The sequence below is a fragment of the Melospiza georgiana genome, chromosome 6 (assembly GCF_028018845.1).
Source record: "Melospiza georgiana isolate bMelGeo1 chromosome 6, bMelGeo1.pri, whole genome shotgun sequence".
NCBI lineage: Eukaryota > Metazoa > Chordata > Aves > Passeriformes > Passerellidae > Melospiza > Melospiza georgiana.
In genome coordinates, this window is record NC_080435.1 from 40,935,955 (window position 1) to 40,994,940 (window position 58,986).

At 51.2% G+C, this 58,986-nt stretch overlaps 2 protein-coding genes across 4 annotated transcripts; one reads left to right on the plus strand and one right to left on the minus strand.

Moving 5' to 3' along the window:
- The first annotated feature begins 2,956 nt into the window (after positions 1–2,956).
- On the plus strand, positions 2,957–4,984 carry VRTN (vertebrae development associated). Its single transcript, XM_058026949.1, has one exon. It carries the CDS (start codon positions 2,957–2,959, stop codon positions 4,982–4,984), a length of 2,028 nt encoding a protein of 675 aa, XP_057882932.1.
- Positions 4,985–13,795: 8,811 nt separating this feature from the next.
- SYNDIG1L (synapse differentiation inducing 1 like) lies at positions 13,796–30,497 on the minus strand. Of its 3 annotated transcripts, none has more exons than XM_058026791.1 (4): positions 30,405–30,497; positions 18,329–18,782; positions 16,979–17,116; positions 13,796–15,512 (listed from the first exon to the last, which is right to left on the minus strand). In XM_058026791.1, the coding sequence occupies exons 2-4, from the start codon at positions 18,755–18,757 to the stop codon at positions 15,354–15,356; spliced, it is 726 nt and encodes a 241-aa protein (XP_057882774.1). In that variant the 5' UTR covers positions 18,758–18,782; positions 30,405–30,497; the 3' UTR covers positions 13,796–15,353. The 3 variants fall into 3 exon arrangements, with proteins under 3 accessions (XP_057882774.1, XP_057882775.1, XP_057882773.1); XM_058026792.1 differs by having other exon boundaries at positions 18,329–18,865; positions 30,405–30,487; XM_058026790.1 differs by lacking the exon at positions 30,405–30,497 and adding an exon at positions 28,544–28,641.
- Positions 30,498–58,986: the final 28,489 nt, after the last annotated feature.

A 58,986-nucleotide genomic window follows, 5' to 3' on the forward strand; every position in this document is an offset into this window, starting at 1 on the left:
ATTTATGAACTTCGGTGGATCTGTGAATATTGGCAGATGGAGCAGGCATCCTGCTGCCTTTGCTGCTTGCCCCTAGAGCTCCTCCGGTGATATTTCTAGCCTAGACAGCTGCTGGAGGCTACCACTTCTGTGCTCCTGCCGCACGGTCCCGCTGGTTCAAATATCCTCCTCTCAAATGAGTGCCGGTACCACTGGGGTGGTGTGAACCGCAGCTGGGGCTGGGCGGTGAGCCACTGTACCCAGGTGGGCTGGGGTGCATGAACACCCCTGCTCCTCTGGGGCACATGGGGTCTTGGGCAGTTGGGGCTGAAGTCTCCTGGATTCCTGCTGGTGGGAGCAATTTTGGGACTGGCTGGGGGAACTTGCACTACTGGATGCCACCAGCCCATCAGTTTAGGTGAGGGAACGTGACCTGCAGCTGTTTCTTATCTGTTACAATGCAAAAGTGGCCAGGTTAGGTAAAACCTTTATCAGCAGCAGAGAGCTCCCTTGGTTACTTCTTGGTGCTGAGGTGGTTTAGTGAACACTTGTCTGTCGTGTTCAGCATGCTTCCCTGGGGCTGTGCAGGGAGAAGTGTTCCCTTTGCATGAGGTCCTCTGTGCTGAGAGCTGCTGGGTTTGATCTGGCCATGAACCAAGCCCCCCCAGCTTTTCTGACTTCTGCTTCTGATTACCCAAGCCTCTCTCCACCTGCCCCAGGAGTTCCCTGCTGCTGATTCAGCTGTGGGTTTTGCCTTGGGATTGCTCTGGGAGTAGGAGCTGACAGTGACATTGAGGCTGTGGATTTATTGCTGAAGAAAAGGATTAATGGCCATTAAGCTGTGCCTCTAGCTCTTCCTCAGTCCTTAAGGGGCTGGGAAATGCCTACTAGGACAGAAATACCAGGGTTGTTGCTGATGCTCTCTAGTTTATATCCACTATGTCCTCACCCTCTTCTGGGTGAAAGGCATCTGTCTTGTCTTTCTTGGCTCTTCTGGTGGGATGGTGCTCAGCAGATTTTGGCTGTTGGAACAGGAGGTGGCTGGCTCCCAAAGCATTTGACAGACCACAGAGAGGGAGGACTTGGGCTCTCTCGGCTCTATAGTTGTCCTGAGTTGTGCCTTTGTTTCAGCTCCTCAAGCTCATGTCACTCAACATAGTCTTAGTCAAAGTTTCTACAGACTTCTAGGAAAATAACAATGCAAATCTGACCTGAAGTGACAATTCCATGCCTTCTCAGACCAGGATTTTAGGACAGGTTTATCTTCCCTGCTTCACAGCTGTGTGCATTCTCCTGTGTTTGTCTCTAGTAACTGATGCCCTACAGCTGTGGGAGCAGCTGTAAGAACGCTCTGGCCTCTGACATGCAGGAGATTGTGGAGAAGTTTGGAGCAGGGGAAGGGATGCAATTGGTGATTACCTGTGATCTGATTAAAGGCAAGACTCAGTGGCAGCAGCACGGAGGCTCCTTGTGAAGAAGAACTTTTATGTGTCTGTGTGATTCTGTGGCACCTCATGTGGTTTGTTCATGGCCGGGGGCCATAGATGTCACAACACTAATAACCATATCTGGAGCAGGGCTGAAAATGGGGAGAGTCCTGGCTGGACATCTGCTTTACTGTAGAGCTGCTGCTTTTCCTGCTTCTACCGTTCCTCATGTACCCACAGAGCTGTGAGTGTGTAGTCGTACCTGTGAAGTGTTGAGAGAAGGTGAGCTCTGGCTGGGCTGTGAACTGAGCAGGCTGCAAAGTGATGCTGTACATAGTAGGTGTGATATGAGAATGAAGATTAGGAGAAAATGGAGGAGATTTGGCTTCTTGAGTGAGGTGTTGTGGTCCCTGGGAGAAAACTGGCCCAAAAGGGGGAGAGTAGGCTGGCTGGGGAGAGGCCTGAGCTGTGTGACTGTGAAAGGATGCTGAAGAGGGCTGCACTGATGAAGCCGGAGCTGAGAGCTGTGCAGCCATCATGAAAGCCCCTGGAGTGATGGGGACCCTACTGGATTCCACAAGCTGAACAAAGCTTTTGGATTCCTATGTGGAATCCAGTAGAAACACAAAGCTTTGACCCTTTGTATTCCATGAGTTCCATGTATTCCATTCCATTCCTCTCTCTGGCATGCAGAGGGAGGTAGGACGAGACTGGGACCGGCTCAGGCAGGGAGGAGTGCTCCATAAAGAGTCTATAGTACCCACTCAGTGCTTGGACTCTGTCTGTACTTTTGGGTTGCCTCCTGCCTGGTAGCTCATCCAAGAGAAGCCCTCCTTTCCTGCCTTCTCCTTTGCCGGTGGTGTGTGCCCGCTGAGCAGCAAGTGACATCTAGTGTTGGCTCAGGTACTGTAGCCATGGCTTTGGCTCTGTCACTTCCATCCGAGGTTCTGTGGCAGTTTTGGGTGCCTGCAGTGGGTGCAGCTGCAGTGCCCTGCTCTGAGGGAGAAGGCAAGCTCCTTGCCCCATCTTCTGTTGTGCTTGAACCGGGTGCACCCATGGCCCCGTGCAGGGTGGCTCTGTCACAGGTCCTTTCCTGCAGCGATGGCAAATGTTTTCCCTTTGAGGGAAACTTCTCTCTGGGTGCTCATAGGGGAGTAGTAAAGTGGAAATGATGGAACCACTACAGGGAGAGGTCGGTGTCGGGGTGATGCCAGGCCAAAACCAGGTATGCCGTGGTAGGAGGTGACCTGGCTTCCCACCCCATGGGAGCAGTCAATCCTTAGTTTCGCTTTGCCAAGTGTAGGCTGTGTGCCGTATGTGCTGCCCACAGGAGGTCACTGGTGAGCAAGCTGAGCTGTTCCACTCCCGGGTCTGCCTGGCGAGGACTGGGGCTTCCTCCTTTGTCCTTGGAATGTGCAGGGTGGCCTTTCCTCTACCTTTTTCCCCCATCCTGTCCTTTGCGAGCTGGACTTGGAGGCCGGGTCACTGCCAGTCTGGAGTGTGCAGTATTTTCATCTCCAGTGACTTCTTTATTTTTGCCATCCTTCAGGATGATCCAGAGGCACCAGCTGGTGCAGTCTGTGCTGCAGGAGCTACAGGAAGCCACCGAATGCTTTGGTCTGGAGGGCCTCACCAGTGCTGCGCTGGAGGCAGAGAGGACCTTGTCATCCTTCTCCCTACCTGGTTATTGTGGAAGTCAGTTTCAAGAGGAGCTGGAGGTTGACCGGGTAGCCAGGAGCCTCTATCCTGAGGATGCCCCAAGTAACATGCTGCCTCTCGTTTGCAAGGGCGAGGGGAACCGCCTCTTTGAGGCTGCTAGTGTGCTGCTCTGGGGCAACCCCAGCCTCAGCCTGGAGCTGCAGGTGCGAACTGTGGTGGAGATGCTGCTGCACAAACAATACTACTTGAATGGCATGATTGATTCCAAAGTGATGCTGCAGGCTGCCCGCTACTCCCTCTGCACTGAGGAGACCCCGGAGATGACCAGCCTCCCCATGGCTATCCTGGAAGCCATCTTTGATGCTGATATCAAAGCTACCTGTTTTCCTGGCACCTTTGCCAACATGTGGCACGTCTATGCTCTTGCCTCAGTACTGCAGTGTAACATCTACTCCATCTACCCTATGAGCAACTTGAAGATCCGACCCTATTTTAACCGGCTGATCCGGCCCAGGAAGTGTGGCCCACGAACCTCCACGCTGCACATCATGTGGTCGGGGCAGCAGCTCTCCCGGCAGGTTTTCAAAGCACAGTATTTTGTGGCTGTGGTTGGCCTGGAGGAGCTGGAACCCACAATACCTTCACCAGAGCCTCCTGTCCAGCCCATGAAGACCCTTGAGCTGCTGAACAGTGACCCCCAGCTGACCTACTCCAACCTGCGTGACCGCTACAGCATTACCAAGAGCACCTTCTACCGCTGGAAGCGCCAGTCTCGGGAGCACCGGCAGAAAGCAGCTGCCAGGTTTGCAGCTAAACACTTCCTGCAGTCCTGCTTTCAGGAGGGCAATGTCATCCCCCTCCAGCACTTCCGACAAATGTTTCCAGAAATCTCCCGATCCACGTACTATGCCTGGAAGCATGAGATGCAGAGCATGGTCAATGGTGACACCTCTGCTCTGTCTGAGGCGCACAGCTTGCAGGAACTTCACAGGGTTGTCCCAAAAAAGGCTGATGTGAATGAGCCAAGAAATCCGCAGGGGAGCTTGAAATCCTCAAGTAATTCTCCAGATCCCATTCAAGCAGGAATCTTTATGCAAGGAGCCAAATCCTACCTGGAGAAATGCATTTCCATGAACACTCTAGTGCCTTACAGATGCTTCAAACGCAGCTTCCCAGGCATCTCCAGGTCCACTTACTATAACTGGCGAAGAAAAGCAATCAAGGAGAACCCCAACTTCAAGCACCCCCAGTCACCCTTGGATAACCAGAAAACTCTAGCTATAGGAAAGCCATTCCTGCAGCTGAAGCCAAGCAGTGTGCCTGTTAGGAAGAGACGGAACGGAGACCGGCCAGCATCCAGGAGTCTGCTGCAGCTCCATCCTTCTCTGTGCTGGAGAAAGCAGCTGCGAGACGTGGCCAGGAGGCAGGTCCAGCAATGGCAGCTGCCATTCTGCAAGTACCGCCTGCGCTATCCATCTCTCTCCTCCACAGCCTACTGGTTTTGGAAGGGCAGTGGCCAAACCATTTGGCAGCGTCGCCTGCCCTGGAGCAGCTCCAGCCTGCCATTGAACCGTGTGTCTTCCCTGGCACCTCCACGAGCAGAGCCAGGCCTCAAACCTCAGTGCCATGTGGAAGTAGCCACCAAGCACATAGATAAGCCAGTGCCTGCTGTGCCGTGCAACACCAGCATTTCAGGCTATGCCATGTCGGAGAGAGCCAGCAGCCGGATGTTTGTGATGGATGTCATTGCCACTGCCCAGTTCAAGGCACAGGCCAAGCTGTTCCTGCAGCAGCGCTTTGAGTCGAAGACCTTCCCAACCTACAAGGAGTTCAGTGCCCGCTTCCCGCTCACGGCCCGCTCCACCTATTACATGTGGAAGCGCGCCCTGCACGATGGGCTGACCTTGGTGGATGCCTGAGCTGGCCACAGCTCCTCTGCTGCTGTGCCCTTTGGCTCTCTGGTGCAGTGCCCGGGTTGGGGCCTCGCTGATTTTTGTTCTGGTTTGGTTTTCTTTTGTTCCTAGTCTCTGGCTTTTCTTTTTTGTGTGGTTCAATCAGGTATGGGAGCATCCTCATAGTGCCTATTGCCAGAGGCTGGAGGAGTGGAAGGAGAAGGCATTGAGTATCCCAAGGGAGAGAGGCCAGGTAATTTTCCTTTCTTTGTGCTCAGAGGATGAGCAAGGGAGGTAATACTGTGCCAGTGTCATGGGATGCTGCTGGGCCTCATGAGATGGAGGATGTGAAAGTCTCTCTGCCCCAGGTGGTTGCTTGAATGAGTAATGTGGATGTTCAGGATGAGCATGGAGGTGCCTAGCATCTCATCAGTGAGCAGAGTAGTACTGGCTCAGCTGTAGGTGAGGAGAGGTTTGGGGAGTGCTGAGCTTTATGTAAGAAGCATCTTTGGGCTTTTCCCAGCTAAGGAGAATAAAAGCTTCACTTGGGATGAGTGAAGCTCTTGCTTTTAGGCCCCGCCTCTGGCTGCCCTAATCTTTCCTAGATGAAGAGACTGGTAGATGAGGGGACTTGTTTGTGTCCTCACTGTAATCTGTATGCTGGGAATGCTAAGCCAGGAGTCAGTGTCTTCTGCAGGCTGTGCAGAAGCTGTCCCTGACCTTTCAGGTCTTGTAGCAATAACCTTTCACACAACCCTTTATTCTCTCAGCTGGCAGCTACCCTACTTTTCTAGGGTCTCTCTTCCTGAAGTCTAGGAGAATGCAGAGAGACTGCAACTTGTGTGCCCAGTGTCCCTGCATCCCCTGTGCTGTGCTGCAAGCAACATGGATGTGTATTTCTCACTTGTAAGAAACCAAAGCAATAAAGAGTCTTCCACTCCTAGCCCTGTGTGGTTTCTCACTCTCACTGCATGGTTTCTGGGCAAGGCTTTTTTTCCCTCTCCCCCTCTGCTTTCTAAAACTGTTGAATGGGCAGGGAGAGACTGTGCACATGTCAGTCCCTGCTCCTGAGAAGGTCCTCTTATGGTTCCTGGTGGGGAGTGTCTGCTGCTTGATGTTGCCTCTCTGGAGGCCTGGCTGGAGCTGTGCTTTCCCTGGTAAGAGCCTAAGGCTTGCTTTCCAGAACAGATACAAGGCTGGAGATAACCCAGTGTGCCCAGCCCTGTGTGACAGCAGGGGTGCACAGACAATGTCTGAGATGGTGGTGGTCGTGCCCTGAAGTGGTGGTGGTGTACTGGGAGGCTGAAACCACCTGCTTGTACCTCTGCCCTGTGAGCATCTTGAGGTGTAAGGCTGAGGTGGTCTCTGCCTGACTCCAAAAACCCCCATCCCCTTAGTGTGTGAGTTCTCCTGTGCTGTCTGTCAGCATGGCTGTGCAGGACTAAACTGTAGGATGTCTAGGGCTGGCTGTCACCACTGGCTGTCACCAACTGCAGTACCTGGTCTTGCTTCCCAGAACTCAGAGCAACCTACAGATGTGTGGGGAGAGCTTCCCAAGCTCTGCATTTACAAGGTCAGCTCCTGAGGCTGGGTCAGCAGGACTGACTCTTGTCTTACTTTCAGGCCTTTGACAGGGCATTAGGAGCTTTGTTGACCGTGATAAGAGGAGATGCCATAACACATGTGGCGTGTCTGTCCCAAATCCATCCCCCTGCTCTGCCCCACCTCCTCCCAAAACTGCTCACAAATTACTTGTTTTTCCTTAAGGTATCTGGAACCTGTCACTGGCTGCTGCAGCCTGTTCCTGAGTAGTTTGGCTTCATTCCCTGTGAGCCTCCTAGGCAGAGGGGCCCTGTGCTAGAAAGTTCTGCTGAGCTTTCTTCTGCAGCAGCCTGGCAGGAGAAAGGGGTGCTCAGGCTTGTCCTGTGGTGGGGCAGCCGTGTTGAACCAGGACCTGGGGCATGTCTAAGAAACCATTTAGCTCCTTGTCCTTGGTCATGGTGGGGTCTCACCACTGCCCATCCAGTCTGGCACATCCTCTGTGGTCCCAGAGGAGAGGTTCTGTGGCACTTGCTGTTTTGGGAAGGGAGGCACATAAGGAGCAGGGAGCTGCCAGGCAGTGCTGTGTGCTGCTGCAGAGAGCCCTGGGCTCTGTGTCAGGAAGTAATTGAAGTAATTAGCTGCCAGGGAGGACTCATCCATGAACTCCTCTAAGGGACTGAGCTGGTAATTACTGCAGAAAGATTACCTATGTCTGCAAACTGCTGGAGGCTAGAGATAGCTGCTTTCAGCAGCAGTGGTGGTTGTGGCAGCAGCTGTGAGAATGGATGGAAGACCCATCCCCAGAGTGTTCTCTGGCATGCCTGAGCCAAGGGAAGCAGCAGGAAGGGTGGGTTTTCTGGTAGTGGCTGGTGCCAACATGGGCCCTGTTTGGATGGCCATGAGGCTGGGGCAGCCTGTGCCTGACAGCAGGGTGGGGCATCCATCAGCATGGATGGTGGTCAGGTGCTGCTGGGGGCAGGTGAGCATCAGGAGAGCCTGGGGGAGCCTTTGTGGTGTGGCCCAGTGCTCTGCAGGGTGAAGAAATGGCTTCTGCTTCACACCACCCAACTCTCCCTGAACTGGGAATGCTGCATGCATCACACCTGGCCAGTTGCAGGATGAATCTCTTCTGGGTACTGGGCTCCACAACCCTTTGCAAGACAATTTTTAGAAGCCCTGATGAAGAGATCTGGGTGTAATATTTTCCATGCCCTAAGCTGGATGCCTGGGTGAGGCATGGTGGGGAGAATAATACTCATTTGCCTCCCTATGCCTTGATGGCAGCAGGCCATGTTGGATCACTGCCAGCTGGCACCACCTAGAGGGTGAGTGCTCGGTCATTATTGATGTCATTTGTGGCTGAGCACAGTTTAAATGGGGGGAAATTGTAGGAATTGATTGGTGAATGTCTTGCTGCTATCACACTGGGCTGGTGCTGAGAGGTGAGTTTGGGGCGGGCTCTGCTGCTCCACATCACAGTGCCAGGCACCGGGTGGTGAACGGTGGGCAGTGAGCTTTAGCTCAGGTGTCACCTCAACTCCTTCACAGACAGGTGCTCATAAATACTGACCCCAGAAACGATGAAAACTAAAAGGTGACTGAAAAGCAGGAGCTGGGGGGCTGCCAAGCACACAGGGGCCAGCCTTTAGCTTACCTGTAATTCGGGGCTCTCCTCTGCCCTGCCACTAAGGCATCTCATTGCATCCCTGGGAGGAGTGTGGGAGGTGGGCAGTGCAGTGCAGCAGAGCCTGCCCAGGTGCTGAGTAGTTGATTATGCCCGAGCAAAGCTTTGGGACATTTAGCTGATACATGTTAGCTCAAGCACGGCTTTACCTCCAGATTTTGCACAGGCAGCTTGTTTGTTGGTGCAAAGAGCAATAGTGTTGGTCTTAAAAGCACATCAAGGTGGCAAAAGGGTTGCATTTCACAGGATAGCTCCTGTGCTTCCCTGGGATCATCAGAGTAGAGAAGTAGCAGCAGCAGGAAGATAGAGAAGCTAGAGCCACCATTCAAAACTGCTCACGTGCTGACAAGCATAGCAGCAATTCATTATCAAAAATATATGTGTGGGGAGGGGAAAAAAGATGAGAGGAAAAAAAGGGATCATTTTTAACAGTCCCCTGCATAATTCCCTCCATAGGTTCCGACTACAGGCAACTAGTGCTGCCAAGCCAATTCTGTTGTTCAAACAGAATCTTTTTCCTCCTGTGCCCCAGGGGTATGTGTGGGGAACCATTTGCCTCTGTCCCAGCAGGTTATGCCAGCCACTGTCACTGTTCCCTGTTCTTCTACCACCCGCTCTGCTTCCTTTCCATTAAAATTCATCTCATGTGCTGTGGCTGAAAATGTCTTCTGGAGTCCAGCTGTGGCCCATCACTGCCCTGCCATTATGCTTCATGAATATTTTTTTTACTGAACCAATTACCCAAACATCAGATCTGCCTTTTTCATGTTAGAGCAATGGCTCTGGCCTTTCCCTGGTTGCTGCCAGCTGAGAACCTCCCTACCTGCTGCAGCAATTCCTGCTGGCAACACCTCATTGTGTTTCCCTGCATTTCATCCCATCTCCACCACTCCTGCCTTCAAGGTAGCCCAGTCTCTCTACTCTTCTTCTGTATTTCAGAACCCTCCTAATTTGTCTCATTAGCAAATGACACTTTTTCCTATGCCAGCTTGCTAGTGAAAATATGGAAGATCAATTGTTGTATAGATCCTCAAGGATCTTATCCTCCAGCCCAACTGATCTTCTAAAATATCAACAGCCCATTAATACCTGTCTTAGCTGTCTTGGACCAGCCCCCACCTGACAACTCTTGGCATGGTTCCATCCCAGCAGTTTGGCCAAGTTCCAGATGCAGGGTTCCAGCCTTTCCTCTGCTAGAAAACAAATAACCTGATGTGTAAGGCTATTTTTGCAGAGTCAACATCTGGAAAATACTGCAGTTTTGGAGAAAATACTCAGGTATGAAAGCACTTTAGGAAGCAAACTTTCCTTTTTCTAGCCTAATATTGTCAAGAGTTTGGTGCCTATGCCTGGACTTTGCTATATTATTTTGAGGATGGCATTTCAGCAGATACTGCACTTATATTTGCATTTCATTTCTCCTCCCCTGTCATCTTCCTTTACTGATCTCCTCGTCCCTTTTCCATCACTTTGGTAACTGTAGTGCTGGGAAAGGTAGGAGAGCTGTGGCAGGATGGACACACACTCCTGCCAAACTCAGGTGCTTGAGAATAAAGTTATCTCTTCAAGGCCCTTCCATAACTGTGTGAGTCTGGGCAGGGAGCCTGCCTGGGTGGCTGGAAGGGCCCCTTGCCCACTGGGCTGTCCCTCAGCCCCCTGTGCCAGGAGAAGGCAGCACTCTGACCTCTGTGAGAAACTGGGATTGATCCTGCCTGACATTTTGATTAAACAACAAGATTTAATTAAAGATGAAGTCAGCAAATACTGCAAGTATTACAAACTGATTAAGCATTGTGTCTCAAAAGTAGACAGAGCAATTGCAGAGCAGGGGCATTTCTGCTGGGAAGCCTTCTGAGGATGGGAGCAAGTTGAGCACAGCCCTGCAGCCTGAAAAGCTCCTGAGCAGAAATGGGCAGGGTGGGGGGAGAAGAGAGGCTCTTCCACCACTGCCCCCATCCCATCCTCATCCCCATCCCACTCTCTGTCATAGCTGGAGGGGCAGCTCCAGCTTCTCTGCTCAGGGGAGATCCTGCTGATTTTGGGTGGGGAGACACAGGCTCTGTCTGGCCCAGGAACTCCTAAGCTGGGTGCTTCTGACACCTGTTAGTCTTGAGTCTCCAAATCTTCTGAAGTACCATAAATGAGAATATTTAAATTGCATCTACAGCATACACCTGCTAAAGGGCATTTGTGGTCCACCTGCAAAGGCCTTCCTTGCTTCTGAGATGCAGCCCAGACATCAACTGGAGCAAAACCAGGGTCAGCTCAGACAAGCAGCACACCTGCAGACCTGGTCCCCAAATGTCCCTGTGCCTGGACACCAGCAGGACATGGAGTGGAGCAGTGGAGAGGGGGCTGTATTGGGTACAGCCCCTTGGCACCACAAGGGATAGCTGGGCAGAGGAGGGTGGTGCCAACACTGTCCTGTGTCACCCTCACAGCAAGCCCTGTCACTCGCCAGTGACCATGGAGACCATGCCTTGTCCTCAGCAAGGTGTCCCCCCCCCTGGTGCTCTGTCTCCTCTTGACAGCACTTGTCCTCTTGCCCCACGGGGACGGCTTGACCCCAGCAGTGTGTTCTGGCACGTGTGGCTGCCAGAGTCTGTGCAAGAGTGAGCTGGTGCCTGTGTGTGTGGTGAGAGCAGAGCTAATGAAGCTCCTGATTTCCCAGCAGCTGATGCCTGCCTGAGCAATAGCTCCTAATTGGCTTCTCTCTGCAAAAATCCTCTCTCACCAGCCCCAGGAGAGATGGCATTGCCACAGGCTGTGCCTCCCCATGTTCTCTCCACTGCAGGCTGGTTTTGGGGAGCAAGGAGGAAAAGATAAACTAGTGAAGAGATGCACTGCTACATGATTTTTAAAGGGTTTTTTTTTGACAGAAATAAAAATTTGCCCTGTCTCAGAAAATTAGCTATTTCCTTACTGGATTACTGTGAAGGGAAAACACTCACTATGTTATTAAGTGAGCAAAGGAGTCATTCTGCTTTTATTTCCCCATGTTTCTTTCCTCCCCATCCTCCAGATGAGACATGGGGGTGAAATAAAGGCATTTCTGCTCCACCAGCATGGCTGCAATCCCACCCCCCGATGGGTGCTGGTGGAAGAGCAGATGGTGGCTTTGTCCTCCCAGGGAGTGAGGGTGCTGGGAGTGCAGCAGGAAGGACACCCCATATCCTGCTCTGGTAGTTTCCACATCACCCACCTTGGGGCTGACCCCAGGGAGGGGCAGATTGGCTGGGGGTGTGTGGGAGGACCAGTGTCCTAGTGGATCCCATTGGCTGGGGACAGTGTCCCACAGGGGTTCTGAGTCCCCTACAAACCACACCATATTTTTCCCCTTTGCCGTCCTCTCACCTGTGGGAAGAGGAGTGAGATCCAGCATGGCCCCATCCCAGCATCCCCCATCAGTACTCCCAGCTCCTGTTTGTAGGCAGTGAGACTGTTTTGGCACACCAGAGCATTGCCAGGGGTGAGCAGTGGCAGCAGAGCACGTGACAGCTCAGATGTATTGATCACTCAGATCTGTGCTGAGGGGCTGGTGCTTCTTTCCTCAGCAGCTTTCTTCCTGGCTGCATGCAGAAGGGGGTAGGATTCAAAGGCCACCCCCACGCTTCATCCACCCTGTCCTCAGCTGCTTCTGAAGAGAATGGCCTGCAGGAAGTGCTCACCTTGATGCTGTGGAAGTCACAGAAGGAGCTCAGGCTGGAAGACAATGTGTTTTCCACTGCTGTGAAAAGAAACCAAGTCCCAATACACCTCAGACAGTGCTGCTCTGAGATCCTGGCTGAGCAAGGAGCATCTCCAAGGCAGGGGAGAGATGGAGGGGATGTTCAACCAGTCCAGGAAGTGGGGCTGGCTTGGTCCCCAAGTTGTTGTCCTCATAGCAAGGAGGGCATCTGGGACACCTGGTCATGGCACTTGTGGCAACCCAAAGGCCACAGAGTGTGTGAAACGAGAGAGGGGTGTTTGTGCACAGATTTGGGGAAGGGGGCAGGGAATGGGCTTTCTGGTGACTGTCCACATCTGTCACTCAGTGTCACTGGCTTAGGATGAAGGCTGGTAGTACTGGTGGGGAAACTGAGCCACCAGGGCATGGGCATTGGCATCACTGTTTCATCAACCCTCTTCCATCCCCATCTCAGAGACCCCAAAGTTTCCTTCATCAGCCACCAGAGATGTCACTTTGTCACCGCCCCTCTACACAGACAAAGGTCATCTTTGCACTTTCTGCCCTCTGCATCACTTCCCACAGCAGTGACCTGCCAGGCTCCCTCCATTCCTTCTTTCTGAGCTAGACATGTTGCCAGGCCAGAACTTGAGGCTATTCCTCCTTTCCCCCAAATTCCTGAGTATCCCCTGTGGGATCTGGACCATTACAGAGCTCTGCTGCTGAGCTGAGGGTCCTGACTGGGAGAGGGACCCCTTCTCTGGGAGGGCAGGAGGAAGGGGGTGAAGAGTCACTTCTTCCACACCCACTGGTAGTTTAATTTAACTTTTTTTTTAAGCTCAGTCAAATTTCTGGAGCTTGAACTTTCCCTGACTGCTGTGTCTTGTTGCCTTTTTGCTTCCTTCCCTTCTGCTCAGGCAGCTACAGCAGAGGCTGTGAGTCTATAATAAGTTATTCAGCAGTGATCATGCTCCTTCTTGGATTTAAATTTCCACATGTTTCCCTTCAGGCTGTTTCCAACTAATTTCTGCATTTGCATAATGCCCCCCTTAGGGATGCTCTGGCACAGCCCCTTCTCCCCCGCTTTGACAAGTTCATCAGGGATTCAGGCTATTAGTGGAAAAGACTCTAATTCTGTTGGCCCTTTAGCCTGCTCCTTCCCCATGCAGCTCCAATTAAAAAAAGACAAAGAAGCAGTTTGGGGTTCAGAGGCATGGACTGCCCATGGGAAGTGGGCTGAAGACTGCTGGACCCCCCACCCTTGGAAGCCCCTGCAGGGAACCAGCTGGAAGAATTACAAATTCAGAGGCAAATGCTGTATCTTATTGTAGATTCTGGTCTGGCAGCCCAAATAATTTTGTCTCGACCAGAATCAGCAGAGATCCTCCCACCCCTGCTGATTCTGGGGTACTTGAAGGGCAGAGATGAGCCCTTGCCTGGTTATTTGGAGGGATGGACATCCAGGAAGGCTGAGCACATGCAGGAGAGGGGAATGCAAACCATCACATGGGTGCCAGGTGAGTCTGCCCCTTATTACTCTTCTCTAAGGCCACCTCATCTGTTTTGGACATGCCAGCCCTTCCCTGCAAATTCTGCCTCTCTGTCTGCAGATCAGAAGCAAGATCTGCTTATTTCCTCCTGATGTTTGTATTTTTCTGCCCCTCTTCAAGCAGATTTTATGCTACTCCTACTCACACAGATGCTCCAGTCTCTGTCCCTAATTCTTGTCCAACTACACAGAGGGAAAAAAGCCTACACCACCATTCTTGGTGATATTTGCCCACTGTGATCTACACTGAAATACACCTCCCTCCAAGATACCCAGACACCAGCTAGATGATAACTTCCTTCAGGAACAGCATAAACACCTCCAGGTTTAAGTGAGTGTGGCACTCTTGTGAAGCTCACCTCTTTGATAGCCAGCTCCACATTATCACAAACAGAGTCTTTTCTCCTGCTTTTTTTATTAGTTCTTCCATGTTAAAAAACATAATGGGAACTTTCAGACCAGCTTCTGTACAGGTCTCTGATGCACTTCTCTCTTTTATGGCTCAAGTACAATGGCAATCGCAGACATTAACATGCTTCTTTAGGATGAAATGTACATTTGAATGGCACCCAGCTGGAGGAACATGCTGCATCTCTTGCAAAGCTGGCTGCAGCCTGCCCAGAAACTCTGGGAAGGGGGTGAGGGATGCCCAGAGCCTGCCTGCAGTCTCCTGCACACGGGGAAAGAGGCAGCAGGAGAGCCAGAGAGAGGAGGGTGGTCAAAGGTGGATGCTGGAGATGGGGAGTGAGGCATGGCTTTTAACTCCAGCCCTTTGGGGCAACCACTGCCTTCATACCCACTTCTGAAGCATTTTGGGTGTTGCTGACAATATACAAATAAGCAAAAGTAAGATGTATGGCAGGGGGTGCTTGGTATTTCCTTGTTACCAGAGGCTTTTGGATGGATGGAGATACCTCTCTCCAAGGCATGGGAAGGAGTGTGTTGAGGTCACCCTGTGTCTCAGGCTCCTTCCACATCTCCTCCTTCTCTGGATCTCATCCCCTCACAAACAGCACTCCCACCCAGATTCTGCAGGTTTTGTCAGCCTTTTCTTCCCATCCCTCTTTGTGTGCAGGGCCCTGACCTAGCACAAGGAGTGGAATTCTTCAAGGCCAGCACGCCTCCCAGGACACTTCTTAGGTAGAGATTTCCATTACAAAACTTTTGAGGGCCCAGCACTCTGGAACAGCAACCTTACGAGGGCTCTGACTTGGGATCACCATGGCAGTCACTATTAATACAGAGAAAACCTTGCTGTCTCTACCAGCTTGTGCCAACAACAGGAGAGATGGTGTGCAGCCACCAGCCTGCCTTCCTCCTTGGGATGTTCTCCTGTGGATCAGGGGTCTGTCTGTCTGCAGAGGGATGCAGAGAGCATGTCTGTTGGTCTTGTCCATGCTCTGTCCTCCTACTTCACTGCAGCTGAGGGGTCAGGCCACCCCATGGCACTGAAGTGGGAATGTTGTCCCCATCACAGGAGTCTGGAGACCCCACCAGGACTCTGGCCTCCCAGGAGAAGCAGCAGTCATTCCCTGGCACCATACCCCTCTTCTCCTTGTGTGTACCCTTCATGGGCCAAGCCTGGGCAAGGGATGGATCTCCCAGCTGCAGGGCTGAGAGGGGAAGCTGTAGCCCCCGACTGGGGTGGTTGCACCAGCCCAGCAGCAGCGTGTGGTTTCTCTCCTGCACATCTTCCACCGGGCAAATATGCTCCACCTTGTCCCAGCAGCCAGGCTGGTGCTCAATTCCCTGTTGTTAGATGGTCACATGCCACAGCCTCAGGGAGAACAGGAGTCCACTGTTTGTCTGCAAGAGGAAGAAACCTGCGCAGGACATCCATGCTGGGCCCTGCTGTGCAAGCAGCCCTCGCAGGCCCCGGTGCTCTGTGCTCCGCAGGAAAGCTCAATCCCAGCAGGGTCAGCGGCCAGGGATGGCAGTGACATGCAGGTGGCAGCTACACGTGGCCCCCTTTGGAGAGATAAGCAATCAGTGCTACCACCACGCCGATGTACACTCCCGTGCCAATGGTGATGGAGAGTGCCGCAAGGAACAGGGCTCGGCGGGAAGCTGAGCTGGCCAGGTGAAAATCTCCTTTGGAGACAGCCTTGCTGGTCTGGAAGGAGAAGAAATGCTTGTTGCTGACAGCTGGCCTTTAACATGTACCAACCTGGCCTTTAACCAGCATGCAGTTGTTTCATTTCTGAGTCAGTGCTTCTGGCCACTGCACCCCATGGAGACAGCAAAGTGGCTGAACTCTTGTGAGACCTCAGTGCATGGGGTGATGGCTGTGTGGTACTGACCAGACACCAGTGCACCCTATACAGAGCTGTAATGAGAAACTGCTAGGCTCAGGGAGCTGACTCTTGATGGCATGGTCTGTTGGTCCACCTGATTTTTCCTGCATGGGGCTTTTTCCTGCATGGGGTTTTCAGCTGAAGCCTATTTGCTTCTGAAGGGCTGATGAAACTAGCAGTGAAGACAGATCCTTATCTCTCTGGAAAAGGATGGCAACTTCCAGCTTCTCTGAGTCCTCAGGGCATACCCCAATATGCTCTTGTTGCCTACTACTTGAGTTCAAGTTGCCAGGGGGGCATCAATGCACTCAATGTGCAGACACCAAACAAAGATATGGTCCTTGCCTCAGTGAGTGAACAAAGGGGGTAGTTATAGAAAATGGAGCTAGATATAAACTGCCCCAACAACATCACCACGTGGAGAGTGCACTGTGCTATCTTGCACTATGTGGAAAATGTGAAATCAACTGCTCCTTGGGGTCCTAATCAATTAATGCTTCCCCTGCCTCTCACCAACTCTGTGCTAGGAACTCATGTAATATATTTTTCCACCTCTGTTCCCATCCTCTTGATTTAACTTCTTAATGCCTCCTCCCATCTATTCTTGGTACAGCAGCATCTATGCAAATGTGGAGTAAATCCTCTGGCTCTGCATGAATTATTCTGGGTCAACAGCAGTGTAAGTGAGCCCAGGCTCCAGGCTAAGTCCTCAGGGACACAGCAGCTCCTGTGAGTGCTGCAGCCTGAGGGCCATTGCCTCTCCAGCCTCTGCCAGCCTGGCATTGGTCAGCCAATGTGCATCAGAAACGAGTGCAAGGAGGAGCTGTAGTGTGATACAGACACCAAGCTCCCCTTTGCCTCCAGCCTCCAGAGCAGCCTGGCTCCTGTGGCATGAGCTGCCTCAGCCTGGGTCATGGTGTAGAACCTTCACATTACTGCAGAATGGGAGGACAGGTGGGAAAATGCCATTTTCCTGAACCTGGCTTGAGAGTGAGAAGCTGGGCAAGGGGCCAAGAGGAGCCCCAGTTCCGTAAATAACAGCCAGAAAACCCAAAGGAAAAGCCTGACTTCCAGTAACCCACACCAGAACTGGAGGGGTTCCAACCCCACAGCAATTGTGGAGACATCCAGGAGCACCCTTTGTGTCAACCCTCAGAGTTATGGCCATGGCACAGAGATGAGCCTTAGATTCAGAAAGGTGCTGGTCACCTCCATGGGCCGCTGAGGCTTTCAGGGCCCTTGCTGTAACACTAGGCACGTGCAGGCAAGCAAAGGGATTCCTTACCCCTTGGGAGAAGTAGAAGGCAGCAATCCCCAGGGGCCAGAAGCAACAGAGCATGGAGAAAAGGGCCAAGCCCAAGTGATCCCGAGGGGGCAGCATCAGGAAGTGATCCTCGCTTTCGCTGTCGCTGGAGGAGTCGCTCTGCAAAACCAGATGGATTCAGCACATGCCCACCTGCCCGTGCCACGCTGCAGGCTGCATCTCAGCACCCTGCCTCCCAGCTCCCCTCTCTCCTGATCCCATCACATGTTCTCATACAATTCCCACTGGCACATTCAGGGAGTAAATTTCAGAAATATTTTAGACTCTTCAGCATGGTTTGATGAGGAACAACGTAGCTCAGCAAATTGGATTCTCGGCTCCCTGCCAGAGCAAATGCTGGGGGTCTGGGATTTCCCTGCATTAGAGAGAGTCTTAAACTGAAATATCTTCAGCTTTGGCAGAACTGACTGTTTGTCAGCTTAAACAAACTTAAACAGAGTGACTTATCCCCATTAGAGTCTAGGAGATCAATATCTCGCTAAACTAATTTAGGAAGTGAGGGAAAGCATTTGAAGTGGAGCTTCCATTGCAGGGCAGCATGGCCTGTGCCCTTAGTGAGTCACTGCTCAGTGGCTGTGGGGAGCCCTCTTGCCTTGGGGCACTGCTGGGCCAGCCTCAGAGCACCCTGCCGGTGATGTGCCTTAGTGGGGAGGGGACACAGAGGTGGGGACATCCCTGCTGCCGTCTGAACAGGCTGCGTCACCCACACCAAAAGAAGCAGAGCTGTGCTGGGTCATCAGGCAGCAGCTCCAGTGGGCTCTGGGACCCGCTCCCACCTCTCAGGATCCTGGATGATGTTTCCCAGCCTTGGCACCACTGTTCAAGCACAGCACAGCAAGGAGGCTGCTTTGTCAGCTCTCATTCTTCCTGTGCAGGCTTCATCCTGTCTTTATCTATATATATAAAGCTTTCTCTCAGCTGCTGCCATCACGCATGGGAATTTTGCTGTTATGCAAGAATTGCTGTTTCTCTTTAGCTCGAATGCCCCAGCAGCAGCAGGCTGCCCTTCTCAAAGCATTCTCATTTCCCAAGGGTCCTGCAGAGACCCACATCCCTTTTGCTCCCAGCAGCAGGCAGCCAGGCTTCTCTTAGGGAAGCTGACTTCCTTCTGAGGTCAGCAGTGAGGAAAAAGGAGCAGAAATTATAAGGAGGAAGAAAAAATACTGGGTGCACAGGGAGGCTGGTGAGGCAGGAGACGGCAGGATTTGGGGGGGAGTTCTGGGTAAAGAAGGGAGAATAAATTATCAAGAATTTGAATCAAATTCCAGAAAGAATGAGCACAGTAGTGCCATCCTACCTGTCCAAGCTCACCTCATACTCCTGGAGCTCCTCTTCCTCCACCTCATAGGAAACAGTTTGGATACGGATGTCACTCTCTACCAGGCAGGACCCTTGAGCCTCTTGCCCTTCAGGAGCTTCAGATGAAGACTCTTTGCTCTCTGTAAAAGTGGTCTCGCAGCTTTCCATCTTGCTGTCCTTGGCCTTGAGGGCAGTCTCATCCTTCACAAGGATGAAGCTGGGGCCGTACAAAGCCTCAACAGCCAGCTGCAGGGAACTGGCATCCAGCAGCTGGTGAGTCCTGGCACCACCAGTGTTTTGGAATATGTAGGAATAGAGTTTCCCCTGGCAGCGATGGCTGGGGTAGTCCTGGCTGTGGTGCTGGTGGTAGGAATAGCTGCTGCCCAGGTGGCCATTGGGCTTGGCCAGGAGCGGGTTCTGGAGCTCACGCACGCTCTCCATGCTGCCGGCGGTGCTGGGGGAGATCCTGCAGGAGCAGAGGGGTGGCAGGGAGCAGGCTGTTATTGCAGCAAGGCGAGGGTGCACAAAAGCACAGCCAATGTCAAGAGGCTAGTGGGAACAGAAAAAATTGGCAATACTGGAGAAAACAAGATCCCTCCCCACCTCTGCACAGCTTGAACGCTATCTCCCCAGGTGGCAGCAAGATAAGGATGCAACCCTGCAGTAAGGTTATCTGATTCAGGCTGGATTAGCATGAGGACTTGCTGTATCTATAATGCATCTTAAGTTGGCCATGTGCAGCCTGACAGGAAAGGACCTACTGCATCTTTTCTGCTGGTTCATAATGTGCGCTGTGACTGACAGCACAGAAGTAGATAAGAGACTGACAATCATTCAAGGAGCCTCCCTGACTCCCCAAAGCAGAGGGTTGCACGGTGAATTATATCCCACTGGACATTACACATACACCTAGCTGGCTTTCAGGTGCATGGGAAGTTCTCTAGGACTCATCCAAGCCTGAACTGGGGCTGAGGCAAGTGCAGTGAGCCACCAAGGGAAGCCGGGGGGCTGCTGAGAGGACATGGAGGTGGTGTTTAGGCTAGGATGGGAGTGCTGGATGCTCAGCCAGCTGTGAGGAGGAACAGAAAGATGTGGACATTAAAGGGGAGACTCCATGGGGTTTGGTCATCACTTTGAAATGATGAAATTTTGAGTAAATGATCCATCACATCAAAGTGCTGTTTAAACCAGCTCCACCCCTGGGTACAGCGGCAGCCAGACATCCTTGGATCTGGGCCAGCAGCTTCAGAAAATGCTGAGTCCAGAGGAGATCCTCAGCTACAAATGTCAACATGGATTTCTTCCTCAGGGAAATTCACCTCCCTCTCCCTTCCTCCATTTCAGAGTGCTGAGGGCTTGTACTGTTCTCATTTTTTTTCCCATGAAAATTTTTCAGATGAAATATTTCCACCCCTTTCCTTCAGAGGAGCATTTACTATTTTGGTTTCCCAACCCACCTTGGAACAAAGAAAAAGTGCAGTGAAATATCAGCACTCTCAGGAGAGAGAAACAATTACTTTGCCCTCTTCACTCCCTGAGCCCCAGGTTCTACAATCTCTTTAGCATTTTCCCAGCTCCCAGACCATGCCACCTTATTGCCTTGCAACCTCAAATGTTCTTGTTCTCCTTGGAGACCTGGGTCACTGACTCCTCTGCAGGATGCTGTGCAGCAGGGTCACACTTCCTCCTGCTGTAAGAGTCCCTGAGGAGCACTAGGTGTTCTGATAGACAGCACATAATCTTGGCTTTAAGCCTCAAGAGGGAAATATAAACAGAGAAAATGAAGACTTCAGAAACTGAAAAGCCCAAGTGGTCCTGTTTCCTTGGCCAAACTCTTCCACACCATGCAGATGGAGAGCCATGCATGGTTTTAAATGGACCTGTCCATTGGCTTTGTTTGGGCAGTGGTCATCACATTTTGGGAATCTGCTCAGGAAAATGGAACTGTTCAAAAGCCCTCTCGTGCTGCTAAAACACTGCATTTGGTGAATGCCCTTCACTTCTCCCTTCCTAAAACCATTCCCTGCCTTCCACAGTCTCCCACCTTACTTGTAAAGCTGGTAGTGGCTCGTGCAGCAGATGGCCATTAAGTATTTTCAAAATATTTAAGAGAGATGCATATTTATAGCAAAGATGGTTTTATTTTCTGCATAGACACGGAGAAGCTCAAAGCTACATCCCAGTTTTCAGACAAGGAAACCACAACCCTCTTCTTTGCTTACCTTAACATGCAAATTAGATTTCTAATAAAATAACCTATTTTTTAACAAAACTGTAAGGAGAGTCACCAAGTGCCATTTGAGAGCAGCAGCCAAAGCAGGAGCCCAGCACTAGCGAGAGAAAATTGACAGTTTTAGTACAGCGTCCATGCCTTATTTCAAGAAATGATTCTGGCCGCAAGCTAGGGTAGGAAGGAATGGGATCTTGCTGAGAACTGCTGAAGGGAGCCAGTGCCAAATGTGCCGAGGAGCACCAGCAGAGGGACCCGGGCACGGCGCTGCCCGCGTGGAACCGGCTGTGCTGCCCATGGTCCTCAGCAGCAGGCGGGAGAAGGAGCAGAGCTGCTCAGAAAAACCACACACTCACAGCAGCAAGCACTGGGAAATGGAGAGTGGGAGGGGGAAAGAAGGGAAAGGAGCTGGGAGGAATTGGAAACCTAAAAGGCAGTTTGGGAGGTGCCAGGGAAGCAGCGTGGGAGGAGTGCATCTGTGCAGCTGGACTGCTGCTGGACGTGCACTCTGTTGGGTCCCAGAGGATGCTAGAAGGGCTAGTGGGAGATGCCTCACTGACCTGGGCTCTGGGGAAGAGGCAGCAAGGGCTTGCAGGCAGCAAATGTCCAAGGCTGAACATACCTTAGAAAAGTAACACTCAAAAGAAATCACAGGAAAAAACTCCTCAAGTATGAGGACGTCTGTGAATGTGGGCTGGGCAGGGCTGAGGCTCCATCCCAAGCAAGTGGAGTGAGCTCAAACCTTTCTGGTCCCTCAGGTTGTCCTGGAGCTGTCCTTAGAGCAGAGCCAGGATCTTGGAGCATGGACAGGGCAGGGACACAGCTAGAAGGATTTAGCCTGTGCTAGTCCTAAACCCTCTGGAATGAAAAAAGATTTACTTGTACTAAAGTCTCTTTTCCTTGCTGCCTTCCACTCCTGGGAGTTGGGGCTCATGCTCTCCCTGGGAGACTGCAGGGACAAGGGAAAAGGGCAGAAGAAAGTCTCACTGTGCTTCTGATAAATGAGCAAAGGAGTCACCAACTGCAGCCTTTGTGCCCAGTCCTGGCATTTGCCAGCGGAGGGGAGGGGACAATGAGGGCCAGTGTCACAGCACGCTGACAGCAGTGTGCTCAGACCTGCTGGAGAGCAGCCAGGCTGAAACCTTCCTCTGCAACAATGGTGAAGTGTGAAAGGTGCCACTACCAGAGGGGTTAGAGATGCTTCCCCCTCCTCCGTGACCAGGATCAGCACATCACACAGAGGCTGTGTACACAATGGTCTGGGTTTGCAGGTGCTGACCAGGGCCATCAAGCCTCTAGAGATGACATTAGAGAGGGAATGGCAGAGAGGGTGAGGCCCAGCCCTGCATGCACATGTGCAGGGAAGGAGAGAGTCAGACCAGCCCTGCAAATGACCCCAAACCCCACTTGGGTTATCTGAATCCTACAGGGAATTTAACTACATAGAGACTTAAAAAAGGAAGCCTAGTAATAAAATAAGCCTGGTGAGAAAGAAAGCCTGTTAATAACCAAGCTTGGGGAAAGAGGAGTGAAGTCAGAAGATGAAAGCAAGAACACAGTAAAAGACAAAATTGTCAAAGAATGGCCATTGATTGCCAGCAAGCCTGGATAGCATCCATCAGCCCCATGGGGCTGGTCTGGGCTGTACTGGCAGCAGGAAATGGAGGTGAGATGCTGCTGAGTGCATGGGGGGATGCACACACACAGATGTGCTGCACAGGAGGATGCACACACACACACAGATGTGCTGCTGAGTGCATGGGGGGATGCACACACACACAGATGTGGTGCACAGGAGGATGCACACACACACACAGATGTGCTGCAGGGTGCATGGGGAGGATGCACACACACACAGATGTGCTGCAGGGTGCACGGGGAGGATGCACACACACACAGATGTGCTGCAGGGTGCACAGGGAGGAGGATGCACACACACACAGATGTGCTGCAGGGTGCACAGGAGGATGCACACACACAGATGTGCTGCAGGGTGCATGGGGGGATGCACACACACAGATGTGCTGCAGGGTGCATGGGGAGGATGCACACACACAGATGTGCTGCAGGGTGCACAAGGAGGAGGATGCACACACAAGCATACACACACAGCTTGGGCACACCTGGGAGGAGGCAGCCTGCGGTGCCCCAGTTGAGCTGAACCATTGCTGCGGCTCTGCTGCTGCCTGACAGCTGCTGGCTCCCCCTGAACTGCCTCCCCCGGAGCACGGCCGCTCCTGTAACCAGCTGCCTGAGCGGGCCCCCACACTCCCCAGGCTGGCTGCAGCAGCCCCCAGCAGAGTGGGAAATGCACAGCTGTGTTGTGTACTCTCAGCTTCTTAAGGCAAGTGCTGGGTAAAATGAGCCAAAAAAAGGCACGAAAATAAAGAGGTAGCAAATTTAGCTTTGTATTTCAGAGATCTCACCTCCACACCACATCCCCTGTGGCAGTTCTCAGAGGGACCCTTGGCACAGATGCCGGCTATGATAAGCCAGCTAATGATGAATTAAGTAGCTGTTCCAGGAATCAATCATCATTTAATTGCCCTGTCAAGCAAACACTCCGCCTTGCTTCCCGGGCTCATTAGCAGGTTGTGGCTGTGGGGCATGTCCCCAGACTCCAGAGTGAGAAGGTTAGCCCACCCTGGCTGAAGGCTTTACCCTTGGGACAGCACCAGGGGAGGTCGGTGCCCTCCCTGGTGTCCTGCTGCACTGCCATGCCCTGGCTGGTCTGAGGGCAGGGGACAGCGTGAATGCCTGGTCCTGTTCTTGGCCAGGTACAACTGCCATAGCCCCAGGACAGATGTGGACCCACTCCTGATGGAAGAGGAAAGCATAGGAGATTTGTTGAGCACCTGTCCCTGGGCCCAGACCTTCCTAGAAGCTCTCAGGAGGTGCTTTGGATCTTCTAAGCAGAGGCCCAGGTCCAGTCAGGACACAGTACCTCTGCCCCAGGGCATCCGAGCTTGTAATTCTGCCCAGCATTGCCTGGGCAGCTGTCATTTTGGGAAGGGGGGGAAGGAATGGCTGTGAGAGCTCACGGACAGTGTGTCTGGCAGCAGTGGACCAAGCCCCCTCTCAGCCCTGTGCAGCAGCGTGGATCCCTGGCATGTCCCAGCCCTGAGCCCTGCAGGGTGAACCACAGCTCAAGGGGAGAAGGAGTGCTTCCATCAGCCCCACAGACACGACTGCAGAAAGCAGTCTGGCTCCAGTCAGCACGGAAGCACTCCCATGGGCGCTCGTCTGGCACCGCTGTTCCTGGCCTGGGCACAGCACAAGTGTGTACATCGAGGGGCTGCTCATGCCGGGGTGTAACAAAGCCTCCACCAGTGCTGGGATGCTGTGGCACCAGGTGAGGTGGGCTGGGGGCTGGAAAGGTCAGGGGAGTGATGTGGGGGAGGCAGGTGTCAGCGTGGGGCAGGAGGGAAGGGTGGTGAGACATGATGGCCCCCATGGGGCTGGCAGAGATGGTACCCGGAGAAACAAAAGAGCTCGGTAGGGAGAGCAGTGGGAAGGGAAATGGTGGGCAAGAGGCACGGGGCAGGGGAAGCAAAGTGACATCTGAGCCAGGTAGAGAGGAACTCTGGTCACAAACATGGAGAAGAAAAGGACTATGAAGCTGCTGGAGGGGAAAGAGCTGGTGAGGACCAGGAGGGAAGGAAGAAGGTGACACAAAGCCTGGACTTGGATTAGAGAGAGCATAGCTGAGGCATTTGTATGTAGAGAATCAGATTCACACCTTTGATGCAGCTGGTTTGATAGAGCTGGAAAGGAGTGAATAAAATGCTTGTTCTGATCTCCTACAGGTGGAAAGCCAGTACCAAAGGGCTGCTGGCTCCAACAGAGAGTAAATTGCTCTGAGAATTGGGATGCCATGGGCTGCTTTTCAAGGATCACAAGTCAAATTGGGCAATTTCCAGGTGGAAACCGGGTCTTTATTGTCTCTGATAGAAACGTTTCTCTGCGGCAGTGTTCTGACCCAGCTATGCTCAGAACTGAGGTCCTGCTCCTGATGGTAGCGAGCAGCAAATCCATCCCTGGGGCTGGCAGGGACTAGTTTTGGAGAAGCCGTTCCAGGGGCTCTCCAGGGCTGGGGCTCCCACCCCTCCCTGTCCCCAGCTCTGGTGGGGACACACTGCCGGTGCGCATCCCATCAACGGGGAGCACTGGAAACTCCATCTCCTCCGGGCAGCCTTCCCTCAACACCCGTGCCCGCACACGCACGGGCTGTGCGGCGCCCCAGCGCGGTCCTGGCTGCCGTGTCCCCCGCCCCGGCCGCGTCCGGCGCTCGCCAGGCGGCCACCAGGTGTCCCCGGAGCGCCGCGCAGCGCCCACCGCACAGCCCCGCACCACCAGCACAGCACCAACAGCACAGCACCAACAGCACAGCCCCGCACCAACAGCACAGCACCAACAGCACAGCACCAACAGCACAGCACAGCCCCCACCACCAGCACAGCACCAACAGCACACCACCAACTGCACAGCACCAACAGCACAGCCCCGCACCAACAGCACAGCACCAACAACACAGCACCAACAGCACAGCACAGCACAGCCCCGCACCAACTGCACAGCACCAACTGCACAGCACCAACTGCACAGCCCCGCACCAACAGCACAGCACCAACAGCGCAGCACCAACAGCACAGCACAGCCCCGCACCAACAGCCCCGCACCAACAGCACAGCCCCGCACCACCCCAACAGTCCCGCACCCCCCTAGGAGTCCCGCACATCCCGCACATCCCGCACCGCCCCGGCCGCTCCCGACCCCCAGCGCAGCGGGGCCGGGCCGGCGGCTGCGGGCACAGCCTGGGCCCGGTGTCCCAGTGCCCAAATCTCTGGGGACAGCTACGGCGGCCCAGCGCCCCACGGCCGGGCCTGGCTCGTCCGGCGAGGGCACGGAGCCGGCCCGGGGCTCAGCCAGCCGGCCGGGACGCGCCCCGCCGTGCCCCTCGGGCACCAGAGGTACGGCAAGGGCTCATCGAGCCGGCGACGCGGGAAGGAAGCATAGATGGTGATGGAAATAAAGCACACGGTGGTGTGGGTGGTTAGGTGTAAAATTAGCAGGTTTGGACTCTCTCGGCATGGCCTGTTTTAAGCAGGAGACGCAAACAAGTAAATAAGGTGCTGTCGGAAGTTTCTGCAGGCTGTTCTGTGTACAGGGACCGGGGGGAGAGCAGGCAGGGTCGGGGGCTGCTCCTGCGGCTGGTCCGGAGCTGCAGGGCAGCAGGGTGGCCATGGGGTGCCCAGCCGAGGCACAGCAGAGGGGGTGACCTGCCTGGCAGCACTGGGCCAGGGAAGTGGACCAGGACAGGATCAGAGATGGGCAAGTTCTGACATTCCAACAGCCACAGCGGGACAGTCTTGAGCCTCAGAGCACTCCTGATGGGTTTGCACCCAAACAAACAGCAGCCCTGCAGCACCCTCAACAGGAAGCCCCTGTGAGGGGCTTTAAAGGGGCACATGACACCAAACAAAGCTGATGGATTGCTCTCACCAGAGGCTTCTTCACTTTCCTGTATGGGGACCCAGCAGGGTTGCTGGGAGGCAGTGGGGGTCAGGGCAATGACTCCCTGCTGTGGTCGCTGCTGGGACTGTCAGCATCTCCTGCCCTTTGAGGCATTAGCCAGTGAAGACAGTTTTGGAAGCTGTTGGGATTTCACTTCTCATCTGAGCCAAAGAATACCAGTCGAGGGTCAGAGGAGACTGATTCCCCTGCCTGCTACAGCATCTAAATCACTGTCCTGGAGAAACATGAGCTCAGACTGGGTTTGGGATTCAACCTTCTCTTCCTCAGTTCAGGACCACCCTAAGGAATCACACTAAGACTACTCTCTGGGGAGAGGGGCATTGGCATTCTGCCCTCAGTGTAGAAAACCTACTTAAAAAGATCCATGTATGCAGAGGCGCTGAGAGCCAAACCCACTGACACCTGGGCTCCAATGCCTCCAGCACAGAGGCAGCCCAGCCCCTTGCCCCAGATCAGGCTCCTTGCTCAGAGTGCCCAAAGGGACAAGAAGTATTCCACTGGACTCATCACAGAGGTCCTTCAAGAAGTGTTTACTATAAAGACACTCTCTCTGCTGCAGGAAGATGCACAGAAGCTCTTGCTGGCAGATTGTAATTTTGCTCATGGCTGATTTTCCTCTGCTACAGTCCTCGATTTCACATCAAGTTTTCTCCATCACTATTTATACCCAGTATTGAACTGAACACAATGGTTATCCTAAATGGCTCCATGCTCTTCTCCAAGTAGGCACTTTTACCCAGACCCTTTTCTCCAGTCCCATCATCTCTGCTTCAAGGCTCTCCTGCTCATGAGGTCCCACAGGCCGTTCATGGCTGCTGTTACTATGGGACCCTGCACCCCATCGTCCCCAGAGAGCACTCTGAGAGCATCAGTGCCCTGTGCTGGAGCAGACCTGTGCCTCATGCTCCCCTCCAGCCGTGTTCCCCTTTGCTCTGCAGCCCAGCCTGGGACCACCTGCAGGTCTGCATCCCAGGGATGATCTCCCTTCAACATCCTGGCACCCAGCACAGCGGTGGTCAGGCAGATGAGACCTGCCTTTCTTCCTGGTGAGAGACTTGCACCATCCAAGACCAAAACGGGGACAGGGACGTAGCACTCAAGGTGGCAGCAGTTGTCGGGGGCACAGAAAGATGTCCTCCCCTTCACAGCTGTGCCTTGCTGATAGAGCAGCTTAGCCACAGCACCTAACTCCATGCTCACATCTCCCTGAAAATCCCCCTGTTATCAACTGAAGCTGGCAATGCAAAGCATCTGTTAAGGACTGCTCATTTGTCTCTGTTCAGAACACATCCGTACTCAAATGATTCATTAGCACCCTGAAGGCTGGTGCATGCAGCACCCTCCTCTCCCCACTGCCCTGTTTATTTTATCCTGCATCAGCTCAGGGCTATTTCCACCTTGCTTACTGTGTCCTGATTCTCCTGGGGATTCACAAGGCTCCTCTGTTGTTCAGATGTTTAATTTATCTGCCAATGATCTGCTCTCCCTTTAAAAGTGAACTTAAGTTGTGGAGATGACACTTTTCTGGCTTACTTTTCCAAGCCCTAAGTTTCCAATTATCAGCAGTAAGATGGTTTCCTGGTCCAGCAAATAAATAGATTGCTGTCTCCCCATCTGGCAAACATCTGCAGGCCCAGACAAACTTCAAGGTGTTAAAATTATTACTAGGGTCAAAAAGTGCAATCCGAACCAGATGTTGAGACTCTTCCATATTCCAAAATTCCATACTGCCAAGGAATACTCAAAGGGAGATGTGCCCTCTGAGTCTGAGGAGGGGCAGTTCACACTGGTTTATTCTGTTGCCAGGAATATAATGAGAGGAAAGGCAGAAGCTGCCCCCAGCCATCCCACAACCCTTGTCCATCCCACAGTATCAGACTCCAGGATGATGCAGAGGATAGTGCTAAATTTTCTTCCATATAATATGGAAACAAAGCTGTTATAAAACAATATCACATTTTCTTTTCCATGACCTGGTCAAGTTGCCTTGCTGATGCTCCTCTGGACTGCTCCTTCATTTGCTGTGTGGATGTTTTCCATTTCCTCCTGGGCCATTTCTCACCCCAGCCCATGACACCACCCCCTGGGAGAGGACTCAGCTTGCTTCTTGCTCCCATCCAGCATCACAGTGTGTTGAAAGGGGCAGCTGTGCGCTGGGTGAGCTGCGCTGTTGGTCCTGCGTGGGCTGAGGGAGGACATTCTGCTCGTGGTGCTTCCCTCCCAGCATGTTCCTGCTGGGTGGGGACCCTCTTGTCCTTCCATGCCTCCATGGAAGCCATGAAGAGTGGGAAGGATTTGCAGAGAAAGCTCTGCCCAGCTCAGGAGCAGCATCAGTGTGGCTGTCACATGTGGCATTGAATCTCTGATGTGCCTTGGGCCAGTTTTTCACACCAGCTGTTGAGCTTCCAGACACGTAGCTTGGGGACAAATCCTGCAACCAAGCTCTGGTTTTCAAAACATACCTGGAGTGTTTTACTCCAAAAGGAAGCTGGTTTAAGTGATGCACCCAAGAAACACTGGGGATCATTGCAGCCTTCCCTTCCAGGCTGAGCAAAGCTTGCTGACTTTTTCACTTGACACAGAAACAGCCACAGAAGGACAATTTGGAGGAAACCTGTAACAGAATTTTTTCCCTCTCTAATGCTGTGCCTTGGCCCTTCACTCAGAAAAGCCAATCATTTGCCCATCTCCAGCTCTACAAATAGAGAAAATCTGTCTAAAGATGTTGCCTGAAATTACCACCCTGAAAGCAGCAATGGAGTTGCATCTCCTGCAAGTGGTAACTGCCAGTCAAGGCTCAGGTCCAGAACTTCAGAAAATAGGCAGGAAAAGGGGGGCAGAAAGGTCAGAGCTTTGTATTACCTAGTGAAGTCAAAGACAGTCCTGCGAAGATGTGAGTACATCCCAACACAAGCACAGGGGCTGTGAGTTGGGCAGACAAACCAAAATGGCCTGAAGTGCCCATGCCCTGTAGGGCCCCACAGACTGCTCTGCCATAATCTCCTGGGTTAGGCAGGAATGGCCCTTTTGGGGCTCGCTCCAGGGAGCTTGTAGGTCGTAGAGGGAGATTTTAAGGGCCAATTATTTTTCTGATTACTTGGTCACTTCTCTGCAAGCAATGGTGACGTCCGCAGGCTGGGCTGAGGGCAGGAAGGAGTTGGGTGCCATGCAAAAGCAGGGATCTGCTGTACAAATTCTCTGTGCTAGAGCTGCAGCAAATTACTCATTCCTTAATAATGGTGTTTATTACCTGCCTCTGACGGTGGCTCAGGGAGACAAAGTGAAGTGGATTCAGCTCCCCAAAGCTTCAGCTCTGCCAGCTGTTTTTATGGCACAAGAAACTTTTGCCAGAGAAATGCAGTCACTGCATTTTGACATAGGTAATTTCTTCTCTTGACAATTTACAAAGTAACCAGCAACTATCCCTCAGAGACCAAAGCTATTTTTTTCCTTGCGGGTCGCAGGCAGGCTCAGACCCCACTTCTCTGGTTTCCCCTGGTATTTATATAGTGCTACCTTCCTCCTGGGAAAAAGGTTTTTACTGGTGGCAGATCCAAGCTAAATGAAAGCGAATTTATCTTTTTCAGAAGCAAAGAAAGCAGCCCAGTAAAATGGGTTTGGGAGAGCAGCATGGCTTTTGTGAAACCCGCAGCAGCTTCGGAGAAGGAATTATAAACAGGCACCGGGTAGAGAAAGAAAGTGCTTCCCATTGAAACTCCTGAACGAGTGGCTTTTTCCCCCAGACACAAAATGGGAGGTCATCCTCAGGGCTACAGGGAGATGGTGCAGCTCAGGGAAGTCGTGTGTCTGGCACAAGTCACGGCACCCTCAGCAGCGGTGTGTGCCGGGGTCCCCGGGCTGCTCCCCGGCCCATCCCGCCCATGGCCGGCACTGGCGCGGCTCCCGCCGGCTGCTCAGGCTTCTCGGAAGAACAAAACCACCCCCAAACTTCAGCCGGTGGCTGAGCTGCCACCCGGGGAGGGAGTCCTGAAGGCAGCCCGGCTCCAAGGTGTCATTGCAATTGCTCCGACATATCTGGCCTCCAAAACTTTGGTTGAAATCCTTACATTTTGGCCACCCCAGAGCCTCTGACGAGGTAATTTGTCCCGGTTGCACCTTTCATTTTTACATCCCCCAAGGTATTTTCTGACCCCCCGGCGCCAACTCGAGCTCGGCGCGGAGCCGCCTTTCCCTGGGGACGCGCTGCCATCCCACCGGAGCAGCCTGGGCACGCTGGGGACGAGCTCCGGGACCCCCGGGATCGCCGGCCGGCCCGGGGCCAGCGGGGGTGCCCCCACCCGAGAGCCGTGCGCGGGTCCTTACCTGCGTGCCGAGGGAGGGCTCACCCGCCAAGTTGGAGCGCCGGCGGCGGGAGCGGAGAGGCGGCGGCGGGCATGACGGCGGCCGGCAGCGCTCGGCGGCCCCGCCGCGGCCTGTGGCCGGGTGGGCGGCCCTGCGGCGGGCCGGGCCGCGGCCGGGGAGCGGCGGGAGCGGCGGGAGCGCGGAGCCCCGGGCGGGGCGCGGTGCGGGGCGCGGCGGGGCCGGCGGGAGCGGCGCGGCCGGAGCCGCTGCCCCTCCGCAGAGCCGCGCTCGATCGGCGCCGCTGCGATCAGCGGCTCGAGGGCTGGCCGAGGGGAGCCGCGCCGCTGCTCCCGACGTGACTGCTTCTCCTGCTGCCTCCGAGAGCACGGCACAAACTCTCGCCTTTCTCTCCGGATCGCTGCATTTCCCAGGGCACAGCCCTTCCCACTCCCCCAGCGAGGGAAAGACCCGGTGCCAGCGAGCAGACTTTAAAGGAAAAGGATAAAAGCGATTTCTCGCTGCCCGAGCCGGTGCTGCGGGGACCGGCAGCCCGGCCTGGGGGCTGCACCCCAGGGACAGCAGCTCGTTTGCTGGCTCAGTCAGGTATTTTTCTGCCCTGCTCCGTAAGAATCAGGGGGGCAGGCTGATTCGCTCCACACACATCTGGGCATCGCTCCGATTGCTGGAGGTAACCCGGGTTTGCACCAGCACGGCAAGAGTCAAGACCACAGCCTCACCAGCCCATTCTCCCCGAGCCCCTTTCTCCCCGCTCCCCCAAATGTCCCGGGGAGCTCGTGATGCTCCCTCACGTTTCGGCAGCTCCCTGAGCCCTGTACCGATGCCCTGCTGTTCCTTAACTCCCCAGATGTCCCCCTAATGGTTTTCCCCACCTCAGGACCTCCCAGCCCCGAGACGGCTGTTGGCAGACACGCACTCGGCTGGAGCCTGGTCTGGCCACAGCGACCTGCTCGAGCGGCAGAGAGCCGCCCGCCTTGAGCGTCCTCAGCGCCGCTGTGCCACCAGCAGCCCGTGACAGGTGTGCCTCAGCCCCCCTGGCCGCCGGCAGTGCTGCCCGGCTGTCACCCTCTGCAGCCCACCGTCAGGCTCCCGTGGGGCTGTGCTGTGTCTTCTCAGCACAACGTGACTTTCTGAAGGTCCGGGCTTGTCTCTGACACCTCCCAGCTTCTTCCAGGAGCTGAACTGCCAGCTGACAGGCTATGTACCATGGCAGCTGGGTCTCATGGTCCCATTACCGAGGGGCTGGGGCACTGGCTAGGGAAGGAGATGGGCAGGGCAGCCTCCCCTCTGCTCCAGCTCTCTCAGATAGCTGCACATCTGTCCAGTAGCAGCAGAGACACCCTTTTGAAAAGCTAAAAGGACTGAATTACGTGGGCTAACAACAGGACTGAAATGCTTGTGTTCTCTAAAGAAGCAGTGACAGGTGGCCAGCTTTCCCTCCCTGGGGGTAATATCTGTGTCACACTGTTGGCAACCCCAGCAGGTCTGGGGAGGTTTGAGCCCAGAAAGGGCTCAGAGCCCAGAGAATGCAAGCCCCAGGCTGGGGGCCTCAGCAGGGAAGCTGTCTTTGAGGATGTCAGCCAGAGCACACAGGCTGCTGCTATGAGCAGAGCGATCTTCAGGGAAAACAGGTCCCTGTGGCCAGACACAGCCAGCGCACTTTGAGGGGAATCTAAGATGGAAATAGTTGTTCCCATGTCCCTAGGGAGCAGGACAGACAGGAAAGGGCTAGGGGAGAAGTAAGGAAGTCATGCATCTCTGCCTTCCTAGGTGAGTCAATCCAGATTTGAAGAATGCTTTGGAAGTGGCCTCAGGATGTGACTTGGGATGCAGGAACAGAGCAGATGACTTGTAGGGGTTCCTTCAGCCCTGCTGACTCCAACTCCAAAGCAAAGTCCCACGAGGTGTGATGTAAAGCTCTAGCTGTGCACACCTCAAGGTACAGTGTGGAGTGGGGTGAGCTGCAGCCCTGTGAGGGAGCAGGGGAATCAGTGGGACTTGCTGTGGCACGGGTGGGAACAAAGAGGTTTGGTGACAGTCACCTTCCCTGAGACAAAGTCCCCATAAGGTCCCTGCTCACGTCCTTGGGAGCTCGTGGGGATGCAGTGACCACTGACTGCCTCCTTCCCAGTCCTGCTGTTTGCCTCAGTTATGAGATCCCATGCAGCCCTGTCCAGCCAGCATGGGGTAAGTAAAGGCAAAGAGGCCCCATTCCTCAAGGACAGCCTCTTGGAAAGGATGGAGAGGCTGTGGAGCGATAGGGAAGCAAGACATGCTCAAAACCCCATCTCTCCCTGTCCTGGGGGAGCATGAAAGAAAAACTCAGTTGCTGGATGAAGTATGCTGATCCATGTCTTGCCGAGGCCCAGAGAGCTCTGTTGGCTTTTCCACATGCAGAAGGATGGGAGCATGGAGGATAGCTCCCAGGGGCATCACTGCCACCATGGTGTGCATGGTCACCTCCACCACAGCAGCCCTGCACAGTTCTGGCCAGCTCCTTCCATCAGCTGGGGATGGCTGCTCCATCCTTCACCAGAGCCACACATATCCCTGGAGTAATGAGCAGGTGCAGCAGTTGCCTGGCCAGGCAGAAGATCAGCCCTCACCAACTTTTACAAGTACACTGCTTAGCAGCAGAGCTGCAGCACTGGTTCTCCTGTTTGAACAATGAGAAGGGGACATTAGCATCCCAAATCAAAGCCTCTCTGACCTCAGGTGGCTCCGAGAGAAACGTATGCATACACAGATATGTACATGCTTGTGGAGGTATGGCAAAAATCAGCCTAAATGATGTGGTTTGGGGCTTTGCTTTTATAACCACAGCCATTGATTCCAGATCAGAGATGGGCAGTGTCCCTGGGAGGTGACATGAGGCAAGAGGCTGTGTGACCTAGAAGAGTCAGCCAGAGATAAAACACTTCTGGGGCACTGAGGATAAGCTGCCAGTTGGAAACATTCCTGCCCAGAAAAAGAAAAGGGACAGACTGAAGGGAATGTAGCAAAATGCACAGAGCCTCCCACTCCACTGAAACTTCTTGTTGTATTTATGCATCCACTGGGATGCATGAAATGAAAATGGATATCAAAATGGCCCTTTGCTCTCGGCTGCAAGGGAGACTCTGTTGAGAACCCATCCAACAGAAGAAAATGAGATCTCATTACATTAAATATTAGCTGATGCACTATCCCATTGGACTTGTTATACAATCCAAATGATGCACCTCTTCAAAAAATAATTAGAAAAAATGTTGCTGGAGACATAAAATACAAAAGGAAAAGGCTATACTTGTGTTTCAGGCCAGCCTGGCATGGAAAGGTGGGGTTTTGTTTTTGGTTATGTTCTCTCAAACATTAAAATCTGCCTGCCAATACGTTCTGAGCTTCACTTGCTTCATTTAACTACAGACATAGCAACAGATAAATATGCCATGACAAATTTGGTAACATTACTTTATTGACAGCCAAAAAAAAAAAAACCCCAGATCACTCAAGACTAAAAGCCTGAACTCCTGCCAAACAATCACAAGCAGAGTGCTGAGATGAAAGATTTCGCGCCAGAAATGGACAGACGCTACTAAAACGCCCAGTAACTGGAAGGTCTCCACAAAGGTGAGGGCTGCACATCATCCTCAAAGAAACAGAAACAGAGAGTGAAAACACAGTGAAAGGGACATAAGCCACACCTGAGATGGCTGAGCATTGCTGCTCAGGTGACTGCATCGGCAGGACAGGAGAACGTCAGGCAGGACTCACTTGTGAGAGGCACTCAGTGCAGGTGAGGCATGTGGGGGATTTGAAGTGCCTGTTTGTGATGGCTGAGGCGAGCACCAAGCAGATTAAAGTTATATTTGCAGCTATTAAAAATGATCAGATTAGTGAAATCTAGAGACAAGAGAGAAGCTTCAGAGGGATGAGCCAAAGCTAATTAATTGGGCAGCGTGATGGGAGAAGAAATTAGGCATGGACAGGGGGAAGGTAAAACATATTGGAAGGAACAAGTTCAGTGCTTCATAATCACTAGTGATTTCTAAATTAACTGGAGGCATGAAGGCAAAAAAATTATGTGGGCGTATCTGTGGACAATAGAGCAAAAACCATCTGGTTAATGTACAGTGGTGAGGAAAAAAACCCTGAACATGCTGTCAGATTGCTTTCATAAAGGGATACAGAAAATAATAAAAAAATTACAGTACTGTGTTGGTCATGACTCAGCTGTTATGGATAAATTGGGATTTTTCAATTAGAAGAGAGATTCAGATCATTTATTGTGAAAAATACAGTTTAAAAACCCCAAGTCTTCTGTAAAAGTGAAGCATTAAGCCCTGGAGGGAAGAATGAAGTTTTTAAAGTGTTCATGAGGAAGTCTGGCCATTTAGGAGGCACCAGTAAACAACACATAAGATGCAGTTCCCTTACGAAACATGGCACCCAGCATCAGATCCTGTCAGGACTCTGATATGATGTGAATAGCACCTGATAACACGGATAACTCCAACCTCACATGGAGTGAAAGCTCCCGAGAAGCCTGTGTTTGCAGTATATATGAATAGCATCCTTCTGGAATTAGTGTAATTTTCCTCCTTCTCAGCAAACGTTGTCTTCTGAGGAGGCTGGAGACTAAAATGCTTCAGTGCAGTAAAATCCACAGGGAATCCCTTCCTATCCCTCCCTTGCTCCCTGTCACCCACGGCCCTGAGTGTCTCATGCAGCCGTGTCCAAGGGGGCCTCTTGTCCCTTGTGAGTGGTGCTGAGGCAGCATTCAGGTGTCAGGCACTGTTCTTGGCACGAGCTGCATGTGGGAAGGAGGTACTTTAGGAAAGCACCTGAATTCTGCAGTGATTTAGCTCCCAGCTGACATGCTGTGAATAGACATTCAGCGTGACCTTTTCCTTGCTCCAACTATGAAATCTTCCTGGATGCCTCAAGTATGTGGCAGAATCTCCAGCTCCTCACAGCATTAGAAACTCCCATTCTCCTGGGCAGTTGCTTAGGAGGACAGGACATGGAGGTCATTATGGAAAAGGGCAAGAGACCTCCATGAATTCCAAACATCCCCACCAGAGCTGATGCTCCTGGAGCAGAGCCAGCTGTGGTGCTGGCTGGCAGAGCTGGGGAGCAGTGTGGGATTTTCCAGGATAGGAAGGGGGCAAGGAGGGAGAAGGAGGTGGTGTGTATGGGTGCAGTCACGTCGTGTGAGGGATATGTTCAGGGAGAAAGCAGACATCTGGAGGACGAGTGGGATACGGAAGGGAACCCTGTGTGCTGTCTAGCTGCTTTGCATTGCTCTGGAAAAGCAAAGCAGCTCTAAACCCAGAATAGCTGCTCCATATGCTTTGGCTGTTTTCGCCCGCAGCCAGCAGAGCTTTGTGGTAAATCTGGCCATGAAAGATAACAGTCTCCTAAAAATGCTGAGCTGGTGGGACTACTTCTCCACCATGGATGGCCGCAGAACAGTCCTTCCAGCCTGATTCACTGTGATTCTGCAACTGCTGAAGGTAACACTTAGGTGAGTTATGAAGAAAATCAAGGGGCTGAAAATCAAGGGGGAAAACCATACCACTTCAAATCTCTACTCCCATGTAGCCTGAAACAAAAAAAAAAAAAACTCAGTGAGCTTCAGCTGTAAAAATGTAGATGTGCTTGGGACAGGGCAGAGTGTTCGAGGCCTCTCTGTGCACTTCTGCACCATATTATGTTGAATTTAAGACATAAACTGAAGAATTCACTTTGACATAACTCTTCCCAAGAATAGAAGCCTGTGACACATGGTTGCCTGGCAAATCTTGCCCATCTCTGATTGCGAGAGAAGTGAGGTCAATGGCTGACAGATGTGATCCAGCCTTCCTGTTACCAGGGCTGGTTCTGCTGCTGGTACAGACTGCAGCTACTAGTCCCTAGGGCCTTGGAGGGCACGGAGCAAATAGCAGGATTCAGCCATGTTTTCAGAGGAGATGACAAAGAGAAAACTCCTCATGTCCCACAGCTGGCTTTGAGACAACAGAGTTCAATCCTATTCTCTCACAAGAGCCTGCACTGTGGTGTGTGCTTCACTTCAATAAAGATTCTTCTACTCACTGTTTTTTCCTGTTCCCTCTCACTTTCCAAAGTTGTCCCTCTCTGCCCAAAAAACCCCATGTTGAGTGAGGATGTGTCCCAGCCTATGCATGGGGGACACGGACAGCCACAGCAGCTGGGGGCTCTCAGACTGTCCACATGCTGTGATGTAGCAGCAGAGGGTTTAAGTCCAACCCCAGGAAATACAGCTGCTACCTAAGGTAGCCATCACTTGCATGATGGCAGGTCTCCCACTGACTAATTGCTGAATAAACCCTCTTTAGAGCTGGCAGAATCATCCCTGGGGACCTCCTTATGCAGCTTTTAGCAGGAGGCAATGCCTCTGGAAATGAAGCTTTACCAGGCTGCTGAAGCCCCAGAAGAGAGGCAGGCAGCAGGGTTAGGAGGAAATTATCAGTGAGCAGCTGTGTGAGCACCACTGGGACCTTCCCCAGTTGTGCTCAGTCCCTTGCTGGCTCAGAGGAGCAGTGGTGGGCTGCATCCCTGTCTCTGGGATCCTGTAGTCTCCTGCAGACCCTTTAGCCTCCCTCTGCCCTCCCCTGGGCGCTTGTGCTCGATTTGTGAGCAGTTGAGGGCATCCTCCACTTCATGGCTGCAGTGGGGAGTGGACCTCGCACCAGGGCAGCCTCCTGCTGCAACCCCATGCACACAGACCTGCAAATTTCTCGATTTCTCCTTGTTTCCTCATTTCTGGTATATCCAATCTCTGAGAAACTGACTATGAACATATTAAGGAAATTCAATTTGTCGAACAGGAACAGAAGGACTTTGCCCCCCAAACCCTTAAAAAGTATTGAAATTCACTCGAATAAGCAAAAAAAATGACTGAGCTGTCACACATGAGGCACATGAATCATCTTCAGGGAGGAAAGCAATTCTGGCGATGTCTGGGCCTGAAGTAACTGTAGTTAACATTATAATGACTCATACCACATATGCGTCATATCGCTTCTCATTAAGAGCAGCATTCTGATGTCCTGTGACTAACTGGAAGCTGGAATTGTGCTCCCAAAGCCTTGGGATGGGAACTTGTCTTGTTCATAAGTCTTGTCTTACTGTTAAAGGCATTATCAGCTTCCAAATATTAAAATCATAATAATAATAATAATAATAACAATAATTATCAGATCAAACTCTTCATTCAAGTGACAAATTGAGATGGGCTTTGTAGCTGTCATCCTCAAGAGTACCATGATTTTAGTAGGGAGAAAATGGATAAATTGAGGGCAGGCACCTCCAGAGAGGCCATTCTTCTGCTCTCAGCTCATTAATGTCAAACCAGGCTCTTCAGCCCATTTCTGATCTTCAGACAAGGTCAAAATTTCCATTTTTGTCTCTCCACAGAAAGACCTTGGATTCTTTTTCTATAAACTTATGACCCCCTAAGCATCCTCCCAACAAATTTTTTGATGAGCAAATCCCTGCTAGTCAGGCATGGACATCAGCTCTGGCAGCCCAAGCTGCTCAGCCAACACTCAGCCCGTGTATCACCGAGCCTCTGTTGGTCTGCACTTGCCAGGAGCAGGGCTGGCACTGACCCCTCACCCTGCAAAGCTGGGCTCTGAGGCTGCTGGGGTTTGGGGTGAGTCAGAGGTGGAGGGGAAATGTTGCACAAGAGATGAGATACAAGCATGGATGGGTTGGGGGGCCAAAAATGCAGGAGATTGGCAACTCATTGAGGACAACCTCAATTTTTTGAGAGCAGAAGCTGCACTTTTTGTGGGCTCAGCTCATTAGACTTGGCCAGGGAAAGTGTCCTGGCTCTGGGATGATGTTAGCTCATAGATCAGACCAGTCCTCTCCACCATTTCAGCCTTGCTGTTGCCCCATGAGGTCAATCAGGCTGTTTTGGGGGCTGCTTGCACTCTGTTGGGACAGGTTTGGAGGACAATAAGCACACCCAAGGCAATGCTAATGAACCATTACCTCTGTTCTAATGCCAAAATACTGAAATTATATCAAAATTTGATGAGTGGTGGGAGAAAATTACCAGGCAATAGGAGGTAAAGGTGAGGAGATCCCCAGGAACAACCTGTCACAGGGGGAAATGGGAGAGATGTAGCTCTGGGATATGAGCCAAGCATGCACTGAGCTGCCAGGGGAGGAGTTTTGGGTGCCTACACCACAGCTATGTTTTGATGGCAGCATAACTCCACTTCCCAGAGGGCTGCCACGGGTTTGAAGCACAGCTGATGTCACTTGTTGGCCTCGGTTGCCTTGTTTGTGTGCTGGTGGAGCTCCAGCACTCACTCAGGATGGAGCCCTCTGTGGGGGATTACAATGAGCAGCCCTAAAGTGGCTGCTGGAGCCTGCAGCAGGGCCCAGGCTGGACACCACAGGAGGCTGTTCAGAAACCTCTGTGTAGCTGAGACCTTCCTGCTTCCCCTGCCTGGGACGGGGCTTTGAAGAGATGGGTGAGAAGCCCTGGTGCAGAGCAGCAGCAGATGTGCTAGATGGAGTTCCTGTGGCTGCCTTTGGGGTCAGCCTCATGCTCTCAGGGCAATGGCTCCTCCAGGCTCTGGGCCCTACTAAATATTGTGCTGTCAGCTTAAAACCTCTTCTCATAACCTCCAGCATAATGACAACATCGAGTCTGGGTGTGAGCAGAGTAGCTGAGGGCTATGCTGGAGTTGCTGTATCAAACTGCAGGAAGAGAAAAAACACAATCTGGAAGATACCTGCAGTGCTAAACACACGTTACCCTGCTATCTGAAGAAACAGATCAGCCAAAAAAATTATTATCAAAATTTACAAAATATACCACCTGTGGGCTGAAGGGAGCAAGAGAAAGTGCATCTCAAAGGGAAATATTTATAGAAAAAGTGATGAACTACAAGAACGAGTTGCTTGCATTTGAAGCTCCCTCTCAATCATTGCAGCAGGACAAGGACAGTACTGTCCCTGCTGAGGAGCAAATGCTGTCAGGGGTGGCACTGATGCACCATCTGAAATCCATAGCAGGCCAATAGTCATTTGCATCAGCTGCTGAAATACCTTTGAGAGGCTAAATTGGCAGGAGGAAGACTCTTACAAACCTTGGGAGGTGAGATTGCCTGGAGATAGAGACAAAAATACAATAGCAGTGGGGTCCAGAGGGAAACAGCAGCCATATAAATTGGCCATTCAGCTTTGCCTCCCTAACCCCAGCACATCCATCCCCAGGCTGGACCTGTGAGGGGGCTGCAGCATCTGCAGACCAGCTCCAAAGCACCTTCACAAGCAGACATGCTGTGCTGGGGAGCTGGACTCTAAGAAGTGGCCAATAGATTTATTTTCTTGTGGATGCTTGGTTGTAAAAGCAAACAGTGCATGAAGTCCATACAGCTATTTGTTTTTTTATTTGGGTCCCTTCTCAGGGTTATAGATTTAGCTATATCATTAATTGCCTCAACCTCAGACTAGAGATCATTTATAAACAGGAAAGTATTTCAAGAGTTGAATGTGCCAGGCTATGACATAAATGGGTACAGTTTGGAGGGACTGTGCTATAATCAATTGTCTCAGGGTACTGTTATCTGTGAGACACAATCTCATAAAAACAGTTCTAAAATCTGAGAATACAAATGAAAATATTTTACAAGCCTCTCTCTCATTGATGCATTTTTAATACAGCATTTCTAATACAGCATGTCAAACCCATCAGCATAAATGGCATCATTGCTGCCCTTTTCCTTCACCCCCCTCCCGCAGCTGGTGAGACCCACATGTGCAGCCCTGTGGGCTTGGGTCTCAGCTCTGGGCCTGAGCAGGACAGCCTGAGCACCAAAATGACTGTGTAGCTTCTGGATTCAAGTGTCCCAGCCAGGGTCACCTCACAGCAGCATGAGATGTCCTATTGCAGCATCTCTCAGGGGTCATTCCCTACTGCAGCATCTCTCAGTGGTCCAAAGGTCCCATATTTTTAAAAATAAGCTTCTGCTCTAGACTGATGGGCCAGCTTTGCAAAGTTGCTCTGATTCAGCTCTTCACAACTGAGTATCATTGCCCTGCACTGCACCCCGTACCAGGGTACTTTCAAAGCATCAGGGTCCTGGCTCTGGAAATGGGGAAGGTGGGGGACCAAAGTGCACTCTTTGTTTTGAGCCAGTAGTGCAATTTGCACAGGCTGTGCTCTGATTTACTGCACCCCCTGATGACCATGCAAGAGCAGTAAACACCTACATGGCCATTTGGCTCAATTATTGTAATTCCCTCTCCACAGGGCTTCTCCTTTGTGCCTTGCAGGTTGTTCTGGAAGCAGCAGCACACCGGCTTGCTGGCTGGAGCTTCATTATCATATCATCTTCCCTTCTGCCACCTGTAAAGCAGAGGATTGATCGACTTGGTCTCACTAGTGCCTAAAGCCTTCATCAATGTTTATTGTGGATGTCTTAAAATCCCATTCTCCATCCACACAGGAACTGCCTGTCAAGTCCTGTCAAACCTCTGTCCTCACCTTATCCCCCTCTGCTCTTTCAGCAGCGCTGCCACGGAGCAGGAAGGGCGGGGCCCTGAAGACACTGCACGATTGGTATTATTCTTGTTTCTCACCCAGCTGCAGTGTAATTTGTAATGGTAATTGCTGAAGTAATTACCATTTTCTAACACCCAGAGATGTCAGTGACAGGCAGTATGCTGGCAGCAGGTATTGCTTGGACATGAAAAAAGGAAATGTAGAGGGCATATCTGGGATGCTGCACATAATAGCACACAGCCAGAAGTGCACTCAGAATAGCACTCAGCAGAAGTGCCTTTGAGAGAGCTCAGAGCTAGAGTGGTCAGTGGACCAGGAAGAATGATCAGAAGCTAAAAAGAAAATAGAGGAAGGATAGAGTTAGGGAGTTGAGGATGAAGAGTTCAAACCTGATTCAAGAAGAAGCCAGCAGAGAGAAAGCAATTGATATCACATCCTGGAAACAGAAGCAGGTGCTATAGGGCACGGGCTGAAGAAGGCAGAGATAAAAGAGCATGGTTGGGAGCTGCAAAGCTGAGGCTATCAAAGCCTGATTTTGACCAGCATCTGGTTAGAGCTAGAGCTGTCCATGCACTGGGGCAAGCCAGCCTCTAGAAGGGCCAGGCACAAAGGATTGGCACAACTTGGGTGTGGGTTGGGTGCGCAAGGAGAGGGATGGAGGATGGGTGAAGGTGCTCACTCCATCTTCAAGCTTCAGTTGCAGTGTGGGGAGCATCACCAGGAGAATGTCACCCCGCTGCTATGGTAGCGTTTTAGCATTCTCCTTGCCACCCTCCTTTCCCCTCCTGTTCTGCACCAATTTCCTTTAATTTGCTCATTAAAGGGAGCTGGGTTATTACAAAAAATTGTGGCATTTTCTCTTTAAACCTGTGGAATAGCCAGAGCCCTGAAATTGCCCTGAACTCTAATGGGTACAATCCTGGCTCTAATAAATTATTGGCAAGCTTCTCACTGGCTCTTGCAGAGCCAAGATTTCACCTCAGATGGACTCTATCTTTCAATCAAAGGTATTACTCTTAATATTCATTAAAATTCTGTCTAATCCTAGCTTTGCAAGGGGCAAACCCTGAAATTCATTAAGACTTGCATAAGTAGCAGAAAGGACCAGTCAGGGAAAGGGCCTTATTTGAGAGGCTAAGGAATGCCACCTTAAATTGACCTTAAATTGGCCAGGTCTGCAAAGTGGGACAATTTGGTGGTGGAGCCCACTGGGAACATGACATCCCTGGGTGTGAGTGGCTACGGAGCTGGTGGGAACTCCTCCAGCTCCCCATGGTTTTGTTCTTGTAGCTCCTTCCATTTTCCAAGGGTGCCAGTGCTGAGGCAGCAGAGGGCAGGTGAAGGAGGCAGCATGGAGCTAAAGATGCTATGAAGTGCCCAGCTAATGCCTTTGCTTCACCTTCTCTTCATCCTTCAACCTCCTTCAGGTACCCAGCCTCGCAGACACGATCTTGCTCACGGGTGCTTCCCTCAGCTGCCATGCCCAGCAGCTCAGCCCACAGCCATACTGTGGGCACAGGGCAGTCTGGTCTGTGATCCTGCAGGCCCCACCTTTGCTATCTTGTGCTGAGTCCATCTGCCATCCTCCAAATCCTCTCACAGAAAAACCTTGAAACAGTGCAGCCATCAGCGGGGAGCAGCTGCTGCCTGTTCTGCACTGGGGGGAAGGCAACAGTGCTGCTCACGCAGGGCTCTGGTGGTGATCATCCACCCTTCACCACTCTTTGGGGCCAGGGATGCAAAAGACACTCTGTGCTCATGAGGAGACAGCCCAGAGCCCAGCTCCTTACCAGATGGAGGGGCTGTCCCAGCTGACCCTCCCAAGGGCCCCAGCTGCACTCCTGACTCTGGGATATCACAGCATCTACCCAGGGAGCTGCGCTGGTTCTCAGCTTCCCAAGACTTCTCCAGGCTGGAAGCATGCCAGACACTAGCTCCAGCTCACAGGCTGCCAGCAGACTTCCATGCCTCTGTGAAGGAAGGATAAGGGTGACAAGCAAACATGGGAACCATCCTGGCTGGCTGCTGCCCACCCTCCTCCAGCACGCTGCCTGCTGCTGGCTAAGCAGCCATGTGCAACTCCTTTCTCTTCATGGCACTTTGGCCTCTGCCTGTGGATCAGGAGGCCACCCAAGAAGCCCCAAGAAATCCAGGGGCCACCATATTCCTGAAGAAAACCAGCCCTGGTTTTGCACTTCTCTCAATGAGACCCTTCATCCCCACCACAGCCTGCACTTCACTGCACACCTGGGCAAAGCTTGTGGCTTACTGCTGGCACCTGATGCTGCTCTGGCCTTCTAATCCAACACTCACCAAGCATTGAGAGAACACCCTAATAAGCTGCCCAAGGAGTTGCTGTTAGCTGCCTGGAGAGGCAGCCCCTTCTGGCAGAGAGAGCCAGTGCACAGCCCTGACATCAGCTCTGGTGATAAAACACCTACTGAAGGGAAAAAATACCTTGGAGGCTGCAAGAAGGAGAAATGAAATGGAAGAAACTGGCCAGGTGAACTCTGCAAGGGTCTTTCTTCAGACCAAGGCTGGGATCAAGTCCCAGGATTAGAGACATTTGGCCAAAAAGCTAATGAGCCACCTCAGTCAGGAGCTGAAGCCCAGATATCTTAGTATTTTCTGCCCCTCAGATGTGAACCAAAGTGCCTTGGGTCTGTCCTTTGGTGTAGGCATCCAAGATTCTCTGCTTGTGTTTGTAGATGCTGTAATTTTGTATGCATTCTCATGAGGCTCACATAAATAAAAAATATTTCTTCATCAAATAACTATCACTACATAATTCACAGGCTGCAGCTGTAGGTGGTTACTTGACCTCTTTGAGAAGCCCTGATTTGCTACATGTTAGACAAACAAATTTTCACTGTCCCTTGTGTTTCTCTGCACCTCTTAATTCCTTTATTTTTATTTCTAAAGCTGTCCCATCAGGCTTAATGACTCCTAAATCCCTGTTCAGTCTCTCTCTTTCTCTCTACATTCTGAAATCCAGGTTTAACCCTAGGAGTGCTAATGTTGTCTAAAGCCAGAAGGAAGGCTGCCCACAGTCCCCACTCCCTCTTCTCCCAAACATCACCTGCTTTTCCCAGCCATGAAATATGCTGGATGAAACACATTAGGTTCCCTTGACTGATAATCCATCAGAACTCCTGAGCACCAGGGAAGCAGCCATCTCCTGCTTCTTCCAGCTAATTCCCTGAGAACTGTTCTCCTGTCTCCCCTGCTGCCCTGCCAGATTCTGTTTCTCTCTATCACTTCCTTGTCCCTGTCTTGCTTCCAAAGTCTGACAATGTTCCTCCTTCTGCTCCTTTCCTTAAACTGTGTCCATAATTCTCTTATTTCTCACTCTCTACCACTTCTTGCTTTCCTCTTCTAGGCTCTCCACTCTGCTTTCTATCTCTTAATCTCTTCTATCTCTTAATAAATTGCATACTGTCATTTACAACTGTAATGATGATGAAAGACTAGAGATGTGGAAACATCAGGCATCAATTTCCTACCTGTCCCTTCCCTCCTCCCCTCACACCCCAGGCATATTTCATTTTTCCAGGTCTCCTACAGCCAGAGCAGCAGAGACCCAGCCTGGCTGGGGAGCATCCATGTCGTGCCAGCAGATGCAAAATTGATGAAGGATGCCAGAAAGGGCCATCTCCCCTGGCTAAGCCCCTTTGGGAAGCTGCTGGAGCAAGGTGAGGGCTGGCTTCAGAGTGCTTTGCACCCAGCCATCGCCAAGTGCTCTGCAGTGATAGGCAAATTGCTTTATCTCTGTGACACAGATGGAGAAGTTGAAACAAATCATTGGGTTCTGTAATGAATGAGAGGGACACAGGCAGAGTGCCTTCCCTTTATGCTCTGATGAAAAACATCACTCAAGGGCCCTGGCCCCAGGGACCAGCCATAGCTGAGCTTGACTCTCCCAGTGGGAGCAGCAGCAAACTCTTCACTGCAAATCTGGAATCTGCAATGTGAAATTAAGCCTAAACTTCCACACCCTTCTGCCTCCAGCTTGCTGCTGAGGTGGCAGAGGGCTGACTTGCTGGGAGCCCATGCCAAGGCTGGACCTTGGCTGCAGCTCTGTGCCTGCTGGAGAAAGCTGAGGGCAGCAGCCCATCAGCAGGGAATCTGACAGAGCAAATGAACACAGCAATGGATATGACCCTGGCATAGCAAATGCCGTGAGAGGCAGACATAGCTCACATAGCCTCACAGAAACTCTCACCTTCTCATTACCCAGACCCCAGGGAAGAGACAGATCTACTGGAAGTTGATCCCAGCAGTCCCTGGACAAGCCCAGCCCATCATCTCACCTTGGATGTAGCTACAGGCCAGGCCCACGGAGCCACAAGTTCTGCCCCTGTTCATCCTGTTTTCCTTCAAAGGAGCGGATTTTAGTCACCTCTCTTCTTCAAGTGCTTTTTGGCCGTCCCTCCTCTTGAAATACCTGCACCTGTCCTTATACTGCGTGTGTCATTCTTGATGATCTCAGTAAATCAAGCAGGTAACCAACTGTTGGCTGAACATTAGCCATGCTGGAGATGTTTTTCCAGTGGTATAAGCTGTTACAATAAGATAATGAGAAATTAGTCAAGCATTCATGAACAGATGCTCTTCCTTCTGAAGAACACAGGGCTCACTTCATTGTTTGAACAAATCTTTCTGCTAAGCCACTGCTAGCTGCTATGGTGCTGATTTGATGTGACGTGTACCATTTGTCTTCATAACAGTTTCCAAGTTGAGTGCTACAAACTGAAGCCTGCAGACACCCATGGGCTGTTTTGGCTGAGTCAGACACACTTTGCAGCAAGTGCCTTCAGTAGATGGAAAGAAAACTTCTTGACCTGGTCCAGGAGGCCGCCGCATTGAAAGTGGTGGCCTCCTTATTTCAATGTCTCCCCACCACTCCTCTTGCAGCGCCACTGGGCACTACGTGTGAGATCCACAAAGCCAGTGGTTGTTCTTGTGTTGGTCCTGAGGAGCACAGAGACCAGTCCTCTGTTTGCTTTCCTCTGTGGAAAGCATGCCCAGCTCTCCACAAGGGCACAGTGTGACATGAGGATGGAGGGTTACCTTCACAGTGGGTCACCCTCATGGCAGTGGCCCAAGGGTGTGGGTACCCCGTCAGGGACAGACACCTAGATCCAATATTTCTGCCCATTTGCAATAATGAGTGAGAAATGTAATGTCTTCTCAAGAGGGCCAATTCAAAAAAACAGGTCAGTGCTGCCTCAACCATGTGATACAAAGCCATGATAGCTTCACCTGATATTTGTAGGGAGAAATTTAAAAAAAAACACAGATTTTTTTTTTTTTTTTGGCGTATCAGAAATCCCTGTGGAAAAAAAAATGTGTCCAAACAACTTGCATTTCTGGAATAAAAGCAAACACTGGAGTTTGGAGGCTCAGTGGCTACATTCACATAGATCAAACTCTCTATAAAAAGTTGATAAATTGATACTTCTGCTTGTGAATCCAAAAGCTACAGCTCTTCATACAGGGATTGCATGAAGCCAGGCTCTCAGGACCCTTATTTAGTATCTGTCAGGCTCTAGCCATTTATTCTTGTCCAGCGTCTCACAGCTTTAAACATCAAGCACAGACCCATGCTGCTCACTCCATGGGGTCTTGTTTCTAGGCTTAGCACAGCTTTGTGCTGCTGAAATCCTTGCCACTTGCACCAATACATAAAAAAGAGGTAATTCTCCTGAATGTATGGGTCTTTCCATTGTTCTTACAGCTCTGAGGCTATCTTGTATTGCAGTTCTTTTATTGGGTACAAGCTATATTTATTTGGTATGAAGCTATAACCCAGCCCATTCTTTTTCTTCAAGGTTGCACACCCAATGCTCTAGTTTTTTCGCCCCACTTCTCTCCCTGGGATGCTACATTTATTCCTTGTTGTCTGATGTGAACTCAGTCAGGGCATCATGGGGCACAGGAAACAATTATAAGGAGCAGAAATAGCCCCTACACACAGTGGGAGCAGCTCTCTAATTCTGAGCCCTTATTATAGATCAGAGCCCATAAAATTCAAAGTCCGTATAGACCATAAGAGACTGTGTGGTTTCTGGATTTCCTCTGAAGCATGCTATGGCAAGTAGAAAAAGACACATCTGTCATGTAAAAAAAAAAAAAAAAAAAAATCATTTAACCCTTGCCAGCCTGGGGTGGACCAGTGTAGTAGAAAGATGGTTGTCTGAAGCTGGGGATAGGTTAAGGTGGGACACATTAGCCCAGATAATTTTACATCTGGTTTCTGCAGCAGCAACAGATGACTTGATTAGGATTGGTGCTGAATCTCCAGGGCTGGTTGGACTAATTGTCTCTCTTGCCCTGAAAACACACTCTCATCTCTCAGAAAACTGCTTTCTGTGTCTATGGGCATCTTCTCACTCACTGATATACCTTGTACTCCAGTGGAACTCTTAACAGGCAAAGGGGTCCAGCAGGTAGGACACAACTTACCCTGAGAGATGTTTCTAATCAAAGTCATTGCCTCTCCAAATCAGGATTACCCTGAATCCTTGGGAAGTCCCCAGTTTTGTGAAGATGTACATGGCACCGTTTCCCCTGTGGCTCTGTGGTGCAAGTGGCAGAGCAGGGATTTCTTCACCTGCTTTCCTGTTTCTATCTCTACCCCCAGTGCTGGACCCATCCTTTCCTGACACCACTTCCCTGGGGTGTGCGGAACATTGCCTGAATCTGCTTTACCAAGCAGTCTGCACCACACTTGGTGCTTCCTGATCACCCATCATGGCAACTGAAGATGCCACCCCTCCTTAGTTCTCCCAGCAGAGGACACTGCTATTTGTTGTTTCCCCTCTGCTTTCTGCTGTCAGAGGTTCACACACCTCACAGCCCCGGCCCGGCAGCTCGTCAGCGCCAGGGGTGTTTGTGAGGCCCATCAGAGCTGGGGATTAGGGCCTTCACAAGACACCAGCTCTTGGCTGAATGCGCCTCCAACTCCACTGACAAATCTGCAGCAGCAATGACCCAATTTCATCTCTCTCCACCACTCAACCTGAGACAGGAGCATGGGATTTATTATGCTGGGATTTGTGTTCCTAAGTGTGAGGATGTTGCTATTATCAGCAGTCGACAGGCCATCAAGAAAGCATTGTTGTCAAAGTGACAAGTCAGTGGTTAGCATTTCCCAGAACCCCCATTTGCTGGCAAACAGGAGGAGGAGTGCAGCTCCTGCCTATGGACACAGGTTCCTGGAGACCTGGGGGGATCATGCCCCTGACCAGGATGGGATGTGGGTCTCAGCTCTCCAGCATCACTGCTGGAGGATGAACCATTTCTGATCTGACTGCTGTGCCCTGCTGCTGGCAGGAGGAAGCCCTGGCTGCCTTGCCAAAGACTTTTTTGCTTGGTGAGAGATAGTGACAGTCAGTGTGCTGGGGCTGTCCACCATGTCAGCATCCCATTTTTTGGAAGAATGTGTGTTAGGCTTGAATAGCCTCTAAGCACAGCAGGAGAGGTGTCAGCATGGAGCATTAGGCCCACAGGCTTCCTCATCTGAGAATTACCTAGGAATGGCTACTAGCCACATTCTTTTTCCAATTTTTTTAATTAAAAAATTGTCTTGTTAAGCCTTCTTTTCAAAATTTAGGACCACAGTTCTCAGCATGCCATTTTCCCTGGTGATGAAGACACTCTTAAGCTGTGTCCTCAATTCTTTTGGAGGAGGATGCCCTGCCAGCAGCATCAAGGGGCCATCACACACACAGCACTGCCAGGCTGGCAAAGAGGAGGTCACCTGCACATGCATTATTTAAAGCAGAGCCCAGACTGACTTCTCCCTAGAGTGCTCTTGAGCTGGGCTGCTCTAAAATGCAATTGTTTGAAATGTCATGTCAGAAGGACCTTTACCAGCTACTGCTGAAAAAGAGACACTTTGGAAGGATGTATGTGTTTTAGATCTTTTTAGGGGTTGGTGTCACAGGGGAATGGGCTGTTTCCATCACTTTGTGTCTGTTTTCTCTGGGTCAAGGCAGTTCATAGCTGTTTGATTACTTTTCATAACAAATATGGGGTTTCTGTCTGAAACAAAACCAGTGCGCAGGATGTAAAGTGCTCTTCCACAAGGGAAACTAGCCTAAGGTTTCAAGGTATTGAATTGCTCCCTTGTGTACATGGGTGTTCTTGCTTTAAAAATGTGTCACAAAGTAATGGAGACAAAAAAAAAAAAAAAAAAAAAAAAAAGAAAGAGAAGAAAAATGTGATGAAGTCCATTTGTGATTCAAACAGCCACGTCCAAATATTAAAGACAGATTTTAGCACTTATATCCTCCTTTTTAAAAATCCTTCATCCCTGTGAGGTGCTTCAGTGAAGTGCCCAGAGGTATTAAAAGATTGGGGATGATGCACAACCCTGGCTCTGAATGAGCACCCTTGACTGAAGTTTCATCACAGAAAATCAGGAGCCACCTATTCCCTAAAATTAGATTTTCTGCAGCCTTTTTTCATCCAGGCAGTGTCTGCAGCATTAGGTGGGACACAGAGTAAAAGCTCAGCTCTGCTGTTGGCGGGCAGGGGGTGAGCTGGAGCTGTCCTCTTTAATGGGAAAGGAAACCAAATTAATCCTGTTCAGACTCAAAGCCTACCATCAGAGGAAGGCTGAGAGGTCAGTGGAGAACTGCTCTACATAGCCACATTTTTGTTGTATTAATTCCCCTGCTGCTCAGTCAGAGGGTTCAAGAGCAAATCCACTTTGCAACTAATATGTAAATAGAAAAAACATTTTAGAAAATTGTGAGAATCACTACCACCATGGCAAAAGTCTGCATCACCCAGCTTTGCTTTTCTCAGGAACAAGGCTATCTTTCCAGGGTGATCTCCTGGTACTTGTTCTCATGGTCCTTGAAAGCAACAGACACTAAACAGGGGTTTCACTGATGGGGCTGACTCAAACTCAGTGTTGAGCATTACACTGGAGATACTCTTCTGGGCAGAGTTCCTACCCTCCTGCCTTATTTCAGAGAGCAAAGATGGCAGGCTTTTCTCACAAAACCTTTCCCACAATCTCAGCTGGAAAGAAAAGACTCCTTGTCTCACTCCAAGTCAGAAATTCAGAAGATTAGAGAAAAAAATGGTCAATTGCTATTTTTATCATTTACGTAGAGATCAACTTTCTCTGCCTTGAATGAGCTTCTCTTTCTTCTCTTGCTAATGCAGAAGCTTGCAGAACAGTTTGCCAATTAAGTAGGGATGGTATGCATGTTAACTGCTGAACTGCATTAAATTATTATGACTCTATATTGTCATTATTGGAAAGCTGGGGTAAAATTTAGCTGTCATCTCATGAAGCTGAGGCCTGATTTCTACTTCCCCAGTGTTTTGGCTGCTCATTTTCACAGGCAACTGCCTGGACCTGGTGAAGCAGCGCAGTGCGATGGCTTGGGAAGGGCAGCATGACTATCAGGAACTGTTTCCCTTATTCCATATGAACATCCTTTTTCTGCTGCTGATGTGGAGGTCTGTCTGTAAAGGTGCTTGCCATAGGAACTACTGCTGCAGGGGATTTCCAGCGTTTCCAGCCCCTTGCAGCCTCCATAATCATTCTGTTAGGAAATACAGATCTCACCAGCAAAAGCTGAGGCTGGTGCCTGCTCCCCCCTCCCAAAAGAGGGACTTTGGTTACTGTTTGAATTATTTGGGTCCAGCAAGGTTCTGTGAGGGATCCATAAGACTGCAGAGAGGACTAGCATCCTGATCCCATAAGGGCTAGAGGGGCTGGGGACAGAGCCCAGGACTGGCTTTGGCTCAGCTGTTGGGATGGGAGAGCGCTGGCTGGGGAAGGGGGAGCAGCAATGCAGAGGACTTGGGGGAACAGGGAGGTGCCAGACAAATGTTACAGTGAGGTGCAAGATGAAGGGAAGCACAACCTGTCCAGAGCTGCTCTGAGCACCCAAGTCCAGGTAGTGGCTGACAGTGCTGTCCCTAACCCTGTCTTTAGCCTCACTGCTGCAGAGCCCAAGTGCTGGGTACCCCTCCTGAGGGCTTGCTCAGCCTGCAGAGGAGTGCCAAAGAAGGGAGGACTTACTCCCACCCAGCTAGTGCCTTGAGATGCAGGGACAGCTACAAGGGAAATGGCAGGAGGCTGCAGTCATTGCCATGCTGAGTAAAGTGATGTTAGACCTGCTCCTCAGCATGACTGCAAGCAGGACGATGCAGGGAGGACTCTTCTGTGACAATTCCATTTGTCTCATTTTTATCTCTCTTTTGCTACCTTGCCTGGTCTTCTCCTACAAGACCTCTTTCTCTGACTCATCTCCCTTTTCTTCTTACTGCAGGACTCCTGCATCCCTTCTCCCACCTTCTGGTTGGTCCCACTTAATTTCCTCCTTTTCTGACTTTTCCCTTTTCTCTGTGCCCACATCCCTGTCTGGAGTTTCCAGATGCCCACAGATCAATGCTACATGTAACAAGGTCAGCTTTTCTGATCCTCCTTCACACCTAACCACATTTGCTGACTTCCAAGAGGCAAGAAAGAAAAGTTGCTCTCCTGGGAATGGAGAAATGCTTGAGCTGGGTGACCCAGGCATTGGATGCTGTTGGAAAGGGTTCGGCTCTGATCCAGGATGGGAAAGCTGCTTCATTGTCATTGATTTTGCTGTCTCTGTCGGGCTGGCCTCCGTGCTCTCAGCCGAGTGCCCACTAGAGGTGATCCTCAGGCTCTGGGGCTGAGCACAGGCATCCTCTTGGAGATGGATGGGTCTCCTCTGGGCAGGTTTCAATGACAGTTTTGCTGGCCTTGAAGACAGACTGATGTTGGACAGAGAGCCTGTTACCTCTGCTTTACAAGTGCCTAGCAGAGTGCCCACAGCCTGCAGTGCCCACTCTCCAGGCCACAGGGAGAGACACCACGCTGTGGTGGGGGGATTCCTGGAAATCACCTTGGTGGGCAACAAGCTTCAAAGGACGTGCTTACCAGCCTGCCCCCACAACACCCCACCCCAGGCCCCTCCCTGGGTCATAGGACCCAGGAGAACATGTGTTTTGGGATGTTTTCAGCTGATCCTGTCTGGGCTGCTCTGGTTGAAGTGCCTGCCAAGGCAGGGCCCCTTCACTGCCAGCACACTGCTGACAGTACAAGTTCCCACAGCTGGCCCTGCCAGCCCCCTCACTCACACTTATTGGAAAAAATAATTGGATGGATTGAAGTGCAGCACCGTTTTACTTAACAGATAAGAAATTTCATATCTGCCCTGATTAAAGGCTAGCAGATATGAGCTTGCTCCAGAGCCAGCAGCAGAGGCAATTTCATTTCACTTCTGCTGACAGAGAAAGAAGTTTGAGGGGTTAAGCACTGCTAGAGTTTGCTCCATTAATGTCACCACAGGAGGGACCTGCCTGCTCGCAGTGGGCATGGGGACACTGAGGAGCTCAGGGACGCTGAGGAGCTCGGCCAGGAAGGCATCATGCCAGCTGGCTGTCATCTGGCAGTGAACACAGCATGAGGGCTTGGGGCAGTGTGAGATGCTCAGCACCTGGAGGGCAGAGGGTTCTCAGGCCCTTGCTGCCTGTGCTGGTGGTACCTGGCACCTCATAGCCTCTGCTCCTTCATCCTAAGTGCAAAACACCCAGACTGGTAAAGAAAATCAAAGTCAGGCTGCAGCCATCATAGCACATGGGTGTGCTTAAGCTTGGTGTCACCCTGTGTCAGATGTGTAACACTTTTGTGATGTCTTTCACAGCTCAGCATGACAAAATGTCTTACTAGATGTATTGCCTAATTCTCTTGGAACTGAAGTCCCTGCTGCTTTCTGGCTGTCTTGCTGCCACAGACCATGTGAAATGGGCTGTGTCACAGCACAGTGAGCTCTGCACATGGGTCAGAACACAAATCATGTCACGGCAGGGGCACATGTGCTTGAGCATCTCTGTCCTCAGCAGCGGTCCAAGGTATGCAGCAAGTCCATGGTGGGCTGGATGTCCTTCATGACCCAGAGGGGCCAGCTGGCCAGGACCAAATTGCTCTCAGCAGTCCTGGCATCCAACTGGCATCCATCCTGGCATCCCACAGGGCAAAGCTCAAGTGGGGAAAAATTGGGCAACAAAACTCCAGCTCTGCAACCAAAGCTGGAGTAGGTGAGTGTGTAGGTATGAACAGGAGGCATGGAAAGAAGGACCTTTGCCTGTACTTGGGGTGAAACCTGTGAAGTTATTGATTGCCATCAGCATGATGAGCTAGAGCAGGATGCTACACTGAGCTGGGGGAAGTGGCATCTGAGATTGAGGCAGCAAAGTCAGGAGGAGATATAAATGACAGCAGGTGTGAAGTTGCTCCTCAAACACAGGGTCCTCTGAGTGGGGACAGAGGAGGAGGAGACATGTGGAGCACTGAGGACCAGGCCACTTGTTTCCTGATAGCTCAAACGCTTGTCATGCAGACAGTGCTGCCAGTCTTCACGACAGCATCCCTAAGGTCATGGAGTTTGACACCCTTCCTTTGAGACCAGTGTCTACAGGCACATTTCTGTGAGGTGTAAATAAAATTTTTCACAGATTGTAATATTGTTCATATATTAAAAAAAAAAATCTAGCCTGCCACAGTGTAAGCTGGAATATGCAACTGGAAAACATTGGCAGTGTTGCATCCTGCATCAGGGGCAATCCTTATGAAGGAAATAAGGTGGCCTGTCCTTGGGATCCAGGAGCATCCAAAATGCTCCCAACACCAGGCAGCAGGTTCACATGGTGCTGTTTTTTGGCGTCAAAATACACCAGTCCCTAGCTGATCCACAAAATGGAAGCGACCAAGCACCCTTCATATACTGAGAGGCTTTTGGGGAGTTGAGTGCTCTGTCACAAAACCCTGCACAAGGCATAGGGCAGAGACGAAACAGGGACAGAGGGCAGTGTGATAAATGTACTCCTGCTGTCAGCCAGGGCCAGGCATTGGTGTGCACAGGTGGAAACCAGGAAGGTTTCAACTCTCTTACAAAACTGATGTTGAGTTTTTAAATCAATAGCTTCACCTTCTAAAATGTTCCAGAAGAACCTGTAACGATTTTTAATCTATTCTAAATGTCAGAACAACTGAATTCTCTTCTGAAAAGCTTGCAGGCAGTGGTGCTGGGAGCCAGGCAGGCAGGGAGTGCAGCTCCATCTGTCTACTCTGGACTACACAGCTGCCACAGGGGCTGTCTTGTACCTCTCCATGGTCCTTGGCTGCTGCAAGGAGCCTTGGCCTCGGCTGCAGGCAGGAAACAGCTTTATTTCTTGAGCTATTTTGTATTAAAGCAGGAATATATACAGAGAAGACCTGTGCCCCAAGACAAAACTTTATCACCATCTGTTGCTGCTATGTATGGCCCAATTTGAAGGAATCGGGCTCCAGGGAATGTTTTCAGCCCCCCTGAGGGGAAGGATGTTAACCCTGGAACCTGCTCTGGCTTAAGGTAAATGTCTCTGGCAGCTGTCAGGGCTGAGAGGTCCTCAGGGCTCTGGCCTGGGAGTGCTAGTGTCAAGCCTGTTGCAGTGACACAAGGCATTCTCAGGAGTGAGCTGCTTCAGTGGAGATGCTGTCAGCAGTCCTCCAGTCCCTCTAGGGATTTGCAGGCAGCTCAAGTCACAACTGCTGCTTGCTTCTTTCTCTCTTACCTTTGCAGATGTATTTTCCTCACACTTCCTCCAGCAAGCCCTTCTTTCCCTCCTCCAGGCTGCAGGAGAAGGTGCAGCGAAGACAGGAAAATGCTGGATTCATGGAAATAGGTCAGACACTCTCAGGTCTCACGGTGTGCCAGAACAGGTTATAGTGACAGGAAAGCTTGAAGCTATGTAAGCCATGAAATAAGGCAGAGGGTTCTGCCTGGCACCAGCTTTTGCCACCCTCCCAATTCAAGGATGTATCTTGTAAAGGTCTGTGTTATTGAGCTCAAAACAAGCCCCAGACAGCCCAGCCCTGTCTGGCATGGGCAACTGTGAAGTCCCCTGCCAGACCTGTGCCCTTAGCCCCTCTAACCTGCTGAGGCCTGGGGTGGGAATTGGTGAGAGGTGTGTGGGCAGTCAAAGCTGTGCCGCAGCCAGTGCCCGGCCCAGAGGTGCTGTGTGAGAGCAGAGGTCTCAGTGTGCACTGGTACACTGTGTTGTAAATGGTAATCTCCTCTTGACATCTAATCTTGCTGCTGAAAAGCACATAAATCTCTCAATAGGCTGCACAGGACACAGCATTCAGTGCCTGTGCCTGCTCCCCTCTCTCCAATCTACAAATCTTGCATTCAAGCTCTCCAAGGGTCCCCTTGATTATGAACATGATTATGCCAGAAACCTCTGTGTTTCTTTTCCCATGCTGCATGAACAATTGAAGGATGGTTCTAGCTTATTTAAAGTTCCTTTCCCCACTATCATAAGCTAAAAATAATCAGGCCCCCAATTTCACCCGACAGCAGAGCTGAGGCTTGGGCCAAAGGCAGGAGCAGGCACATCACCCTGTGAGTACCTGTGCCATGCTTCCTACTGCAGGCACAGAAGTGCTGGTGGGAGTTGGGGCAGGGGGAAACCATTAGGCAGCCACATGGAGCTGCCCTGGGCACAAATGGAACCTGCCCAAATTGTGTCAAACAGCTCTGCTCCCCATGCAGGTCTCTGGGGTTTGCCTAGCACTGCTGTGCTTCAGATGCCTGGGTTGTGCCCAGGAACATGTGAAACGAAGCTTGCCTCAAAATGCAGTTTGCAGGATGCCCAAATTTTCAGACACATTTGTGGCAAGATTTATCTGAAAAAGTATGGAATATTTTTTTCCTGAAAATGTCAAAACATTATGTTTGGACATTTAACAAATGAAGTAGCTTGGCTTGCTTTCAACATGACAGTTGTATCTCAAAACTAACCTACCTTTTAATCATTTTTTAAAGCTAATTAATATGAAATGTTTGGGGTTCAAATTGACATTTTAGTTTTATTTTTTGCAAGTAACCCCTCAAGTTTTCCATTTGGTTTGAATGGACAGGTCTCCCCCTTCCTCCTATCTGTGTATGGAGGAACAGGGATGGGTTAGCAGATGATGAAATTTAGTTTCCCCATGGTGCCAAGAGTACAGGGAGCTTACCCAGGATGCTCCTTTTCTTTGTGCTGAAGCACTATCTTGAATACCTGTATTCCCCACCCTGTTCTCCATCCCTGAGGTTTTACTCTCCTGCCCTGTTGCTCCATCCTGGAAATAAAAACAGCTGCTGTCAAGGCTGCCTGTGCCCACTCTCTCTGTCTCCCTCCAAAGTGTTTTCCATTAAAGCTAAAGATTAATTTCTGGCCTCACTGACTGACAATGTGCCAAGGGTGAAAAAAATGGTGCAGGCTGAGGAGTGAAAGACATGAAGGCTATGGAAGAAGCCAAAACATCAGGGGTGGCATCAGTTCCATATCAGTAGCTTTCTAGCAGAGCAGAGTGTGTGTGGGGATGGCTCTGGGGTGCATGCAGTCCCCCAAAACCTGCCCTGCAGAGCCCTGGGACCTGTGCATCCCCATCACGTTCTTGTCCCTGGCCTGGCTGGGGGTGAACTGGGGCAGCCTGGGTGTTGCTACGTTCATCAGAAGCATCAGGGTGGTCCTGTTCTCCCAGCCTTCAGCTGGCCCAGGACAGGATGAAGCCTCATTTCCCTCCATTGACTTCCCCGCACAGCTGCCACCAGCGATTGCTATGGAAACCCAGGAGGATGTGAGGCAGGGGAAAGCTGCCTGGCTGGGAGGCTCCCGCACTGGGAAGGGGTCCCGCAGGAGGAGGCTGGATGGGCAGGCTGGGTGCTGCTGTGGGGTGAGCCCAGGGCCAAGACCCTGCAAGAAGGGAGAAGATGAGCGCTGGCTCAGCCTCCCCATCCCACTGACACCCTGGGGGAGGGGGGGTTTGAGGTGCTAGTTATTGCCTGCAGAGGATTCTGTGCTTTTCCTCTCTCTGTCTCTGCATCAGTCATGACAGGAGCTTGCAGCAGAAAAGCACCTCCCTCACCAGCTGGGAACTGTTGCCAGATTTCAGCTTCACCAGCCTTTCTTCCCCTACCAATATACAGAGGTTTTCTTATGTGCAGCTCAAAGGCTCTTCTGTTTGACTTTCTTGTGAGGACTATCAAAGTGCTCACAGAATTTTTTTCTTTCTCATTTTTTTAATGTTAAGCAGCTTTTAAGAGGGGTCTCAGCACGGGTGAGAGGCTCTCATCAGGCACAGGTTCTGCCTTCCCCTTTGAGCAGCAGAAAGACAGCAGAGAGAGAATGGCTCTTAATTAGTGAGCCAGTGCCTCCCTTTCTTTCTCTCCTTGTCCAAGCCCCAGCAAAAGGCCATGAACATCCATCTGGGGCACCAAAATCAGCTTCTGATGACAGTGCCCTTGGCTGGACACCCATGTGTCCTGGCAGCCCTGTGAAACTCTGAGGAAAACATGTAACAACTTTCTTTGTCAAAGACCCCAAACCAGCTTTATCTACCCTAGGCACATTCTCAGTTCTTTCCTTTTAGTATCTCCTAGCTGTTAAAGCAGTCTCCTGCTGATACTCTTATCTCAGCATTACAGTTCATGAGGTGACATGAGCAAAGGTCATGTTGGCAAAGTTAAGACAAGCTATCTGTGTAGGCAGTCTCTGAATAGCATGGTCTGCACTGGGATCATCAGCCAAAACCATATCAGAGAGGCACACGCTTAGGAATTTTTAGGTTTTTAAGAATGTCCAGGTTATGTCTCCTCCCTCTCTTCCCCTGGGGTAAATTCATACAGAGAAAATCTTTGCAGTGCTGCTGGCTCTGCCAGCAATGCACCCATGAAGATGTCTGGGACCCAGCTCCCCAGCTCTACTGTGACTCTGCTAATAAAATGTACTCTTGGGAAACCTGCTGTCCCAAGGACAGGCCTGCCTGCACAGAATTGAGCTGGAGAGAGAAAGCAGGTGTTTAGATCAGACCTGAGAGAGTTTAGTAAGGTAGTAGCTGAATCACCATGCTGCCTGAGGCAGCGAAGAAGTGTGACCAAGCCCAAGGGATAGACAAATGCTGTCTGCAGCCCTTGTTGAGGAATGGTGCACTGCCCCTCACACCAGTTTGTGAGAAGAGGGAGGCAGAAAGAGAGCTGCTCCTTGGCACCCAACATCCCTTTTTTATGTAAAAAGGTGGGTGTTGTTTTCAGTCGTTCCTGAATCCTGACTTTGATGTGACAACTTGTGCAGGAAGGTACAAAAGAAAGCAGGGAGATCTGGAAAATGCTTCTTGCCTGAGCTGAGGTTTAGTTAGACTCCTATAATTAACGACTGCGGCTCTCCTAAGAAAGATCCCAGCTGCTTTCCTCTGCAGCTTGCTCTATAAATTTTTCTCTCATGCAACTGACACGCACCAAAACTCATTCCTGTGAGGAAGGGAACGAGCACGTATAAATCAAATGTATCTGAAAAACACGAACAAGAAGAGAGGGGACAAAAGGAGCACAGACTCCAAAAGAAGTTACATAAATCAGCTTCCCTGGGAGGAGGCAATCAGGTCCCTCTGGGCAAGAGGTAGCTTGCAGGCTCGTGTGTAGCAAGCCCTTCACATCTGATCAGTAAGTGAGGAGCTCAGGCAGTAATTGAGACCTCTCTGTGCCCAGCATCAAACATGCTGTGCAAAGTGTGCCCTCCTTTTGTCTTAGGATAAACAACTCTTTCAATAAGCTGTTCTGCTGAAGTACTTGGAGCACCTCCAGGAGAGCTAGGACCTCCTTGTCCATCCCCAGGGCTCAGTCTTCACGAAGTCTCCCAAACTGAGTAGTCTCATCTGCCATGTAAAATTATCTCATCCAGCACAGATCAAAAGGACATCAACCCACAAAGCCCAGGATACTGCAGAAGTAGGCATTCTCAAGCAGCAGAAGTCTGTTCCTCAAATCCTTACAACAGGAGTCTTGACTGCTTTTGAGAACTAGCCCTTGCTCCTAAGCATATAAAACAATCACCAAGGCTCTGTGCACCCTTGCTTTTCAGATCTGCCACCTTTTCTCCAGGCCAGTGGGGCCCAGTTCTTGAAAAGCAGGCAATGTTCCAGTCCTTTGGCAGGTTTTCACTCTGAGACTTTGGCAGTTTCATTTTGCTGATGGT

What these genes read in the sequence shown, in the direction of transcription:
- VRTN (XM_058026949.1), top strand. Translation starts at nt 2,957, where the DNA reads ATGATCCAGAGGCACCAGCTGGTGCAGTCTGTGCTGCAGGAGCTACAG.
- SYNDIG1L (XM_058026790.1), bottom strand. Translation starts at nt 28,608, where the DNA reads ATGATCCCCAGTGTTTCTTGGGTGCATCACTTAAACCAGCTTCCTTTT. An exon ending in TTTGGAGTAAAACACTCCAG is followed by an intron (nt 18,783 to 28,543) that starts GTATGTTTTGAA and finishes CTGCTCCTGCAG; the next exon opens with GATCTCCCCCAGCACCGCCG. An exon ending in AGGAGCTCCAGGAGTATGAG is followed by an intron (nt 17,117 to 18,328) that starts GTGAGCTTGGAC and finishes CTGGTTTTGCAG; the next exon opens with AGCGACTCCTCCAGCGACAG.